At 39.3% G+C, this 64,176-nt stretch overlaps 1 pseudogene; it reads left to right on the top strand.

Annotated features, from left to right (window-relative positions):
- The first annotated feature begins 2,613 nt into the window (after positions 1-2,613).
- Positions 2,614-55,452, top strand: LOC101554664 (protein arginine N-methyltransferase 3-like; annotated as a pseudogene).
- Positions 55,453-64,176: the final 8,724 nt, after the last annotated feature.

The following is a 64,176-nucleotide window of genomic DNA, read 5'->3' on the forward strand; positions in this document are numbered from 1 at the left end:
AGAATAAGCAGTGGATCCTGGAAGATGAGTTTCAAATCTGAGGCTGAAACAATACGCACAAGGACTAAGAGGTACAAGAGAAAGAAACTCTGGAGTATGAAAGGGTATGGGGAATTATTCAATTCATGTATATCACCAAAGCCGGAGCGATAGCACAGTGGGTAGAACATTTGCCTTTCATGCAGCTGACCTGTGTTTGATTCCTCTGCCCCTCTCGGAGAGCCTGGCAAGCTAACGAGAGTATCACGCCCGCACGGCAAAGCCTGGCAAGCTACCCGTGGCATATTGGATATGCCAAAGACAGTAACAATAAGTCTCACAATGAGAGACGTTACTGGTGCCAGCTCGAACAAATCGATGAGCAACGGGATGACAGTGACAGTGACAGTGATGTATATCACCGGGAACTAATTGAGAGGTTATTGGAAATAACTGGGATGGGTCATTGGATTGGGAAATCCCCTGAATAGAACAAGTAGGTCAAGCCCCAGATTTAGAATTATATTCTTATAGGCTATATGCCAAGAGTCTTGCATAATCAAATTATTTTCATTGGGAAGATGAGTATGGCTATTGGGAGGCAAGAGGGGCTATAATAAGAGTCTTCTGAAAATACCCTGTCAATCTGAGAAATCATAGCATACCAGAGATTAAACTCATGTGATATTGGCCTGAGAAAATCCTTCCAAGGAATCCCAACTCACTTTACCATATGTCATCATACTTCTATGGTTCAGGGTTTCTGATCTGCATTAGACACCATGTAATGTATAAAAAATGAGTGGCATTGGACTATGAAGAGGAAAATGCTCACACATCAGCACAGTATAAGCTAGAGTTAAGCAGATGCTATATAGTTTATCTACCTTTCAAGACTTTGTCTGGTACTAATTGGCCAATTACAGCTGAATAGAGAATAATACGATCAGGTGCTCCTGGGACTTAAAAATAGACTGTATGAGTACAGTGACATCCCATAAAGATAGGCTTTGCTTCAGATAGAAGAAGACATTCAGTTTAACAAGCAGTATGTGGAGTCCAGAAGCCAACTACGGAACAGAGAGGCAGGCTCTCTATGGAGTGCCTCTTCTCATTTTGGAGAGAGCAGAAATAAGAAAATCCAACACAGGCAGTAATCATAGATGCAAGCAAAGAGGTAGGCCACTGAAAAGCCAGAATGTTCTTTCATCACAGAAAGAAAATCTCCAATTGTGTCTGGGCTCAAAAACAAGAAAGCAGTATAGTACAGAGACATCAGATTGCTATGATGAGACTTTAGCATCTCCACACTATAGACACTCACATCTGACAGAGTCTATTTGAAGAAACAAGAAGTTCCAAAGCACAGGGAATAAGGGAGCAAGTCAGTTATCAAATCTGGGCTGTAAGATACCTGAAATAAATCACAAAAATAAAAATTAACACAATTTATTTGAATAGAAACATTTATTAAATTTGTAAGCATATCTGTGTTTCTTGGGCTGGAGTGATAGCACAGTGGGTAGGGCATTTGCATTGTACGCAGCCAACCCAGGTTTGATCCCTCTGTCCCTCTGGAGAGCCCGGCAAGCTACTAAGAGTATCTCGCCCGCACGGCAGAGCCTGGCAAGCTACCCGTGGCATATTCAATATGCCAAAAACCGTAACAACAAGTCTCACAACGGAGATGTTACTGGTGCCCACTCGAGCAAATCGATGAGTAATGGGATGACAGTTACAGTGATCTATGTGTTTCTTAAAAGTTTTGAATATTAATTTTCAAGGATTATTTGGGATATGAATTAAAAGCTCTTATTTCCCACTACATAATCTTTTAGTATAAATGAAAGGTTACAAAGCATCATTGTTAATCCAGTCAGACACAATAATTCCTAAGTCCAAAGTGAAAATACTTGGCTCCTTCTTCTTCGAATACCTGCAGGAAAATATTTTGTAAACAGCGTGATAACACAGCGTGATATTCTGCACTTCTGGTTCTCTGATGAGTGAAATATTGGATTGAGAAAAAGAAAAGGTAAAGTTTGGGTAATATGAGGAATTCTCAGGAAAATAAATTAGCATTTAACTAAACTGAGATAACTTTTTCTCTCAGTACTTGAAGAACTCTGCAGAAAATAATTTAAAGTTTTCAACTTTGACAGGGATATTTTAAACTACATTTTAAAATTTTTTCATTTATTATTATTGTTGTAATGAATCACCGCAAGATAGGTACAGACTTATAAACTTTCGTGATTACGCTTCAGTCATTCAATGATGGGATACCCATTCTTCCACCAGTGCCTATTTTCCACCGCTAAAGTTTCCAGTATCCCTCCTGCCATCCCCATACAATCTCCCCCTCCCGCCTCTGTGGCAGGCATAATCCCTTTTACTCTCTCCTTTTGGCTGTCATGGTTTGAAATACATGTACTAAGTGGTCATCATGTTTGATCCATAGTCTACTTTAAACACGCATCTCCCGTCCTGAGTGAGTCCTCCAAGCATCAATTACTTAGTGGTCCCTTCTCTATCCCAGCAGCCTTTTCCCCCAGCATGTGGGGCTGGCTTCCAAGCCTTGGAGCAATCCTCCTGGCCCTTGTCTCTACTATCCTTGGGTGCTAGTCTCCCATTATGTTTCTCATATTCCATAACTCGGGTGGGTCATCATCTTCCTCCAGTACGCTCTCGCCACCTAGAGTGCCCAACGCTAGGGAGCACACGACTGGGATGCCTGGGACGCCAAAGGAAGACAACGACCTACCCAAGATGTCAGACAGTGGCGACGAGGCAACCTGGGAGGACGAGGACGATGCCAACCCCCGCCCCCACGACAAGCAGCAGACCTCCTGCTTCTTCTGTGACAGGTTATTTACATCTTCAGAAGAAATATTTTCACACTGTAAGACTGAACATCAGTTTAATTAATATTGGTAACATGGTCCATAAGCATGGACTTGAATTTTATGGATACATTAAGTTAATAAATTTTGTCAGACTTAAGAATCCTACAGTTGAGTATATGAATTCAATATACAACCCAGTGCCTTGGGAGAAAGAACAGTATTTGAAGCCTGTATTGGAAGCTTTTGCTTCAGTTTGATGTAGAAGATCTGTATGAACCAGTGTCAGTTCCACTCTCATACCCCCATGGACTCAATGAAAATACATCTGTGGTTGAAAACTTGATACATACGGAAGCCAGGAAGTCTGCTGAAGCTGCATTAGCTAGAGCCTGTGAGGATCTGCAAAGAATGAAACAATTTGCTCAAGATTTTGTGATGAACGCAGATGTCAGAACCTGCTCATCATCTACTACTGCCACTGTGGATCTTCAGGAGGATCAAGATGGTATTTATTTCAGCTCACATGGACATTATGGGATACACGAAGAAATACTAAAGGACAAAATATGAATAGAAAATTACCGTGATTTTATATACCAAAATTCACATATCTTCAAAGACAAGGTAGTTTCTTTTCTTTTCTTTTCTTTTCTTTTCTTTTCTTTTCTTTTCTTTTCTTTTCTTTTCTTTTCTTTTCTTTTCTTTTCTTTTTTATTGAATCACCATGAGAACAGTTACAGGGTTTTCAGGATTAAGTGTCAATCACACAATGATCAAACACCCATCCCTTCACCAGTGCACATGTTCCACCAAGAACCCCAGTATACCCCCCTTTGACTCCCCACCCTGCCTGTGTGGCAGATGATTTCCACTTTACTCTCTCTTTACTTTGATTACATTCAATTTTCAACCAAAAATCTACTATTTTTATTTGGAATTTTCCCCTCAATAATCAGACCTGCCAAAAAGGCATCATTAGATCATTTGTTTTCTATTGCTGATAACAAAGAACATATGATGTTGCACATCAGTGAAAGCGGCCACGTGGTTTTAGAATTCTGGTATTTTAGTAATTAAGTCCAGAGGTATTTCTGCCAACAGCCACTACGTTCCGAGATTGGTTTGTGTGCCTCTGGGATCATGGCTGTTAGGAGCAGAGGAGCTGTTGGTAGGCTGCCGCTTGGGGTCTCATTTGGAGAGGGAGCCAGGCTGGTTCTGCCCCTCCCCATCACGAGATTTCCCATGCGCCCCATCACTGCAAGCTCCTGCCTCTCTGTCCAATTGGCTCTGAAAGGTGCCAGTTGACATGCTGCCGCAAAGGGGAAAAGGCCGAGGGACAAAAACCCTTCCCCTCCCAGGGCTGCTCAGGGCCGTAGCTTAGTTCACAGTCCAGGAGTATATCTGCCAGCAGCCGCTGAGTTCCGAGATTGGTTTGTGTGCCTCTGGGATCATGGCCGCTCAGGGGCAGAGGAGCCATTCCTGAGCAGTTTTTTGTATATCAGGAAAGGACACGTGGCCACATAAGCTGCCGTGAGGTTTGGAGAAATAGTCTCGGTCTTCACATATCAGAGCCATGTTAGTAGAAGCTCAGTGTCGCCAGGATTCCATCTGGAGAAGGCGGGGAGACAGCACCTTCTCTGTCTGGGACACCCCGGTGTTGTCGGCCCAGTCTGGGGTCCAGAGCATTCTCTGGCTTTCAGTGCCCGCTGGTCAGGATTCTTCACTGCTGAGTGTGGCAAGATGGTGCCGGGGGTGGGTGACAAGGTAGTTTTGGATGTTGATTGTGGGACTGAAATCCCATCTCTGTTTGCTGCTGAAGGCTGGAGCTAAGAAAATTTTTGGAGTTGACCAATCTGAAACACTTTACGGGGGGCAGGGCATGAGGGCGGGAGGGGGGGAAGGCCAGCCACTGCCTCTGCACAGAGGAAACTTCCTAACAACCCCACAAATTGATGAACAATGGGATGACAGTGATATAGTGATACAGTGATATTCCACAAATGAGTGCAGTCATTCTGTCTGTCCCTCTCTCTCTCTGACTCATTTCACTTAGCATGAGACTATTCATGTCAATATGCAAATTTCATGGGGACATTTCTCAAAAAGCTAGAAATTGAGCTCCCATTTGACCCAGCAATACCACTTCTGGGACTATATCCTGGATATGCATATATATATATATATATATATATATAATAGAAATGACATCTGCTCTTGTATGTTTATTCTGGCTATTTACAATAGCCAAAATCTGGAAAAAAACCAAGTGCCCAAGAACAGATGACTGGTTAAAGAAACTTTGGTACAGCTACACAAAAGAATACTATACCACCATTAAACTACATTTTTTTAAGTTTAAGAAATAATATTACCGGGGTCAGGAGTGATAGATAGATAGTACAGCAAGTAGGATGATTGCCTTGCACTCTCTGTCAGGAGTTTGACTTTCAGCAACTCATACAGTTCCTAGATTTCATCCAGGAGTGACCCCTGAGTGCAAAGTCAGGAGTAAGCCCTGTGCACTGCCAGGTGTAGCTCAAAAGCCAAAAAAAGGAAACAAGGAAAAAAATAACTAAAATTATTATTTAGATTTCTAGAGTAGCACTTTTGGTCAATGCAGTCAAACCTAAATCTTGAGATCTTAAGTAAGAAAGAAATGTAATAGAGAATTAAGGGTTCCCAGAATTGAGACATGGCAGGAAAATCATATTTGGAAGCAAAAAAGGTACCCAGGGCTTCAGTGGGAACAGGAATCACTGTACAGGACATGGAGCAGACCACCATCACTACATTAGTGAATGATTGCATTCCAGGTCCAGATTTCAGGACTATTTCCTCAAGCTTGAAAATTCCAAGAGAGTGCCTGGTTGGTCAAGCTATATCATCCACAATTTCCTAGTGAAGAGACACAAGAAACACAAAACCCTTCCAGAGGCAAACAATTTTCATCTAACTAGTAAAATCAGAAAGTTCCAAAAATGTAGGATAGGGCTGGGTGCATAATAGAAAGAAGTATTAACTATTGAAGAGTGGAAAATTTACAAATGTCCACTATTTTCTGATAATTGTGGCCTATAATTTTTGCCTTGCTTAACACAAATGAACTATTCCCAATAGGTCTGATAACACAAAAAAGAAATGTCTAAATTAAGTCGTTAATGCAGCAACCTTTAATCCAGGGGTCTCGTTCCCTTTTCTGAAACATAAGACTTTATATAAACATAATAAATAATTTGCCCTAAAAAAGTAGGGATGAGCAAATGGAAGAATCATTAAAATATGGAAATACCTGAGCTTATAATACATCTGTAAATAATCATAAAGTTAGTGCTGTCCTCATTTGTGTAATATAAAATAACATAATATGAGACTGACACCCAAGGATAGTAGAGACAAGAGACAGGAATATTGCTCCATGGTTGGAAGCCTGTCTCATGAGCTGGGGGAGAAGGCAGCTGAAATAGAGAAGGGACCACTAAGTCAATGTTGTTCGGAGGGATCGCTTGGGTTGAGAGATGTGTGCTGAAAGTAGATAAAGGACCAAATGTGACAGCCTCTCAGTATCTGTATTCTGCCTCTGTATCACTGTCATCCCGTTGCTCATCGATTTGCTCGAGCGAGCACCAGTAACATCTCCGTTGTGAAACTTGTTGTTACTGTTTTTGCATATCGAATATGCCACGGGTAACTTTTTTTGTAAACCATAATGCCCAAAAGTAGAGTATGGGGGAAATTATCTGCCATGGAGGCAGAGAGAAGGGTGGGATGTGGGGGAGGGATACTAGAGACATTGGTGGTGTGTAGGATAACATTGGTTTGTCCTTTCTGCCTTGCCAATGGGAGCTTAGGTTAATTGGATTATACCCATCACAGTGCTCCCAAGGCACTCCCATTTCTGTGTTTATCTGTAACATCTTTCTTTGTGCTTTGCTTACCCAACCTGTCAATCACTTTTATCTCCTAATTAGACTCTGTTAACTTGTAAATATTGCTTTTCTCTTCTCCTTATGTCCTTTGCATAGTTATTTCAGAGCAATGTCCTTTTTGTATAGACACATGAAGACAGTTAATGTTATGCTTTTGTAACTTAGGAGTTAACTGACTCTGAATAATATTCACTCCAGGGCATCTGTTTTTTTTTCCGACTTAAGCCTCAATTGCCCTTACTTCCTAGCACCCCAAAAGCAGGGTCCTGACGAGGGACTGGATGAACCCAGGGCAAGCTGTGAGCTACCCCAGCATGGAAATGAGCCAGGCCAAAGTGCCATAATACTTAAATATAAGTTAAGGGCATGGTCATGAAAAAATTCTGTCATGATCCAAAAAGTAACAACTAGATTAGGACTCTGCTAGGGTTAGGAAAGATATAGTGCTCTGGCCTGAGCACTGTAGTCTGGGATCTATGGCCCCAGGAGAGCCACCCTACATACAAGCTTTCTGTATCTCTTACTGTGTCCATACTAAATGACTAATATTAAGAAGTAGAATTAAGATGAATGTTAAAATGGCTATTGGACTAAGGAAAACCTCTGGGTGATATTTTGCCTTTGAGCTGGTCACCTGGCTGCAGGTGATCAGGAAGGGCTTTCACATGCTGATTGTACTACTGGACCTAGGTGTGGTTGCTACCACCAAGGGAGGGAGTTGTGAGAAACTAGAGAGACCAGGACTGCGAGTCAGAGCATGGAGAGACATTGAGGGGACAGGAGGAGATGGGAATAAGGGGCAGGGGGAGAAGGGAATGAGGGACTTAGTGAGGCTGAAACAGGCATGTGGGGAGCATACGATAAATTGCAACCAATCACCAATAAGCCTAGACCTTGTTTCCTTCTTTGTCTGCCTTTGGAATCAGCCGCTCTGGGAGGGAAAGTGACCGAAACCACCTAATGCAGGTGGTGAGAGAGAGACGCAGGCTTCCTATTCATTTTATGAATACACAGTGGTGGAAAATGTGCACTGATAGAGGGATGGGTGTTTGATCATTGTATGACTGAAACTCAAACATGAGCTTTTTAACAGTATCTCATGGTGATTCAAATATATAAATATATGTATTCAAATATATATTTAAATACACATTTAAATATATAGAGAGACAGAGACAGAGAAAGAAAGCTAGTGCTGTCATTGTTACTCTCTTTCCCTTGGAATATTCTATGTTACCCTTGCTTCAGATACCATCCGTGGCTATAGTTCTTTGTTTTGTTGACCAAGTTACAATCTATAAACTGTGGTGCTGAGTCTCTGCCGGTCTGTGTGTAGGAGTCTGAAGAAATGAAGCACATGATAGAGTGAAGAGGACCTCAGAGACCACAGGGCATTGATCCAGAGTAATGAGAACCATTCTGGTGCCATTGAGAATAAAACTCTATTTTTCTTTGATAGCCAATGATTCTTTCTCAGCACTACAACACAATAATCTGTTTTTATCCCGATAGCCCTAAGGCCTGATAAGATCAAAATGGTCAAACAGCAATGCAGCACCCAATTCACTAATATCACTGCTGTCCTCAAGTTAGAAATTTCCTACCTTGAGGCTAATGCATTTGAAATTCAGTATGCAGGGATTTTTAAAAGAAGTCTAAATGCCAGTGTTTTATTAGGAGTAATATCCCTTAGCTCTCAAACTAAATATCAATAATCTCTATCAGAACTCTCTTTGGAACAGATTAATCAGACTGATCTTATTGACAATATGGATATAATGTTTATTTTGTCTCTAAGAGGACTTAGCTGGTCTCTGCTACCTTTGAACCCTTCTGTGGACACTGATTTCAGGCAAGACATTTCTGCTCTCTGATTTCCAACTAGAAGCCATTCCAAATATAGTGTTATCTATGTCTCACTGAATTCCCTACTAAAGGGAGAGGAGAGTACAAAAATTTAGGGTATAATTGGATTATATCATCCCACCCTGTATTTACCTTTGCTTAAAGTTTTTTTTAACATATCTTTTAAACTATCAAGAAAAGTTTCTAGGGGCTGGAGTGATAGCACAGCAGATAGGGCATTTGCCTTGCACATATCCGACCCAGGTTCGATTCCCAGCATCCCATATGGTCCCCTTAACACCCCCAGGGTAATTTCTGAGTGTAGAGCCAGGAGTAATCACTGTGCATTGCCTGGTGTGACCCCAAAAAGAAAAAATAATAAATAAATTAATTCACTAATTAAAAAAAGATGTTTATATTTGACTATTATCATAGTGACTAGAATTGAAACCTGGGTTGGATTTAATCAGACACATTAATGAAACCATGTACTCAGACTTCCTCTGAAATCAAAATGAATGATGAGGACAACACATTTAAATATCCAGTATTTTATATCATTATTTTCCTCCCTATAGGCCCACAACACAATTTTCTAACTTTGGGGGAAAATCCCTATAGGGATTTCAAAGTTAGAAAATCTTGGAATTCTTATCATATTTAGACCACTTATTCAAGACTTTTAATTGTGCTTGAATTATGTTGAGATATATCTCATTATTCCTGCCAGCAAAATAAATTGTAAAGTAGATGACTGAGTTAGAGAATACTTGTCTACTTGCAGGAAGATTTTTACCTCTAGCAGAAAATTAGAATCTCTAAGCAAGAGAAGAGCAGCTTTGCAGATGAGAGAGGGCAGATTGCTCTGATGGAGCTTTACATTTCCATGGAAATGACATACATAGCGAACAACTTATTCTGTTGCTGTAATTTTGTATCCTTTAGGATCAAAATCTGTTTCTGAGTTTCGTTTATTCTCTTGTGGCTGGATAAGAGAATAAGCTACAGCTCCAAGAGAACAAATTCTTTTGTTTTAGTCATAGAAACTCTTCTGAATTCTAGTCCATGGCTTAAACTGAGGATTCAAGGGTTTCAGTTTATTACTCTCTGACTTTAAACCTTTTAATGAAACCAGAAAAAAACATGTTTTATATATGTGTATATCTTCTATACTGCTTTTACACTGTTGACAAAATAGGGCACTGGAATTATTTCCTCAATGAACCCCTGTTATAAATGTCCCGAAGCAATCATTTTATTCATTATATCTTTGCTCCAAGTCAAGATTACTTGATGATCATCCGAAAAAAATAAGGTCATTTAACTTCTTACCACTATCTCAGTCTGAGAAACTATCTCTAATTCCCCACTTTTTTCTAAAGATCTGCTACCTAAAATGCCACTTTCTCATACAGATTTCAGACCCTTTTTGTTGAGAGTCAATATAATTCAAATCCTGGCACTGATTTAATTAGCTGCATGAACCTGAGCAAGCTCTATGCACTTTAATTTTGCTTCTCTAGAAATCTCAGTAATAGGGACAACCTCAGTGGTTATCAGGAGGTCTAGGGAGTTAATCTATGTAAGCACTTAGAACAGTGCATGCTATCTTGAGTTGACTCAAGTACTGGCTTATGTTTAAATACAAAAATGGCATTCATATTATTTTTATATTTCTTATCAGTCAAAGTTGTACATAATGAAAATATCTGGACATAACAGGCAAAGAGAAAGATAAAAATGATTAGTATATCTGATATCACTGAATCAATAGGAGGTACGAAGACCAAGCTCAGGAAAAAGGATAGTATTACAGATGTTGTATGATTGGACAAGTAACAAATATATCACTGTATCACTGTCACTGTATCACTGTCATCCCATTGCTCATCGATTTGCTCGAGCAGGCACCAGTAACATCTCCATTGTGAGACTTGTTTTACTGTTTTTGGCATGTTGAATACATCACAGGTAGCTTGCCAGGCTCTGGCATGCAGGCAGGATACTCTCAGTAGCTTTCCGGGCTCTCTGAGAGGGATGGAGGAATCAAGCCCAGGTCGTCTGCATGCAAGGCAAATGCCCTACGTGCTGTGCTATTGCTCCAGCCAACAAATATATTCATGCAAATATTTATTTGTAGAAATCCAACTCTTTTGCAGTCTTTAGATAGCCTTAAGAACTAGCCAAAGTTTTTTTAAAAAAAAAATTCTGCCTTGGGACTGTGGCATCTGTATATTTGAAAAATATAATGTTATGAACCAATGCTACCACAATAAAGATACTTGAATTGAAAAAGAAAAAACCCCTGAAGCATAGAAATTTTGTCATAACTTTCAGATTGGCCTCCAGATTTAAGACTTAAGAATGTGTCTGCTCTTCCCTGATTTTCCACATACCCATTCTGCCCTGTAGATTTTGGACTGGCCAGCTGCCACAGCTCTGTAAGTCAACTCCTTAAAATAAATCTCTATTTGTATATATAACCTGTTAGTGCTGTTTCTCTGTAGAGCCCTGATTAGCACAAGGGTTTTTCTTTTTATTGAGCAGATGAAAAAAAGGAAACTTGGAAAGTTAAATGACAGGCTCAGACAGCAATATGTTGCCAGAATAAATAATCAAATTCTAACTGTCAAATTAATGCCACAGAACTTACAAGCTCAGGTGTTCTGAAGGAAGATTACAGTGGATCAGTGAGAAAGGAAAAACAAGTCACTAAAGGGCTTTGTGTTTCAATGTAAAAATATTTAAAATTGTAAAATAAATTTTGTTAACATTTCAAATTCACTTTTTCAAAAAAGCATCACACATTTGGCCTGCTTTGGCTCTCCATAAAACATGTTTCTGCTGAGCTGGAGGAAAAGAGAAAGCATGACCTAGTTAAACTCAGGCAAAACTAATCTATCTTGCAAGTTGATCCAAAAAATGACTTCACAAAATTGTGCTTGTTTAAGTGCTTTGGGAACCCCTTAGTGTATATTCGTAAAGCTCCCAATCTAAATCAGGACAGAAAACTAGCTCTTGATCCTATATGGAAAAATGTTGTATGATTTGCCTAATTAAAAATGCAATTTTATTAAAGCATGATGTTTTAAAAAGGCTAAGTTGTTGCACTTTCTGTCTCCCCTAGCTTTTTACTATATCCACACCCTTCTACAAAAAATGTTTCTAAATTCAGCAAACTTAGCTACACTACTTTTTACAGGCCATTGACATTGTTGAGATTATGATTGTTCTGTCATAATCAATTTGTGCACTGCATAACCCAGAAGAAAAGATTAAAAATACAGCAAACATTTTAATCTCAAAAGTCTTAAAGTTTAATAAAATATTACATAAAATAAACAAAGAACTTTTAAAACTGAAAATAAGAAAACAACAACCAGATTTTAAAATGGAGGTTAGGAAGAAGATAAAAGCTTAATCAAATACCTCACGGAATACCTCATCTTAACCAAATATCTCACCAATATAAAAATGTAGATGATCAAAACCAACTTTAAAAGGACTAAAGGGGCTTCTGTAAGGCAAGACAAACCCCCAAAACACAACAAATTTCTACAGAAAGATGGCATTAAACTCCATGACAATAATTTCCCTCAATGCCAATGGGCTAAGTTCATCAATTAAGGGACACAGAGTGGCAAAATGAATTTAAAAAATAAATCCAACATTCTGCTGCCTGCAAGACACACATTTTAAGAGTCAGAGCGGGCTAGAGCGATAGTACAGCAGGTAGGGCATTTGCCTTGCACACAACTGACCCAGGTCCAATTCTCAGCATCCCATATGGTCCCCTGAGCACCTCCAAGAGTAATTCCTGAGTGCCGGAGTAACCCCTGAGCATCACTGGGTATGACCCACAAAGGAAAAAAAAAAGAGTAAGAGCAAAGACAGACTCAATTCAAAGGTTGGAAAACAATTCTTCAAGCAAATAACTAAGCAAGGAAGTTCTGATTTTGAAGGAATAAATGAAAGAGAGAGGGCTAGTAGACATATAGAGGAATTTTCATCCCCCCCAAAGCCGAATATACACTCTTCTCCAGTGCACATGGGACATTCTCCAAGCTAAAACCACATGCTGGGTTACAAAATATACTTCCATAAAATCAAGAAGATAGAACTTGTTTTCAGATTATGATGTACTGAAAATAGATGTTAATCACACACAGAAATGGAGAATCAAATCAAACACCTGGAAATTAAACAGCTCCCTATTGAACAAGCAGTGGATTATAGAGGAAATTTATAGTCTTCCTGGAAGATTTATTGGCAGTTTCTTATATAATGACATACTCTTACCATTCAATCCAGCTGTTATGCTCCTTATTATTTACCTTATTATTTATATAACTGAAACAATTTTTCACACAAGTCTCCAACTAGATGCTAATAACAGCTTTATTCATCATTTCCAATGCTTGGAACTTGTCTTTCAATAGGTGAATAGAAAATCAAGCATTGTCTCAGAAAACATCAGTGCTAAAATAATCAGTGCTAAAATAATGGAGCTATTAAGTTATAAAAAAATTTAAGATAAATTCTAAGTATAAGAGGGCCATATAAAAAGTCTACATAAAATGTGACTGACTATATAAATGTCTGAAATGGTCAAAACTATAGAGATGATACAAATAATCAAGGGTGTGGTCCCCATTTATTGTCAGGTCTTATAAAGGAGGGATGAGTAGATAAAGCACAAATATTGTTTAGGGTAGTAACCATTTTATATATGCTACAATATGTATATATACATATATATACTTTGTTTTCTCTTCAGATCACATAAATCTTTCACCTTTTACAATATGTATATATATCATTACACATTTGTAATACAAAAATATGCTCAGTGCAACATTTTTAATAATGTGTGACCATATATACAGGCATCATGATCCAGCCAAATAAAGCGACAGCAAATTATCACATGCAGTACTAAACTGAGTCTTGAGCAATCTAAATGCTTCTTTTATTCAAGTTCCTATCAGCTCAGGGTTGTCAGGCAATTTGTCTTAGTCTTTTTCACTTCCTGAGAGAAAGAATAACAACCCTTTTGCTTCTATGAAAATAATCCCTTTGCCAACAAGAACAATGTAATAAAGCCATAAGGGCAAATGTTTATTTGTTGAATGACTCATTTATAATTCAAATAGATTTTCATGAAGTAGAATAAGAGATTGTGTAGAATAGAATGAGAGGTAAGAATGCACACCACAGTCCTCTTTTAATATATCCTGAGTCAGGATATATGATATCTGTTAGAATATTTAAAAGCAAATTCCACTTTGTTAAAATACTTTATCCATGTCAGAGTTATCATATAGTGGATAAGGAACTTGTCTTGCATGCAGCCAACTTGGGTTTAATCACCAGTGCCCCATTTGGCACCCAAGTGCTGCAGGAATAATTCCTGAATGCAAAGCCACCTGAGAATCATCGCGTGTTGCTTTATCATCAGAAGATCGTTTAAAGAAGGGTACAGTTCTTAGAATTAAAGATGGTGATGCAATGTAATTGAAAAGTAGCAGTTAATTGGGGTCTGGGTGATAGTACAGCAGGTGAGGCATTTGCCTTGCATGTGGCCCACCCTGGTTCTATCCTCAGCATCCTATGTGTTACCCGGAGTACCACCAGAAGTGATTCCTGCGTGTAGAACCAGGAGTAACTCCTGAGCATTGCCAGGTGTGGGCCCCGAAACAAACAAACAACAACAAAAACAAACAAACAAGAACCCAAGAACGTGGGAGCTAAGTTTGTGGGAGATACAGAAAGGTGCTGTGTGCATGCTTTGCATGCATAAGGCTTTGAGTTTCATCCTCAACACCATATCTTTGCCACAGCACCCCAGGTATATCCCCAATTGTCCCTGAGCAGTACTAGACCCACAGTGCCACTTTATTAGGTCAATTACTACCAGGCCCACAGTACCCTAGGACAATTGGAGAGGTTCTTATTTTAAAAGGAAGAAAAAGAAAGGAGGAAGGCAGGAAGGAAGGAAGGAAGGAAGGAAGGAAGGAAGGAAGGAAGGAAGGAAGGAAGGAAGGAAGGAAGGAAGGAAGGAAGGAAGGAAGGAAGGAAGGAAGGAAGGAAGGAAAGAAGGGAGGGAGGGAGGGAGGGAGGGAGGGAGGAAGGAAGGAAGGAAGGAAGGAAGGAAGGAAGGAAGGAAGGAAGGAAGGAAGGAAGGAAGGAAGGAAGGAAGGAGGGAGGGAGGGAAGGAAGGGAGGGAGGGAGGAAGGAAGGAAGGAAGGAAGGAAGGAAGGAAGGAAGGAAGGAAGGAAGGAAGGAAGGAAGGAAGGAAGGAAGGAAGGAAGGAAGGAGGGAGGGAGGGAGGGAAGGAAGGAAGGAAGGAAGGAAGGAAGGAAGGAAGGAAGGAAGGAAGGAAGGAAGGAAGGAAGGAAGGAAGGAAGGAAGGAAGGAAGGAAGGAAGGAAGGAAGGGAGTTTTTGTTGCGATGGAATAACCACTAGATTTACCTTCTAAATCAGTAGATTTTGAGAGTCAAGGAATTATTTAAAATAAAAATAAATCACTGTCACTGTCATCACTGTCATCCTGTTGTTTGTCGATTTACTTGCGCAAGCACCAGTAAAGTCTCTTCCCCCCAGCCCTGAGATTTTTAGCACCTCGCTTTATTCATCTTTCCCAATGATTGGAGGCTCTTTCAGGGTCAGTGGAATAAGACCTATCATTACTGTTTTTGGCATATCGAATATGCCACGGGTAGCTTGCCAGGCTCTGCCTGTGCGGGTGGGATACTCTTGGTAGCTTGCCAGGCTCTCTGAGAGGTATGTGTGAACTCCATCAAATATGGTGTGATAATTATAGAAAATGGCTAGGAAGTGTCTTATAATGTGTCTGGAAAGTGGCCTGGAGCGTGGCGGCAGTTGAGTAGTGGAGGTCACCTGCTAGGGCTGGGTTCCTTTGCATGGGGAAGGTTCTCATCTGCCCCCTCTGTGAAAACGGGCTGCACCCCAAGTGAAAACAGCCTGGCGCAAAGTCCAAAAATAAAAATAAATAAATAAATAAATAAATAAGTATTGGGGACTAGAGAGATAGTACTTTTTAATTCTGTACACTTACGGTTTAAATAGTTGATAATGATAAAGCAATGATGTTTTCAAAGAATTCCTCCTCTCCAGTGAATTGGCATCATATAACAAGTTTATGATCAATGAGGTTATGAAATATAAGATGTTAGCAGATAAGATGTTGGACATCAATGGAGAACTAAAGCTACTATCTATGGGTAAAATAAATGAATTAACTTGCCAACTGAGAAAGACTTTTGATGATTAATTGAGTCTCTAATATTATAAGCACTTATAAAAGTAAAAATTTTTATTCTATTATAAATCTATTATATCTATTTTTGTTTATAAAATTATTTAAAAAATTTGGAGAAAATGTCATGATACATATTTAAGGATTTTCAGAGGATTTTTTTTAATTCTGCTAACAAAAAAATTCATTGTGAATCTGAGTATAGATTACATCACTTGAATTACAAGGTTCCAAATGTTCAGCTGTCTTTCATTTGATGATGAAAATAAGAGTTTTATACATTTGTTTGTCTTTACTGTGTTACAGATCAAATCATTTCAACTAACTTTTGTCCTGCATGTCTTTCAAACTCAGCTCTCTTCACACTTCAAGTGGTCCTCATGTCGGATGAAGCATTTCACTCTTAGTCTTGAGTTTCCCTAAATTTTCATGCATAGCATACAAAAATAAAGCTAGTTTTTTTACCACTCTTTGTCCAAGTTCTTTCTAGGCTGGTTTTATAACATTAGCAAATGAAGAAAATTCTTCCTCAAGACAAAGAATAGTCTGGATTCCATTTACTACGGCAGAGGCAGACTTTCCAAATTCAGTGTTCCCCTCCTGTAATGCAATCCACTTCATATGCAAGCATTCATCTGTGTTCACCTATGCCACTTCTTTGTACTACTCTGGGGCACATCCGTTGGGTCACTGCTTTTGCTATAAGATTTTTTTAATTCCCTGCATCACAGGTCATACATCCTCTTCTGGTACCGAAGTTAGTCGCAGAGCATAAACACACTAACTTGTTGGCCAAGTAGGGAAAAGTCTTAGGCTATTTATCATCATCTTGACAATTTAGCTGTAAAAATGCTAACAATTACACATCTTCCCTTCCTGAAAAATTGGTTTCTCTTCTTGGCTAAACTAGGTGTTAAGGTATTTGGAAGAATATGTTAAAAGAAGGATAGGAAAAGAATTAGAACAATATCTGAAAAGGTTGGGCACAGAAGTCATGAATAAATTCAAAAGAAAAGAGAGTTCTCACAACTTAGCATTAGGTCAGGTTTACCTACCTCTTTCAGGATGACCACTCCCATCCATATATGCTCTTAATATTTCTTTTTGTTGTTGTTCATTTATTAATTGAATAAATATTTATTGACTGTCACTGTCCAATGAGCATCCCGTTGCTCATCGATTTGTTCGAGCGGGCACCAGTAACGTCTCTCATTGTGAGACTTATTGTTACTGTTTTTGGCATATCCAATACACACGGGTAGCTTGCCAGGCTCTGCCATGCGGGCTCCATACTCTCCGTAGCTTGCTGGGCTCTCCGAGAGGGGTGGAGGAATCGAACACGGGTCGGCCGCGTGAAAGGCGAATGCCCAACCACTGTGCTATTGCTCCAGCCCATTTATTGACAATCTGAAAAATTAGAGAAAATGTTCAAAAGTCACCAATAGAACAAGGTTGATTGGCATACTAGCATTTATTATATAATTTGTTTCAAGATCTAAGTAAACGATCTTTCTCTGTTCTGCATTTACTCATGTGCTCACAAGCACTTTTTTTAATGATTACTATGTGATTTTGACCTATGTAAATAACAAAATTAAAACCATTAAACACAATATAATAAAATGCCTATTCTCATTTACAAATACATGTTTCAACTCTGAAATCTAAAGTACATTAGATTTTATTTTATACTTGGATCTCGTGTTGGCAATAATAATGTCTCACCTGTCATGAATACCACTTTTATTTATTTTTTTAAAATTTATTCTTTTATTGAATCAGCATGTGGAAAGTTACAAAGCTTTCAGGTTTAAGTCTCAGTTATACAATGCTCGAACACCCATCCCTTCACCAGTGCACATATTCCACCATCAAGAATCACAGTATACCTCCCCTTTGCCCCCCCCACCTCCCCAGCCCCCCACCCCACATGTGTAACTGGTAACTTTCACTTTACTTTCACTTTACTTTGATTACATTCAATATTTCAACAAAAAACTCACTATTATTGATTTGGAGTTTCTCCCCCCCTAAAGTCTACCTGCTGAAAAGAAAGCATTTGATAATTTGTTTTCCATTGCTGAGAATGAAGAGATATGAGGTTGAAAGGACACACTAGTAGCCGCACGGGTTTGGATTTCTGTATTTTAGTACTTTAGTAACTAAGTCCAGAGAAATATCTGCCAGAAATTGCACCATTGTAAGCTTGAACTTTTTAACAATCCCCACTACTCCACGTAAGTGATATCTTTATTCTTATCTCCTGTCTACAATGATAGTGTTATATTTATGAACCTTTCCCTATAAAACAAAAATACCAGCACAATACCCACTACCTCATTTCTAAAAACTGGATCCATGTAAGTGAACCTCCTATATACTTACACTCACTCATTTTGATGAGCACCTTCCATCTTCCAGTAACTGTTAGGAAAACTGATTATCAACAGTAAGTTTTTAAATGCCTGTCTGTGTTGGTTATTGATAAGTCAGAAAGCAAGGAATAAACACTTGTTGACAATTAATAAGGTACCTATATAATTAATAAGTTACCTGGATGGGGTATACAAAAGCAAGGTATAGTAGACTATAGAAATTTCTTTTAGATGACAGTATATGATAAGGGAAAAAATATCAGAAGCTAGAAAAGAAACCAGATACACGAGGGACCAGAGATAGATTGTTCAGGCAAAGGAAGCCAGTGGAGTGAGAGAATGACAGGAGTGTCTCAAGAGAGTCAGAATGAGTGAAAGAGAGAACTGAGAGATCTGCAAGATTCTGTTCCAATGATCAAGAGTTAATACCTAAAAGAAACTAAAACTGCAAGTTCTATAAACAAAGCAGTGAGATATCCAGCTTCCTAAGCCTCCTTTTATATCTATCTTAAAATTGTTATAGCACCAGAATTTGGGTTCCAAAATAATTTTAACTTCAGTTTCTCAGTAACAGATATTCACCAACATTTTGGTAAATTGTAGGACTTAACTATATCACTGTGTTTTCTTAGTTTTTTCATGTCATGTCCAAGATAATAATATCTTTAGAGGGAGAAACCACAAATAAAGCATGGGCAGTAATTCTAGGATATTACACAGTGATAGTGGTGGGCTTGAGTATTGTTATGCCTAATTAAATGATATTAAAAGAGCCACAAAGTACATATGTTCCTGGGAATATTGGAGTAGAAAGAGGTCAGAGATGAGAGAAAAGGGATTCCCCAGAGAACCAATATTATTTCTGCAAGAATATTATGGTTTGGGGCCAGGGAGATAATACATCGGGTAAGGTGCTTGTCTTGTACCATTGCTACCTAGTTGGTCCAAGACAAGCACCTTTGGCACAGCATATGGGTATTCCAAGCACTACCAAGAGTGATTCCTGAAAGCAGAGCCAAAAGTAAACCCTAAGTACAGTTGAGTGTGGTTCCAAAGCAAGCAAACAAACAAAAGAATATTGGAACTTTCTGGATAGGTAGTATACTTGGCATGCACCAGCCAGTTAAGTCCCTCTGTGCTACATGCTTCTCTGCATGTTGCTGGGTGCAGTCCTGGAGACCTTCGGTACCACAAGGTGGTCTGAGTATTCTGGGCATCACAGGGTGTGAAGAGCATTGCATCCTCAGGCCCTTGCATTAAACCCACAGCAGACTGGCTGAGAATCACCAGTTGGGACCCTAGGCTTCTAAACTCTGCGTGAGAGCCTCCCCCATCATCCCCTCTAAAGGATTGTTAGGGCATGAGGGGCAAAAAAAGATAGTACAAGCATTAAGAAGCTTTCCTTGAAGCCTGCCTACCCTTGTTCAAATTTCTCAGTATGGTCCTTTGAGCACTTTCAAGGATCACGACTGAGCACAGAGCCAGGAGCACCACTGCATGTGACCCAATCCCCACCCCCCACTTTGAAAAAAGAATATTTTGACTTTAACCAGTGAAAGTATGTCACTTATAAGGGGAAGAGAACAATCTAGGCTCCCTCCCTATTTGCCATGGGCCAGTATTCTCACTGGAGTAGGAGCAGAAGTAAAATATTGAAACTGTTATTGAATGCATTTTTGCTATTGGCATTAAAGCTAAGCCTGAGTTTTATCCAAATAACTCACTGGAAAGAGGGGAAGCTCCTTTCAGCATGTCTACATTTTGTTTGTATGTTTGTTTGGGGAGCCACACCAAACAGTGCACAGGGCTTACTTTTACTAGTGGCTCTGCACTCAGGAGTCACTCCTGGCAGTGCTGGGGGCACGGGGGGAACATATGGAGTGCCAGGGATCAAACGGATCAGCCACATGCAAGGGAATATATCTTTAACCCCAACAACCAAGTACATTTTATATAAGAAATAATTGGCCTCACAGTTGAATCATTAAATAAAATTAAGTTCAATAAAAATTAAAATTTTTACCCCATTTCTAAGTGTTTTACATAAACTCTATGTATAAAAAATCATCTTATAGATTAAATATCAGATATTTTTAAAATGTTCTTATTTTTTAAGAAAGAAAAATAGGTTGAACAAATGGGTAGCTTTAAAATTTTCACAACAGAACTACAACTCAGCCTTCTATGCATCTGGTCTTTGAGCATATGGTTCTCACTTTTACCAGCAACATAGATTTCATGAAGAACAAGCACTTGTCACGGAAATTGACTGCTATCCAAATGTTCTCTTATTTCCAATATGACAGTCAAATGGACAAGAAAACCACCTATACTTTCAGGTTTCTTGAGTTCTCTATTGGTGTTTTAAATCAACAGAAAGTGCAGTCAAGATTATCTCAGCTGTTGAATTTCACATTATATTTTTAAATAAAATATTGATACTGTAGTATTTAATTGAGGAAGCACCTTCATCCATTTTTTCACTGAAAACTGGAAATATTGTAAATGTACTGTGAACTTTTGTTCCAGAAAAAAAGTTCCTTTTTTTAGTTCTTTCATGTGTCTTTCAAAGAAATTAAATCATAAAATAAGAATGATATAATCCAATGCGACTTGCCATTTGATTCAGTTACTTTGAAAATCAGTAATATATTAAACCCATTATAAACAAAATTTTGCACCTCAGATTATCTCTTCACATCTTCCTCTTTCTAAAACAGCTTTTACTTTCATTATTAGTTTTACATAGTGTTGCTTTCATGTTAAACATCTGTACCTTCTGTATTATGTACGAAAGAAATGGTCCATACTCAAAATATTTAAAGGAGTAGTTTAGGGAGACACAAATTTTTTATGGACTGGAAGAACTGAATCTTCTGTAGCTTAATTGTAACTTTATGGTTAGAGAAAGGAGTTAGAAAAAATAGTTTTTAAAAACGGTAAAGAAATATTTTCCATAGCAGCAAATAGTTGCCTGACCTCAGTAAAGATCTGGGAAGCATAATCACTTGTATCACTTGTCATCCCATTGATCCTCAATTTGCTTGAGCGGGCGCCAGTAACATCTCCATTCGTCCCTGTCACGTGCCCAGTGGCGTCTGCTCACTCCAGGAACACTAAGAGCCTCAAAACGTTCATTCAGGGTTTTGACGAAGAAGTCTGACCATCTCATTGGTGGGCAACTACTCGGTATTTTGATGTCCTGTGGAATCTGGTTGATAACAACTCTAATCCAGTGGCCATCTCTAAATTGCATTACGTGTCCGGTCCATCTGATTTTCGACACCTGGGCAAACGAGCCAGTGTCCCTGATTCTTGATCCTCGATGGAGATCGGAACTCCAGATTCCTTCTCTCACTTGAGTAAAATGTGATATTCTAAGCAGAGCTCTTTCGATTCCTCTTTGGGATACCCTAATAGCATTCTCATCCTATTTGCGTAGGGCCCAGGTCTCTGAGGCATATGTTAGTGCAGGAAGAACGGTGGAATCAAAAAGATGTGCCCAGAGCTGGAGGTTCTTTATCCTCTTAACAACTTCTTCAACACTCTTGAAGGCATTCCACACTGCTCTCTTCCTCCTGCGCAGTTCTTGTGCCAAGTCATTCCTCATGTTGAGTTCTCGACCCAGGTACACATAGCGGCTACATTCAGAGATGTTCGTTCCATTGAGAGCAAAAGGAACGACAGGGACTAGTTTGTCTTTCATGAACATTGTCTTGGTGAGATTCAGCTGCAGTTTGACCTTTCCACAATCGTGGTCGAAGTCGGCCAGCATTTGTGCCACTTGGCTAATGTTTGGTGTTATTAGAACGATGTCATCAGCAAAGTGGAGTGGTATAGTTGCCTACCGTCTATCTTCACTCCCATTCCTTCCCATTCCAGTCATCTCATGATGTTCTTGAGGGTGGCACTGACAAATTTTGATGAAGTGGTATAATCCTGCCGAACCCCTCTCTTTATATCAATGAACACTTCCTTATAAAATGGTGAGATCCTGGTGGTGAATCTGTAATACAGCTCACAGAGGATCCTGACATATTGAGTTTGAATGCCCTGTTTGGCTTGGGCTTTGATGACCACTTCAGTCTCAACAGAATCAAATGCCTTCTTTAAACCAATGAATGTTAGACAGAGTGGCATCTTGAACTCTCTCGAAACCTCAATGAGCTTGGTCACTGTGTGGATATGGTCAATTGATTGTACTGAATCATTTTCGGAACCCAGTTTGTTCACATGGATGCCCTTCATCTAGTGTTCTGCCTATTCTATTCAGGATGACTTAGAGAACAACTTGTGGACGACGGACAACAGGCAGATTGGGTGATAGTTGCTGATGTCGTGGATGTCTCCCTTCTTGTACAATGGAACGGTCCTGCTGGTTTTCCACTGAGACAGAACCTTGCATTTGGAAAGGTAGTGAGTGAAGAGCCGATCCAGTGTATTGACAAGTTCTGGCGGCAGATTCTTCAGGTGTTTGGGTCTGACCTTGTCCGGACCAGGTGCTCGAACAGGAAGGATAATAGAGCATGGAATTTTGAAAGGCATCCGGGTCAATCTATAGAGGACTAGAATATCAAGTTCATGAGTTTATTTTCCACCCTAAGTAATTTTTGAACAGGAAGAGGCTGATGAAATTGGCTGGATAGTTATGACCAATATGGCACCAGCAGTATGTCTGCATCCCTCAGGAGAAAAGGTCATTTGCTGTATGAGATGATGAGAGTTTGTTTTTATACATTAAATTTAAAACTTCTATAAGATATTTTGTTGGAAATGCCCAATCCATTGGTAGATAGGCATCTGGAATTTGACACCAATGTCGGAGAGGCAGACTTGGAAATTATGTGTGTAGAGCAGTATTAGAAGAACCAAGCAAAGAGATAAGTGTTCTAGGTTCACTCTCCCTCAATATATATTTTAGTAAAACTCCAGATATCTTTGACATTAGAAAAAAATTAAGTCTTCTGAATCAAGAGCGCATGGGAGAACAATAGAAAATTCGAATACTCTCAAAACTGATGCCCTTGCCTCATCTCTCAGTTCAACAAACAGACTGTTTAAAGTGGTCCTTAGTTGTTTTGTTACTAGGACTACATAGTTCATGAATAATTGCAGACAGTGAGGGAGGAAATAATAGGGAATTTGAGATGCTGGGAAAAAGAGGAAATCATATGCTATCTATAAACTGAGAAAACAAGTTCATTAGAGAATAGCAAAAATGCAATACTGCTAACTCAGCTGGGAAAAAAATGAATAAGAGGCAATGCCTCAAGGTTGTTCAGAGACAATTTTATATTGCAAACATTACCCAATGCCGAGAGAAATAATCTCAAACCAAGAGAAGTCACAGCCTTTTGTTAAAATCACTCAATAGAATGGGAGAAAAGGGAAAAATAAAGGTAACACTGACACCTTTATTGCAAAAGTAAGACCTTTGTGATGTGGAACTCAGACACATTATGAATGAGCTTCATGAGTTAAATTCTAAAATAGCCTCCTAGTGCCAGTGGTCTATCGTCAGAACTGGTAAGCCTGTAGTTGACCGTATATGAAAGAGAATCTTGTCAAATCGGAAATTCAAAAAGTAAAATGTAGGGATATAGCTATAAAAGGTGAAATTGGGGAATTAAGACACAAGATGGTAGGTGAAGCAATATGGGCCCTAACCTGAAAGTAATGGAATTTGTCAGACATTTAAATTTGTAATCACCTACCCATGAATTACAGAATTAAATTTATCTACTAATAAGTTTTAGGCATACACTGTTCCAACACCAATCCTTTCACCAGTGTCCACTTCCCTCCACCAGTGTCCCCATTTTCCCTTTCACCAATGTCCTCAGCCTGCCTCTAAAGCAGGCACTTTCTCCCTCCACCATTGTTCTAATGCTCCTTTCCCTAACTTACCCCTCACTCCCCCTTCCACAGAGACAAGCTGCCTGCTAAAGACCAGTTCACCCATTCTTCCTTTCTATTGCCTCTAGGGTAAGTTACTCTCTTAAGGAAGTTTCTATCCCACAAGGAGAGAGGCCTTTCTGGGTCTGTCTCTCCCTTTAACTTCACTCACCTTGTTCGTTTCCAGATCCATCCATGGAGCAGCAGATTGCATGGCTTTATCTCTTCTTACTGCTGAATAACATTCTACTGTGTATATGCACTATAGTTTTTTTTTTATTCAGTCATTTATTTTTGGGTATTTGGGTTGTTTCCAGATTTGGATATTGTGAACAGTGCTGCAATGAACATAGGAGTATAAATGTCTTTTCTTCATTGCACTCTGGATCGTTGGGCATATTTCAAGGAGTGGGATTGCTGGGCTGTATGGAATTTCAATTACTAGGGTGTTTTGTGGGTTTTTTTTTTTGAGTAATGAACAAATTGATTTCTAAAAAGGCTGGACCAGTTGATATTCCCCCAACAGTGAAAAAGAGTCCCCTTCCCCCCACATCCTCTCCAACACTGGTTTTCTGTTCTTTTTGATGAGTGCCAGTCTCTCTGGTGTAAGGTGGTATCTCACTGTTGTTTTGATTTACATTTCCCTGAAGATTAGTGATACAGAGTATTTTTTTAAATAAATTTTATTGAATCACCATGTGGAGGGTAACATAGTTCTCTCAGGATTATGTCAGTTATACAATACTCAAACACCCTTCCCTTCACCAGTGCCCATATTCCATCACCAACCACCCCATTATACCTCCCGCCCCCTCCCGCCTCCCCAGTCCCCGCCTTTGAAAGTGATAAATTTCACTTCGTTTATGCTTTATCTTGGTTACATTCCATGTTTCAACACATAACTCACTATTGTTGCTAGGGTTTCCCCCAAAAAAAGAAAAGACAGTCCTACTGTCAAGGAAGCATTTGATAGCTCTCCATTGCTGAGAATGTAGAGATATTAAGTCCCACTGTTTGTTACATAACTTTTCTATTTCCCCCCCCTTGTCCCGCGCCACCGAGTTCACGCCTGTTTAGTAATCACCACGCTGCCTGACAAAGGGAAAAAAAAAAAACGAAAAAGATGGCTATTTCCCGTCATCAGCCGGCGTGGGGCTCTGGCTTAGTTGATAGTCTGGTAGAATGTCTTCCAGCAGTTTCTGGAACCAAAAGTAATACGCTGGTATTGGCCCCAGCTCGAGGTTCCACCAGCATCCCGCTGTTCCAAGTACATAATAATTTATTCCCTTGTATCCCATTCCCACGCCACCAGGTCCATGTCAGCTTAATGGACATCATACTATGGTTAACGCCACGCCGCGTTTCTTCCCGAGAAAGAAGGATATTTCTTCTCAGCCGGCGTGGGGATATGGCTTAGTTCAGTCTATAGAGATGGCTACCACTTTGATTGCCTTCAATATTTCAGCAAAAGACTTACTATTCTTGTTAGGATTTCCCACCAAAGTCCGACCAGTTAAAAAGGAACCATTTCATATTGGTTATGATTAAATGACATTAGGTCGCGCGGCCATGGCAGCGGCCTCGCAGCTTTGAATTTCTGTATAAAGTCCAGGGAAAGTACAGCCAGAAATTACACATCACTACAAACTTTAACCCTATTATGGTCCCCCCAAAGTCCAACCCGTTACAAAGGAACCATTTCATATTGCTGATGATTAGATGACATTAGGTTGCCGCGGCCGCGCGGTTTTGTGTTTCTATATAAAGTCCAGGGAAAATTCTGCCTAAAATTCTATCGCTACAATCTTTTACCCTTCAACAAAAAACTCAGTACTATTGTTTGGAGTTTCCCCCCACGGTAAACCCTGCTAAAAAGGAACATTTACACGTTGCTGACAATCAAGAGATATTAGGTCGCTCGGCTGCGATAGCCTAATAGGTTTTGGATTTCTATATGAAGTCCAGGGAAAATTCTTTTGGTAATTGCATCACTCGCTGGCGGCGCCTGGGCCAGTAGTTCCGAGCACACAGTTTGGAGGCATTTTGGGGGCGCCACTCGTGTCCAAAGTGATTCAGTTGCCTCCGGGGTCGATCTCACATGGCGGCACAAAAGATACAGAGTATTTTTTACATGGCTTTTGGCAATTTGCATTTCTTCTTCAAGGAAATTTTTGCCCATTCTCCCCATTTTTAGATGAGGTTGGATGTCTTTTCTTGTAGAGTTCTAGAAGTGTTTTAAATATTTTGTATACTAATCTTTTATCAGATGACCTAGATATTAGACTGGAGTCCATTAGGTACATAGAGAAAAAAATTGGAAGAACTCTCCATGAGATTCAAACTAGAGGTGTCTTAAGGGTGAAACGCCGCTGACCAAGCGAGTGGAAGTAATGATAAACAGATGGGGCTACATTAAATGAAGTGGCCTCTGCACCCTCGAAGAAACAATAACCAGAATATAAAGACAGTCCAAAGACTGGGAAAAAGGTTTGCTGGAAATTTTTCTAAAGGGAGGCAATGGGTTTCTATTTATGTTGCAAAGGGGCTCTCAGACAGATACACACAACAGTATGAGGTGGACCAGCAGAGGAAAGGCCGTGGAAAGTATTATAATAATGTGGTCAAGCCCTACTAAGGATTTGTGCTAAGGACACCACTAAGGAATGAAAGTGGTATGGAAGACAGATATTAAGCATCATTTTTCATTAAAATCATGGACTTAGAAAATAGTAACCTGACAGTGAACTTTTGAACTACCATTCTTCTTCTTCCCTCGTACCTTTAGTAAAAATATCTGCCAAGCAATGCAGTTCTCTTAGAGGTGAAGAAGAAAGGCAAATGTAAGCATTGTTTAAAATAACTCTTCAAATTTTTTTGTAGTGCTTAAGAAAGGGTACTCGTGTTACTGACTTCCTTACCTCTTTCATTTGAGTTTCTTTTCTGATTTTCTTATTCCCAAAGGATATGTAGTCAACTTTAAAGCTGTGGCTATATTCAGGCAAGCTCTTTCCATGCTTCCCTTAGCACTGCCAAGAAACACTGTGTGACAACTGAAATTTAAAAAGTCAATCTTGAAACACTAGATTCTCTAGTTCAGCTCCAGGCACAAATCTTCAGCTAGACAAAGAAAACTTTAGCACCTAAGTGTATAAGGTCCTGAGTAAAGCTCAAATGCTAACTCTCTCAAATAGTCTATAACCTTAGCCAGATTGTCAAACGGTATAATCAGAAACAGAAGACTCAAAAAGGAATTCCTTCAACATCAACACAAAATTTAAAAAGCAACTGCTACAACTGCTACTATGGTCATTGTGCATATCAGTTCACAATTTGGTCATTAGCCAAAAAGAACCGACTCTAGAGGATTAAATGAGCAGGTTTATTTTTCTACAGATAAGAAGTCCAAGGGTAAGTTTTCTGCAGATAGGCAGACCAAGGTTAGGGGGACAGCTCCAGAATTTTCCAGGAGCTCAATCTGGACTTGGCCCGGAAATGTGACAGCTCAGACTCAGTAGGGCTGAAGGTCACCAGGGCCACCCTCTAGGTACTAAGTATTTCAGATTTACATCCTGCAGTGCTTTGGGGGCCAGGCAGGCTGATGCCCAAGATTCGAAATCTTGTGATGTGAGATGTGCCCTTGACCTGAGTTATCTTCCCTGCCTGAAAAATCTACTTTTTCAGCTGGTATATTAATTGGGTTCATTTACAAAAAAAAAGAGAGAGAAAACTGACATAATATAGGCCATTAACACTTCTAGTGACATGATAAATGTACAAATGAAGAATATTTCTGCATTTAAATATATTACTATTGTTACTGTCACTGTCATCCCACTGCTCATCGATTTGCTCAAGCAGGGACCAGTAATGTCTTCATTGTAAGACTTGTTGTTACTGTTTTTGGCATATCGAATACACCACGGGGAGCTTGCCAGGCTCTGCCGTGGAGGCGAGATACTCTCAGAAGCTTGCCGAGCTCTCCGAGAGGGGCAGAGGAATCAAACCCGGGTTGGCCTCATACAAGGCAAACACCCTACCCACTGCAACATTTATTAACTTGTCAATAAATTAATGCCAGTCAAACATACTTCTCTCCTTGGGCCAGAGTCATAGTAAATCAAGTGGGACATTTGCCTTGCACACAGCCAACCCCGGTTCGATCCCCAGCATGGTCCCACTGGAGCAATAGCACACGGGTAGGGCTTTTGCCTGGTACGCGGCTGACCTGGGTTTGATTTCTCCGTCCCTCTTGGAGAGCCTGGCAAGCTACCGAGAGTATCCCTCCTGCATGGCAGAGCCTGGCAAACTCCCAGTGGCATATTTAATATGCCAAAAAAACAGTAACAAGTCTCACAATGGAGACATTACTGGTGCCGCTAGAGCAAATCGATGAGCAACAGGATGACAGTGACAGTGACAATAGTAATCTGTTATGTTATTTAAAAGGCTAAGTGCTGAAAAGTTAACAAATGAAGAGTTCTCAATCACCATGACTATAAAAAAAAACAAAGAATCAGAATAGTAGGATTCATTTGCTAAAAATATTTCTTTTTTCCTTCCTCGGTGTCTCATTGTTGGGAAGAGCAAATAAAATGGAGATGATATTGGAATAAAAGTTCAAATATTTTATTTCAAAAGTCAATTATCTTCAACTACAAGAAATAGCCAATTGAAAAAAATGAATCCTCAATTTTTTTAACTTCATATTTCTAAAGTAACTTCCCATGATATAGTCGAATTATATCTTCTCTCTCAATTGACCTGCTCCTTCACAGACCCATAATTGAGCAGTGCACTACTTAGGGTACCAAGCACATTCTTTTCCTCATCACCTTTCCTCCTCATAAAAGTCTTTGTATAGCTAAACCATAACCACCCTTCTTGGACCAGCGAAAGTCCTATATTTTCTAAAATGATCACCTTCATTATCATCTTTTCTCTAAATTTATCTCCTTTTAGGCCTTGCCACACAACATAATCTATGTCCAGATTTGAGATTCTTTGACATAATTTAGTCTCATCTAGAGGTAAAATGCTCTTGGGAAGAAGTCACATTGTATCCTGATTACTTAACTATGCCTAGTACAAAGCTGAACACAGGTAGTGGCAGTTTATAGAGAAGGCAAACCTGACGCCTCTCTGCATGCAGCTTCCTTTTGCTCTTTGTATATATCACTTCACGTCTACAGTTGTTGGCCGCTGGCTATATTTTTATTTTTTTGGTAGATTTCATTATTGAGAACCAAAGCATCAGGAAAAAGAGTGAGGCAAAGAGTTCACATTTCAAACACTAAATTGGCTTTACCCTTAAAGATGTTGTCTTTGAATAACTTATAAGGTATCACTTTATATCACTCAATATTTATTGAGCATTCACTACATTTCCTAGGAATCATCTCACATTCTAGGAGTATAACATTGACTAACACATTGTAAACAAATAAAATGTGAAATTTTATGCTTTGTTTCTTTCTCCAAACTGTGGACTTAGAGAGAGACAGGCTGTGAGTTAAGAGAGAAAACTATACTAGCCTGAGGCTCATAGTTGGGATTTAGGAGTAGCCAAATAGTTTCATTCTTCTGACTTTGGCTGGATCAAGATAGACCCTTACAAACACCTTGATACTAATACAGACCTCAGACCCTGATTCTGCAGGACAGATCATCAAAGAACGAACAATGTAGATATCTCATCTATTTCCTTATAACCATTCTTTTAAAAATGACACCAATTTAGAATATTGAATGTAACAAATTATTGTGAACAACTTTGTCACTGTCACTGTTATCTGTTGCTCATCGATTTGCTCGAGCGGGCACCAGTAACATCTCTCATTGTGAGACTTATTGTTACTGTTTTTGGCATACCGAATACACCACGGGAAGCTTGCCAGGCTCTGCCCTGCAGGCTCAATACTCTTGGTAGCTTGCCAGGCTCTCTGAGAGGGGCGGGAGGAATCAAACATGGATCATCTGCATGAAAGGCAAATGCCCTACCGCTGTGCTATCACTTCTTAAACTGTGAACAACTTTATAAAAATTAAATTAAATTAAAAAATAAAAACTCCCCAAACAAAAAAAGAGACTGACAAGAAAATGATAATGCTTTAGTAGAAAAATAAATCAAAACCCTTTAAGATTCCTGTCTTGTATTTTGAAAACACCCAACACATGTTTTTCAAAATCAGTTTGTAATTCCTGTGAATGAGTGAGAAATTTCAAACTCAACAAACTGGATATATATTTTCTCAAAAGATTCTGTGTTAGTGGTGGTTAAGCCAGAGACAACTGGTCGATTAATCTATGGGACCCTTTGCACATGAGCATCACATTTGCTCGAAGATCAAATCTGCAGGAAAACTATGTATAGTAAAGGATGTACCTTAATTGATAGTGGTTCTTGGTATTTTTGGAAAATAAAATAAAGGTATGGTACTTAAAAAAACAAATAAATATTTTTAAAATGCTACCAATAATATTTTTCCATCAGAATACAAACTCTGGACAAATCTCTAATAAGTAGAACAATTTATTAGTAATTTAAAAAATCCCTGTAAAAATGGCCAGGCCCACATGGCTTTACTGGTGAGTACTAGCTCATATTTAACATTAATACCAACTCTCCACCCCGCCCCCCAAACTCTCATAGAACTTACAGAAGTTATAGGTGAATAAACAACCAGGCCAATTTTGTGGGAAATGATTGTTTCCATCAAAAGTATAATGCCCTTTACATATAAATAAGAGCAAATGCTGATTGCTAACAGCATGAGACTCAGAGACTGTTAAGAGCCAAAAATTAAACTCTTAAAATTTAGGAGTAAATTTTTCTGGCATTGTATTTGTCACAAATTACTTCGATACGTATGAAGAGTACTTGCAATTTAAAATATTGAACACTGGATATCATCGAAATCAACACTATTTGCTTCAAATAATGGCACCAATGTTATTCAGAGGTCTGGAGTTACAGTTCAGAGGCAGAGCACATGTCTCCCATGTGTGATGTTCTGGGCTTGATACTGAGCACACTTGCACCCTGAAAACAAGATTAGCGAAAAAGACTTCTATTTTGCAAACTATATATTTAACTGGGCTGGAGCGATAGCACAGCGAGTAGGGCGTTTGCCTTGCACGTGGCTGACATGGCCGACCTGGGTTCGATTCCTCCATCCCTCTCAGGGCAGAGCCTGGCTAGCTACCCGTGGAGTATTTGATATGCCAAAAACAGTAACAAGTCTTGCAATGGAGACATTACTGGTGCCTGCTCAAGCAAATTGATGAGCAACGGGATGATAGTGATAGTGATCATTTTCTGTATGTATGGTATATAATTGTGAATGCTCATTGCATGTTTCTTAAGTGTACATGCTTATCATTCCCTTTCATGAACATGTATGATACTTGCTGGAAAAGTTCTTAATATTAGGGCAATCAAATTCTACTCTATTTGACCCCATGGCTTCTCCTTCTTCCAAAGTTGCTTGTAGATTATGAGTTATCTATAAGTTATCTATGAGTTATCTGTAGATTTATTCCATGAAGATAGTTATAGGTTTCATACAATAGTGGCATTTTTTCCGTTTTAGCTATTCTGTGATTTTTTTTATAACAATCTCTATTCTTGAGTGGTTGGAATAGGGACTCTCCAAATGATTAACCCATCCAGGATTTAATAAATTTCTATTCATTTGAACAAAGAAAAAAAAAGCTGCACAAGATTGCCCAAGATTAGAATGGGTTCTAAACCCAATGCTAAATCTTTATAGAAGAAGAGGAAACAGAAAAAGAAAGAGAACATAATATAAACATGGTACTGAGATTAGAGTATTGCACGTGCTGGACTTGCAATGCCAAGGACCAGCAACAGCCGCTCAAAGCCACCAGAGACAAGGTGTCTTCCCTAGAGTTTTCAGAGGAAATTGCCTTGACAGCATCTTGATTTTGGATTTGTGCCTGCCAATGAAGGTGAGAGCAAATCTTTATTGTTTTTGGTGTTTCACAAGGCACACAAGGCAGTGCTCAGGCCTTACTCTTGGCTCTGTTCTCAGATATCATTTTTGGTGGGCCCAGGGGACTATATGGCATGCAGGGATTAAAACAGGGTAGGTCATACACAAGGCAAGTGCCCTGCCTGCTGTACTATCACTCTGGTCCCAAGTTTTGTTGTTTTACGACATCAAATTTATGCTAATTTGTTTCAGTGTCTCTTTAAAATTGTCTAAAAACTTGTTACATCATCTCACAGAACTTACTAGTGCAGTTAAAAGGCAAAACAAACAATAATGTGCAATATTGTAAGTGGTACAAACACCAAGGAAATAAAATGGCACCATGTAAAACATTGTTAATCAAAACTAGAAGAATAGGGGCTAGAGTGATAGCACAGTGGGTAGGGCATTTGCCTTGCACACGGCCGACCCGGGTTCGATTCCCAGCATCCCATATAGTCCCCTTATCACCGCCAGGAGTAATTCCTGAGTGCAGAGCCAGAAGTAACTCTGAGCATAACCAAGTGTGACCCAAAAAGCAAAAAAAAGGAAAAAAAACCTAGAAGAATATATGAGATAGATTCTGGTTTATCTCTGGAAACGTTTTCTGAGAAATACCATTTGAAAAAAAATAAGATGTACAAGTTCAGTAACTTGTTAAGCAAGTTTTCCATGTGCTCTCAAAATACATTCTTAGTATGTAAGGTGATGAAACCTTGAAATATCTATTCTAAGCCATCATTAAAGCCATCATTAAACACCTGAAGGAATAGGAAAAACTACCCTTCATGTGACCATAACATACACTCAAGATTAATTTGTAAAATAAATTACTTATCCACTAAATACATAACAAATTCCTTTACAATTCAATCTCATTCATATTTTATTTCTTCAAATGACCAGTTGCTTGAGAACTCATTGTTTTCATGATATTACGCAAGGCTTTGAATAAAACAAAAGTAAATTTGACCCTGAAGTAGGTGAGGAAAACCAGTGTCAACTTCCCTCCACCAGTGTCTCCGAGTTCCCTCCCAGTCCTCAGCCTGCTTCCTTGATAGGCATATTTTAAAGTTTGATTGTTGTAGTTTAGGTCTCATATGTTGCTCTGTGTTTTAGATATATATGTACATCACACCTCTACACTACACTACAGAGATGTCAGAGGTTCCTGACCCCTGACCCTGTTACTTTCCACCTGCATGGAGAGAACCCACACAGGCAATAGGGAATAACTCAGGACATAAATGATTTTTACAAGGGCAGAGGACAAATAGCTTCCTCTTTGACCCCACACTTCTACCTAGGCAAACAGGAAAAGCATCAGTTCCCACACATACACATGACTGGGGAACAAAAGAAAAAGCCAAAAAAAAAAAAAAAAAAAGCAAAGAGCATTGAAAACTAGCAGCACTCGACAAATCCCAGAGCTCCAGCAACTGACCAGTGAGTTTTCATGAACACTGGGCAGCGTGGAACCACAGCAAGCCAGCAAAAGGACTTTGCAAACACGTCATCACAGGGCCGAAGTCTAGAACCAACCACAGAAGCACACCTACTGAAAAATAGACTATGAAACTGAGACATCTGGGCAGATTCTCTGGGGACCCACTCAGAAAGCTAGCTATGCGTTGTTGATGATAATAGTTATCTCTGTACCCTCAGCTCCTAGCACTCTTATCTTGATGTTTCTATCCCCACACACTAATTTTAATCCTCTATAGCTATCTTCCTGTTCTGTGCCTCCAAGACCTTGCTTATACTACTGTTTCCTGCATTAAAATAAGAATTCAGATAGTGTGAGAAGCTAATAATTCAAATTCTTTTCGCCAAAATAAATAATAATAATGATGTTAGACAATCCTAGGTTTAATGCTTCATTCACTACCTGAAATTATCACTGAAATCAAAAAAGTCTGTAGGTTTTCTACAAGAACACTATCTGAATGATCAGCCCCACTGCCCACACGCACTACATGTTGCATAGTACACTGTGTACCAGATAAGGAAAATGGATACGACAGAATCTCAAAGCACAGTCTTGTCTTTCAAGGACTTTGTAACATTGTGAAGTGTTCTTTATTTAGCTAAATCTCAACTTTACTGAAGGGTTAGCAGGTACACCACATGACAAGCATGAAATATTCACAGAACTGGGGACTGCTGTGAGAAAATACACAAAAACTCTCAAGAACGGATAGACACAAGATAAAGAGAAACTTGCAAAGAAGATGGATATCAGGTTACTCCACACTTGACAAATGATGAAAACTCCTCAAAGAAACTTTTGCTCAGGGAATCCCAAATGCTATTGTCAGCCACTATTCCAGGATCTATGAACCTTTGCGCTTAAGCAGGGATGCCCATAGATACAACAAAGCATTAGAGGGGGCTTTTGTTTTCTCTTTGCTTTTTGGGCCACACCCAGCAACGCTCAGGGGTTACTTCTGGCTCTGCACTCAGGATTTACTCCTGGTGGTGCTGGAGGACCATATGGGATGCTTGGAATCCAACCCGGGTTGGCCGCGTGCAAAGCAAACGCCCTACCCACTCTGCTATCACTCCAGCCCTTGGGGGGCACTTTTAACTATAATAACTTATTCCAAACTAAGTCAGAAAGTGACCAATCTGTTATAGCTCATAAAGAAAACATTTGCATTATTAATAGCTAACATCCCACTTTAAATAATTTTATTTGGATTTTTTTTTGTTGTTACTTGTTCAATACACCATAGCTGAAGAAAGGAAACCTAATTGGGGAAGAATAACTACAAGTGAGCAGAGAATGAAAATGTATCAAATATTAAGGAATAATATACCAGCCCTTGTTCTCTAAGTCTAGTTCTGGTCATTGTAAAACTACATGACAAGAGTAACAGTTTATAACAGTCGAATCTCATTAGTTTGAAGTTCAGCAAGTAGAAGAAATAAGATCAATTTTTCAACAGTGGGGTGGATAATCCAGCATGTTATTTTATCTGACATTAAAAAAAAGGCTTAATAAGCCCTTCTTCAGTCTAAAACTTTTGAGCAGGATAAATCAATAGTGAGAAGAAATAAAATAATCAGTTGCTAATTCTTCTTTCCTGTCAGTAAACCATGATCACTATTCATCAATATTTCTTTTTCTAAAATTGACACCCAATACTACACTACTGAAAGTAAACAATTATAAAAATTCAAAAACATTTGCCAAGATAGTTAGTATCTCTGTTAGCTGTGAAAGATTTTTGGCTTTGAAGTAGGCATTATTGAACTGAGATGGGTTTTATCTCAAAAGAAACAGCTTTTCCTAAAGCAAATTAATTTAGAATAAAATAAAGCTCCTTTTCAAGCCTGACAAACCCTTTATAATCTATAATCAATTATTCCATCATCATCATATCTGCCTCCACCCTCATCCAGACCATATCACCCTGAGTACCCATTCCTCCCCTCAAAACATCCTCTCTTTCATGCGCGGTGTTCTACTGTCAGTATCTTCATTTTACCCATCTCCCATGTCTCTACTGAAGCATCAGAATCTCCTGACAGTCATTTTTAAAGCTTTGTTTTCTATGAGGTACCTTCTCCAAACTTCTAGGCCAGAGTAGCCCCTTATTTTATTTATTTATTTATTTCTTTTTGGGTCACACCTGGCAATGCACAGGAGTTACTCCTGGCTCTGCACTCAGTAATTACTCCTGGTGGTGCTCAGGGGACTATATGGAATGCTGGGATTCGAACCCGACTTGACCAGGTGCAAGGCAAATGCCTTACCTGCTTTGCTATCGCTCCAGCCCCTACCCCTTATTTTAATAGAGGCTTTATTTTTATAGGTAGAGTGAGCCCAATGTTTCTTGAAGGATTGCATTAAAAAGAGACTTTGCTATGGTTACGGTTGGTTCTCAAAGTGAGGAGGTAGGCTTTATCATTGCAGTGCTACAGGGGAAGGACCAGATCAGATAGGAGCAGAGACACTGAAAGAAAAATGAGCTCGATAATTTTTATCATGATTTATGAATGAAAGACAAGCCAAGGCAAGGCAAGGAGGCTTAGAGTTGGCTAGCTTTAATTATGGAAGCATTTTCTGAATATAAGAGTAATTTCTATTTGCCTGATACCTACCCCTGTGGTGTTTAGGGCAGAGGGATATTGGTCCTAAATATAAACAGAGAAGTTGGACAGCTCTCTAGCTGGGTAATTACTTTTACACTTTTTAAAAATTTTTTCACTACATTTAGAAATTGACTAGTTCTGTATAAAATAATCTTTCCAGGGTCAGTCAGGTCCCCCAAAGTCAAAAAAGCATCAGAAAAAAAGCATCAGAAAATAAAAGGAACAAGGTCCCTATTGCAGTTTGTATAATGCTACTTTGATCACACTCTGCATTTGAATTGTTTACTTCTGTTTGCCTGGAGAGCAAAGATTTCACCTTTGAACTTGCATATGCAAAGATTTAAGTGTAAATATGCAAAAAAAAGAGAGAAAGAAATAGAAAGAAAAGAAAAAAGGACCAGATAAGCACTCCTCCAGAGCTGAGCTCCTGGAGGCCAAGAGTGACCTGAGCAGCACCTTATATTTATTGTTTCTTTGGTACCAATCATTTCAATCATTAAAGCAAGCATCTATTCCTCACTTATAATTTTTATTCAAGTTTGCAAAATTACATGTTAGCCCACACTCATTTTTTTTTTTTTTTTTTTTTTTTGCTTTTTGGGTCACACCTGGCAATGCACAGGGTTTACTCCTGGCTTTGTACTCAGGAATTAGGAATTACTCCTAGCAGTGTTCAGAGGACCATATGGAATGCTGGAAATTGAATCCGAGGCGAACACCCTACCCTCTGTGCTATTGCTCCAGCCCCAATTCACACTCAATTTTAATAGAATAATAAACCAGGACAGGGTGTAACACAGACTCCCCCCCCCTTCTTTTTCTGTGAAGATATTTCCCCTTTAAGAAACAAAAGGAAAATATGCAAAAGTAATTGCAGAATAGATCTCTCTTAATGTCCTTGATTGTAGTCCATTAAATAAGAACCCTAGTGAGCAGTGTGTGCTTCTGATGGAACCCTGATTGGAGGAGAGCAACACACAATAAATGAGGTCTGAGGGCCTGGGGAAACAGCAGGTTACTGATACATGATGTAAACCCAAAATAAATAAGGAGGGGGCACAGCAGATCAAGAAAATCAGCAGGGGTAAAGAAAACAAAACCAGCACCAGTGAGTGGAAGAAGAAAGGAGGACACTCACTAATGAAGGAAGTTATTCATTCAAGACCAGCATTCACTCACTGTGTTTTGCAACCAGAAAATATAGTCAACCCTAAATGAAATTCATGACTTCCATGGAGCAAAATGTATAAAAGGAATATCCAACTTATCTTTTCAGTCAGTGACAACATTCTTCTCTTAGGTCGCATGGAACAATTTAAGGATTGATTTAAATGAGGCAATATAGGTGAAGCCAATAGGACAATTCAATGACGTTAGTGTTCTACTGCTTGCTGCTTGCAGCTTGAGAAATGTCTAATCAAGCACCTGTCAATGAGTGAACAATATACTAATCCCACCCACATTCAGTTCTATAGACTTTGAGAAATTCAAGATATCAGTGTAATTAGCTGAGAAAAAGATTCAGCGCAAGGTCCTTTTCTTGTATGACTAGTATTCCTGGCATGGTCCTTGACACTTCCTCATGGACATCTAACAGCTCTTCTTTCTCTCTGTGTAACCGGAGCCAAACAGGTACATGTTTATTTACTTGGCAAAAGTAGTATTTCCTTTGTCTTAGCCAAGGCATACATGCTCTTTCATATACCTGCTTCCCAGGCCTCGTTATCCCTGCTTTGACATGTAGAACATGGAAGGGAAACATGGTTTTCCTCACTTTCTAACCTTCCTTTGAGCCTATTTTTTCTAAGAAAATATAAGATTTCATTTTCTTATAATAAAATTGAAATAATTCTAGCAAAGTCTCCTAAACTTTACCCTTCTTTTCCACCACCGTGGTGTCAATAACCAATTTCTTATGAGCCTTATACTTAGCAGAGGCTATTAAATCTTTTTATACTTCCTGAATATATGCCTGTCACTGTCACTGTCATCCCATTGATCATCGATTTTCTCAAGTGTGCCCCAGTAACGTCTCCATTTGTCCTAGCCCTGAGATTTTAGCAGCCTCTCTTTACTAGTTCTTTCCAGTGGTGCCACATTGGAGGCTTTTTCAGGGTCAGGGGAATTGAGACCCATCATTGTTACTGTATTTGGCATATGAATACGCCATGCCAGGCTCTGCAGTATTCTTTACAATGCACATTCTTTACAATGCGCATATGTAAAGGAAAAAAAACAGGAAATCATGTTTGGAATATTAGTATTGTAGGGGTCACTGGCAGGGGTGCAGGGCCCACCCAGAATCACACTGCAGGTCACAGAAGTGCCATATGGGCACCCTCCCCAAGATTTGTCCCTCATCTACGTGTCCACATACTGCAATCTATTCTCCAAAGATGACCAGTTCCCAAGGGTCAAGATATTAGGCCAAGGGGAGGGGAGAGAGGGTATAGAAGGATGCGGTGCGGGGGGAGAGCCTTGCAGGAGGAAGACCCGTGCTCTATCCCTGGCACCACGGGGCGAGGGATGGGGGGATGAAAGATATCAATTTGCACCAAAGGCCTCTGAATGAAGAGGTTTCGCTGCATTGCTGTGTTTAGGAACAGAAAGCAGAGATAAATATTGAGAATTCGTCATCATTTGCCAAACCAAATGTTGCCGTGTGGAATACTCCTCCACGGTTAAAAATGCCTAACTGTACAGAAACAAAATACTGTTCTAAAAAAATAGTTTGCCTCACTTGCCAGTGAATCACAGAAAATCCAGGTATGCAGGACCTGTGACTGAAAACTCTGGGTTCAAAGGTACCAGGAATGGGTGTCATTCCCCCCCCCATTTCCCCCTGTTTCCTGTGGCTCGGCAGTCACGCCCATAAGCAACATCTGGCTGGTGCTAGATGATCTCATCAACGGCCACGATCCAGAGACTCATTGTCCTCTCTTGGAAGAGAGCATAAATCATTGTCCTTCTCTCTCAGGAGAGCATAAAACGACACACGCCATAGCCATGCCACGGGATGCTGCACCAGGCTGTTTCATTCAGGGCACCCTGGAGGGGTTGAGTGAGGTCCTGCCCCGCCCCCAAGGAACTCAGCCCCAGCAGCCCAAAACCTCCAGAACTCACAGCCACTCTCCACACACTTGGCTGAGCCTCATCTACTAGGGAACTTTCTCTTAGAAAGATATCATACCTCACACCACTAATATTCCAAGAGTAGCACACCATATTTAAAGTTAGAAAGCAACAAATATTAGAGGGAAATATATTTTTACAGATATATATATATTTTTACAGATATATATATATACATATATATATGGGGCTGGAGCAATAACTCAGTAGGTAGGGCATCCGCCTTGCATGCAGTTGAGCCGGGTTCGATTCCTCTGCCCCTCTCAGACAGCCCAGCAAGCTACCGAGAATATCTTGCCCGTACTGCAGAGCCTGGCAAGCTACCCATGGTGTATCCAATATGCCAAAAACAGTAACAAGTCTCACATGGAGACGTTACTGGTGCCGCTCAAGCAAATTAATGAGCAACGGGAAGACAGACAGACAGTGAGAGATATATATGTATATATTATATACGTATATATATATAAAAGATGTAAACACGTAACCTTCAACAACATATTAGTAATCTCTATAGAAGGGTTTAATGGACCCTGGATGAAATACAACAATCTTCACACACTTTCCTCTAAGGAAGATTTTTTGGATCACTTTCAGCAGTTTATTCATAATGAACAATACAAAATGAATTATTTCGGTTCTGCTTTGGGACAGGAGTTGGGGCTTAGGATGGAAACATCTCAAATGTGGTGGTTTGAAGGTATTATGTGGTGGGATTGATGTTTGAATATTAAATATAATCAAATGTTGTGAACTACTTTATAAAAAATTTTAAAAATCTCAAAAAAAAGTATAAAGTTCATCAGTTACTAGTCATTTTAGGTTGTATAAGTTGTGGTCTATACAACGGTTCTGAACCAGGAGGTAAGGTAATAATCCAGCTCTCCATGTTTGCAGGCAATGCCCAGAGGGGTGTGTTTTTCTAACTTTTGCAAAGGCACCATAAAAACCAGTCATTCTAGTTATATATGTTTTTAAAAAAGCATTGAGTAAACAGATGAGCTAAGTATCATGTAGTCAAATAAACTGTGCAAATAATATCAATTAACTTTTTCATTTTCTTTCACATTACCCCTGTGGAAATTCATTCTTTAATCTATTAATTTAAAAAATCAACTTAAAAAATGCCTAAACTTTAAAGTTGAAATGACACCAATAGCAAAATTGATCAACCAATTTTATTTCTTTAGTATGAATAACTAAAGATAGAGGCATTACCAAATTCTTTTCTCTCAAAGACAAAATAATTAAGGGTGAAGAAAGATTAAAGACATAAAATTATCTCAAGCACCACAATGACTAATGCCATACAAGTTATGTAATTGGCATTCCTCTTCCATCCCACTGACTTAAGGAAAATCTGAGAACATATCCAGACAGAATATATTTTCAATAGGACAAGAAATCATTCTGCTTATTGAAAAATTTTAAAATATTATATTCAAACAGGGTCTACCCAAATTATATTATATATTATATAACATATATAATAATATATAATATATATAGCATATATAACATAAATTATCTTATATAACATATAAGATACTCAACTTGCAATATGAGGAACAGAAAAATATTAAAGAAATCAGTCCTCACCTCCCATGGACTAAAATCCTAAGCAGAAATATACTTTTAGTTCTTTAGTATTGGTGTCTTCTAGGGTCATGTGTGGGACAGTGGGAATGAATAGGAAGGGAAGAGAATGGATGGCCCTGTGTGTGTCAAGAAAAGGATGGGAACTTGAGAATTGGTTCTTGAAGATGTCACTAACAGAAGATTATCTTCCAAAACTCCAGTGCTCTCCAGTCACACTTTCAGAAAATCATGCCATTTTTGCATGGTACACTGTGATAACTATGATAACTTGAGGATGATGATTCTTGCTGTGACAACAACTCCCACCGCGAGTGTGTAACACAGGGATAAAGAGAGCTAGGACTTGGTATATCTGTCACACCAAGATGTCATGAAAATTCTGTAAGTTAGCGCAGTCTCAGCACTTAAAACAGATTATAGTCACCTGCACTAGTTTGAGAATGACGGTGGGCTGAGGAGATAGTTCAAACTGTTAGGGCACATGCTTTCCTTACACAAGGTCCTGAGTCTGACTCATGGCACCACATGCCCATCCCCACCATGGGTGGGCCTCCAGCACCCCTAGACTTGAGCACCAAATTGTTAGGCCCACACTGCAAGGCTGAGAATTTCTGGCAGTGATTCCTGAGATCCCCAAGCTACTGCTAGTCATGTCCCTCTGCAAAAGACAATGAAATATAGTCTTGGTTCAAATCAGAATTTCTTAGGGAAAAGCCTGAACACAGGTATGTTTTAGAAACTCTCAAGTAAGTCTAAGTGAAAGAAATAACAAGATCCAGAATCACCCTCCCACTGTAAATGATGAGAAAATTGAAGAAAACATAGGAAATACTATTTTCAGACACTGTTTAGTGGAGGACTGTGATTTTAAACAGTCGTATAAAATGTAAGGTGAGTCCTATCATTATCCAGGCTTTTTGCCAAGAGAGAGCTCCAGACAGGACAGGGATGGGGAAAACAGAGACTGAGAAGCTTGCTGAGTGCAGGAATCACAGATATAGACGTGGATAAACAAGGAGTTGGAATTTGCTTGTAGGAAAATACTAAGCTTATAAAGAATTCCAGAATTCTGTAGTAGGGATACCCTCAAGTCTTTTCAAATTTAAACCTATGCTTGCAAGGTTGAGAGTCCAAGAAACTAGACAAGAAACTTCCAAGAAAGAACATTATGATCACCCATTCTTATTATTCAGCATTATATTGGTAGTCCTAGCCAACATAATTGGGAGGGAGGGAGGGAGGGAGGGAGGGATGGAGGAAGGGAGGGATGGAGGAAGGAAGGAAGGAAGGAAGGAAGGAAGGAAGGAAGGAAGGAAGGAAGGAAGGAAGGAAGGAAGGAAGGAAGGAAGGAAGGAAGGAAGGGAGGGAGGGAGGGAGGGAGGGAGGGAGGAAAGAAGGGAGGGAGGAAGGAAGGAAGGGAGGAAGGAAGGGAGGAAGGGAGGAAGGAAGGAAGGAAGGAAGGAAGGAAGGAAGGAAGGAAGGAAGGAAGGAAGGAAGGAAGGAAGGAAGGAAGGAAGGAAGGGAGGGAGGGAGGAAGGGAGGGAGGGAGGGAGGAAGGGAGGGAGGAAGGGAGGGAGGGAGGGAGGGAGGGAGGGAGGGAGGGAGGGAGGGAGGGAGGGAGGGAGGGAGGGAGGAAGGAAGGGAGGGAGGGAGGGAAGGAAAAGAAGAGGTGATAAAGGGAAGTGGGGGAAGAGGAGGAGAGAATGAGGAAAAGAAAAAGGAAGGAAAAAAACAGAAGAGTAGAGAAAGGGAAGAGGAAGAAAGGGAAAAATAGAACAAAAGGCATGTTTGAATGAAATAAACTTTTTAAAAATGTAATCATGATCCACGAAACTCCTAAGGAATTTATTAAAATTTAATACCTATAAGCAACTTGAGAAAGGTCTTAAGATACAAAGTCAATAGACAAAAAGAACTGTGTTTCTACAGACACATCAACAAACAAATGGAAATTTTAAGGTTCATTTGTATTAGGGTACAAAGTACAAAACAAGAATAAATTGTACAAAATATATGCAAAGCTATACTTGTGAAAGCTACAGAAGTCTATTGTGAGAGCATTCAAAAGGCTGACATAAGTGAAAATATTGATCATGTTTTTAAATTAGATGATTCAATACTGTTAAAATTTTCAGTCTCTACAAATTGATTTACAGAGATTTAATGCCAACCCAATGGAAATCCCAGCAGGTTTGTTTTGTTTTGTTGTAAGTTCGATTCTGTAATTATCTTAAAAATTAAGGGGTTTAGAATAGCCAAACAATTCAAAGTGAATTATACTTCCGGATTTTCAGACTCTACATAAAGCTACAGTAATCAAGAGACTGTGGTATTGACTGTAGAGTAGATTTGCAGATTAATGCAACAGAATAGAGACTTCAGAAACGGAATCACATATATAGGGCTAATTGATTTTCAATTAAATTTTAAATCCCAGTTTAATTCAAAAGGGAAAGGAAAATGTTTTTAGTGAAAGTTGCCAGAGGAAATAAACTGAGGCCCTTATCTCTGGGAATGCAAAAATATGACTCAAAATAAAACATTGACATTAAAAAGGCAATATTTAAAACTATTAAGCTTCTATAAGAAATGTGAACAAAAATCTTCATGTCCTTGGGATAGACACCGATTTCTTCAGCAAAACACAAAATGCATGAACCATAGAACAAAAATTAAAGGGCAAATGGGGTTAATAAAAATTAATAAACTAATCCTTGTAAAGAAAAGGAAATCCTTGTAAGGAAAAGAAATGATAAACCATAGGATGGCGGAAATTTTTGTGACACAAATGCCCAAGAAAGGACATATCTAGAATACAAAATAAACTTTATTAATTAAAATTCAGTCAGAATATAACATAATAAAAAAATTAACACTTTACAACAGAATGCAGATGAGTGGTCAGGAAGCGTGAAAAAATGCTCAATATCTTCAATCATCAGAGTGTTTTATTGTGTCTCTTATTTTACAATTTTGATGCTTTGACATTCTGGTTCTTACTAATCTCAATCATTGTGATATCCTAGTCTGCTGATTTTAACATACCTAAGTCATTATAAAATCCAAATTTTAAGAAATTCAACTTAAATGCACAATGAGTACTGTCACATACCCTTTCACATGGACAAAAAAATTCTCCCCCCCCATTTTATTGAGATACTGTAAATTGCAACACTATTAATGATAGTTTCATGAGTACATTGTTTCAACATAGTTGTCCAAGAACAATCCACATCTACTCACTCCCAAGTAAACTCAATTACACAAGACAGAAATTTTAAATGAGAATACCAGGTATTATGCAGACTGCAAAGCTATTTTGGAAAGCTATTTGATAATTTCTTATAAAGCAATGCATACATTTATGTTGACATTCTGATATGATGCTAAATACTACTCAAAGCAAACGAAAATATATGTAGATACAAGGATTTTTTATGAGTTTGTTCAGAGTAGTGCAAAATTACCATTTTGCATATCAACTGATGAATATGAGAACATATTATAGCACATCTATAATGGATATGGAGTATAATGTTACTCAGTAACAAAGAGGAATTAGTTATTGAAAGATGGAACAACATGGATGAGTTATGCTACGCAATAATGTCACAAAAATATATATACTGTACTGTAAGACTCCATTTCTGTGCCACTCAAAAATAATATTAACTGAGAGCCAGAGACATGACTCAAAGAGTGGAGGACATGCTTCCCACGCAGGAGAGCCACATTTAAACCCTGGCACCGCATGATCCCTGGAACTCCAGGGAGCAGCCTCCGAGTTGCCAGGTGTGGGTCAAAGAAAAGTCAAAATGAATTTTTCCACACTGACAGAACATCAGAGATTACTTGGTGCTAAGGGTAGGAAAGATTACTAAAGTCAGTGGGATGATTTTTTTGTGATGTCTACATGAGTATATAAATATATTAGACACATTGAAATATAGAATAAAAGAGGCAAATTCATTGTATATGAACTGTATTTTATACTATTTTAGTTGATTTTAGATATTAGTCTTATTAATTTTTCTTTTACTCTTAATGAGGTAATATTCTGACTAGTCTGAAAATAGCTTAAAAAGAAATATATGTGTGTGAGACCAATTACTGATACCAGATGGTTTTATGTTATTTTAAAAGTTAAGACGAAGCTAACAATATTGCTTTATGTGTCTATAAATAGCCTGATCTCTGTGTACTTTGTATTATATATCTAGAAAATATCACTTTATAACTGTGGCTGTACTTTTCAAATCTCTGTCTCTGTCTCTCTCTTTCTCTCTCTCTCTCTCTTCCTCTCTCTCTCTCTCTCTCTCATACTTAACTGCTTCTGCTGACATACAGGTTCTGTTTTCCATCTCTTCCAATTTTTAAATTGGGATCTTCTGCTCACCAGCTCCAACACAATAAAACTGTGTGTCAGTCCAGGAATCCACTGTCAGGATGGATATCTGCCTTGCATTCCCCAAGAGAAAAGGTGGGGACTCTGAGCAGCTGGATGGATGCCGATGCGAAGAATATCCCCCTTTCTGCTGCCTTTTGGGGGTAGTGGGGAAGATAAAATAGAACTGCCAGATGGCTTAAACTCATTATTGCCTGGCAGTATTCAGGGTGAAACGAGAGTAAATTAATCAGCATTCAGGAGGAATGAATGGCAAGGGGTGATGTATATTGATGCTATTTTAGTTCAAGTGAAATTAAACCTGTAGAGCTGACAACATGCATTAATCTCCCTGTTGCCTCCAGTAACTGTGCAAATGAGCTCCTAGTTTTCTTTATACAAACAGCTGTTATTTTCCTGTTACTACCTTGGCAAAAAGTTCTAGTAATGGCCTGATAGGTTACCCCCAGTGATTAATACTGACTTGTGCATTATACTGACTCGGCTTAATGAGAGAATTTAGCCCATATTGTAGCAGTGAATCTCTACCTTGCAACTTTCCAACCCCCCAAAAAAAGGTTTCTGCAAAGGAATTGTCAGAGCTGTCAATCCTCTGCAAACACTCAGGCTTAAAAGGACATTGTGGATTCCCTGTTTGCATACAGCAGAAGGCACAGGGACTTTTTTTTTTCCTAAAGGAAAAAGAAATTGTGTTTTTGTAATTTTTTTTAGAAAAACTAATTTATATTTCAGTGGTCAGCTGTACCTGTCTATAACAGCATATTAGATTATTATTTTCTGTGACATGTATTTAGAAATAATACTATACTGCAGAAAAAGTTGACTTCTAGTTTACCAAGAAAATTAAGAAACTCATAACATCAATGGATTATATTCTGATTAAGTTTAGTGTTTGGTTATTGAAGCTTTTCCCAGACAATTACCCCCCCCACCTTAATGTTGAATATGGTAATTTTGGTAAGATTAGAGACATCCTAGAGACATTATATGCAGAGATGAGTGAGATGATGTTAATATCCTCTCAAAATTATGTCAAAAGGCAGAAATTGGAGAACTTGAAACTACAAAATTGTCTGCAAGATTCTCCGGTCCACATTTCCACCTTTACTTTTCTGGAAAAGTTTTCTTACAGAGCAGAAGAGCTATTTATCAGGTCTGCAACTTCCAGATTTGGGAGAAATTTACTTCAAAGGAAGAAATACAAAACTGAAACACGTGTAGTCTGAGAAACAAATTACAAATGTATGAAAGCAAATAGATTATTCATTACAACTTTTGTCAATTTTCCAGGTTTTAATTTTGGTCTCTACTGGGAAAATTCCACCTTATCATAAATGAATTTTGGTAGAAGCTATATATCGTTAAAAAATAAAAAGCTATTCTAAAATTTATACCTTGTGAGGAGAAGATCCAGTAAAATAAAACAAAGAAACAAACAAAACAAAGATGCAACTCAGGACTTAAGGATCTGAAAACTATAAAATATTGTACAAAGATACAATTATGGCCTTATAATAGTAAAACTCCCAGTTTTCATTCTCTGTCCAGGAGTTCTGACAAATAACATTTTACCCAATTAACACAAAGTGTATTTCTTTTTTGTACTTTTAAATTTAAGATCACTGTCACTGTATCACTGTCATCCTGTTGCTCATCGATTTGCTTGAGCAGGCACCAGTAACATCTCCATTATGAGACTTGTTACTGGCTTTGGCATATTGAATACACCACATGTAGCTTGCCAGGCTCTGCCATTCGGGTGGGATAGTCTTGGTAGCTTGCCGGGCTCTCCGAGAGGGGTGGAGGAATCGAACCCGGGTCGGCTGCGTGCAAGGCAAATGCCCTACCTGCTGTGCTATCGAAACTTAAGATCTATGATTTTAAAATGATTTATATATGTCTCAGACTTACAATATTCCGGCATCAAGCCCACCACCAGTGTCAATCCCCTTCCACCAGAGTTCCCTCTACCCTATCCCCCATCCACCCTGTGCCTCCCTTGTGCAACTTTGACAGGCACGTTTCAAGGGTTCATGGTTGTTGTAGTTTAAATTTCATTATTTCAATGTTGTGGAATCTGTGCTTTGGAGGTTTGGCTATGTCTGCTGCTCTCCCACATCACCAATATAACCAAGGGCTCTGACCTCTGTTCCCCAATTACTTCCCTTTCTCCTCTTCTTGCTTCCCACCTTGATTTCTTTCCTTCTCCATCCCTCTCTTTCCTCTGCTCTGCGGCCAAGGGTGAGTTAGGCATCCCACTATACTGTGTGACGTTTCCCCAGTCAGTCATTCTATATGCCACAGAAAAGTGTGATCATTCAACATAAAATGTATTTGTGCTGATAATTGTATACACTTTCCGAGAGAATTTTCATTTTGACTGGGAATAAGTGAGAACAAATCTCCCACACATAATTTTTCATGTACAATATTTGGAAGAATTTTCAAGAGTAGATTCAGTCTCTGCACATTAAAAATCTTGTTTCTTCTGCACATCCCACAGACTATTGAAATTGAATGTCTGAGACATTTTAAAATTGTGATAAAAATTTTCCCCTGAACATCTGGATCTCAATGCTAAAGATTATAGAACAGTGGATAGCAGGAGCATTTCTGGAAATTATTCCTATATCATAACAGCTAACTATAACTTTACTATGCACATAAATGGCTGCAAACCACATAAATATTCCAATAACCCAAACTATATGTGTTCTCAACTCATCTTTCCCCTAGACTGGTTCCAAAACATCCATCTCTGCTCCCACAATCCCTGACACAGGGGTATGACAGTGATAAAACTGGAGTGGAACAAAGCTGAATCTTAATTCACCCAATGTAGTGTCCTTGACTGAATCTTGGAAGGGACCATGTAAATGAGGGTACTAAACTTTAAGCTTCATTTGATTAAATTAGCATAGCTCAACTTCTGTTCTTATCTCTTATTTCATAAATGTGTTCATTAACCGAAGCATAATGGGTGAAAGCAGAGAAAAGCTGAAATCATTAGAACTCCACCTCAGTTACTCTCAGTCTGTTCAAGCAAGAGAACGCTTTTTTGATGCATCAATGTGCCCTCAGTTCCCCTGGGGAGTCTGGAGTGCAAATGTCTCCCACTCCTGTCACAGTCTATTGCTAATGAACTGAGCATCTCATTTTCATCACCATACCAGATAGGACAGGATTACAAAGAGTCTGTTTTAGGTAGACATCTTCCACAAATTCTTTTTATATGAACAAAACAATTGTAGAGTGGGTTGTGTTTATACGTGAAAATTTCATAAGACAATATTGTTTTGCTATACAAAATAATTTTACAGAGTAGATTAGCTTGGAGAATTTTATGAATTTAACTACTAGGTAATTCTTGAATTGTGGGAGCAAACCTATGCTAATATAATTTACAAAAACATAAATAAAAATCCCCTACATTCTAATTCCCTGGAATAATTTTTGCCTATTCACTGCCTCCACTCTCTTTGCTGATACTTAGGAGTAGGTTTTATACTCAGAGCACCCAGATAAATGTCCTTATCTTGTGGTCTATACCCTAAATCAAGTTCTTCAATTCCTGTCACTGTCACTGTCATCCTGTTGTTCATAGATTTGCTAGAGCGGGCACCAGTAAAGGCTCTATTGTGAGACTTGTTGTTGCTGTTTTTGGCATACTGAATACGCCACAGGGGTCTTGCCAGGCTCTGCTGAGCGGGTAGGATAGTCTCAGTAGTTTGCCGGGCTCTTGAAGAGGGATGGAGGAATTGAACTTGGGTCGGCCGTGTGCAAGGCAAACACCCTACCCACTATGCTATCACTCCAGTCCTCCTCAGATCCTATATTCAAAAAATATTAAGCGAATTTATGATCAAAGAACAAAGAACTAAAGACTTATGCTGTACTGACTTGGGATTTACAAATCACATTAGCATGTTCAAAGCTTTAAAAGCTGTAATATAATGACACCTGCTTACTCCAGTAGTTTCTACATTTACCTGTCTGTGGTTTTCAAGCAATGTCTAATAACATTTAGCAAGATATGAGTTTGATAGACTGTACTATGAGCACATTTTCTGGCCTATTTTTAGTGTTGACTAGCTTTTAGATCAGTGTTTTTGCAGTGTGTCTCCTATCATTGTCTCCTTTTCAAGTGTGCACCAGTCACAATAGATGGCCTGACTTCTCTCATCTCAGGAATTAGTGTGTGCTGTTCCCTCCATCTAGAATTCAGTTCCTCCCAGTACTCTCCTTCAGTTCTGTGCTCAGACATCTACTTTTTATTTATTTATTTATTTTTAATAATTTAGTGAATCACCTTGAGGGTACAGTTACAGATTTACATTTTCGTGCTTGTGTTTCCCTCATACAATGTTCGAGAACCCATCCCTCCACCAGTGTCCATTCTCTAGCACCAATGAACCCAGTATCCCTCCCACCCTCTAATCCCATCCACCCCCCCACCCCACCTCTGTGGCAGGGTATTCCCTTTTGTTCTCTCTCTCCAATTGGGTGCTGTGGTTTACAATAGGGGTATTGAATGGCCATTGTGTTCAGTCTCTAGTCTACTTTCAGCACCTGCATCTCCCTTCCCACACAGGACCTCTGACAACATTTTACTTGGTGTTCCCTTCTCTATCTGAGCTGCCTTTCCCCCAGCATGTGAGACCAGCTGCCAAGCCATGGAACCAACCTTCTGGTACTTATTTCTACTATTCTTGGGTGTTAGTCTCCTATACTGTGTAATTTTATATTCCACAGATGAGTGCGATCTTTCTATGTCTGTCTCTCTCTTTCTGACTCATTTCACTTAGCATGATACTTTCCATGTTGATCCACTTATATGCAAAGTTCATGACTTCATTTTTTCTAACAGCTGCATAGTATTCCATTGTATAGATGTACCTAAGTTTCTATAACCAGTCATCTGTTCTAGGGCACTCAGGTTTTTTCTAGATTCTGGCTATTGTAAACAGTGCTGCGATGAACATATAAGTGCAGATGTCATTTCTACTATACTCTTTTACTTCTCCGGGATATATTCCCAGCAGTGGTATTGCTGGGTCAAATGGGAGACTGTAATGGGCTGAACTGTGTCCTTTTTATTCTTTTCAAATCCTAACCTTTTTAATGAGACTGTATTTGAAGATAAGGCCTTTAAAGAGGTAAGGAATGATAAATTGGGTTATAAAGTGGTTGTGGCGGTGGTGGTGTGGTGATGTGGCATCGAATACACTATAACTGGAATAGGTGATGAAGAGGGAGAGGCACCAAGGGTGTCTCTGGTCCGAGAAGAGGCCATGTGGGGGACACATAGAGGAGAGGTTTCACCACTTACCAACTCTGTTGGCATTTTGATCTTGGACTTAACTCTGATAAAATACATTGCTCTTTAACCAGCAACGTTCTGGTGTTATGATAAACCTCCACAAGCCAAGGAGAACTTTATGAACAACTGTACTTAAAATTATTACTTTCTTTCAATTTTCTCTTTTTCTGTTTCCTATTCCTGCAGAACACTTTTCCTGGATTGTCTTAGAGGCAGTGATTATAAGTATAGAGCACCATAGAGGAATATTTAGGCTCTGGGTTCAAATTCTGACCCTGCCTCTTTCTTTTCTTTTTCTATGTCTTTTTTTATTCAGTGTTGTTGCAGTTATCCTCATCATAGTTGCTTTGACACATTTGGCAGTGCAAGGGGCTACTTCAGGTGCACAAGAATCACTCTCAGTGGTTTTCACAGGACTGCGGGGTGCTGGGGATCAAATCCAGTTGTCCTACATGGACGGTGTGTGCTCCAGCCCTGTGACCCCTCTCTTTGACAAATGCTGCCCCTTGATAGCAGTGAGATCTTTAATGAGGTTTAAAAGCTTTCTGAACTTTTCCATCTGCAGAGTGGTTATGAGAGACGGTGCTTATTTCAGAGGTAGTGAATCAGATATTCACTCTCTTATAAGTGAACATGATATCTTATAAGGGAATGAGATAGACCCTGTGAAGTTTTTACTACTAAGAACAATACAAGCATTCAATCATTGCTCATTACTATTGCTTATCTGTCTACCCACCGGAGTGTGAACTCTTTAAGGATAGGGTTTTTGTCTTACCCAGGCATGTACTCACTCTCACCAAATTTGTGCTTCCTGGACACCTGTTAAGGCCTATATCAATGAAAAATAATGAAAGTCTATAGAATTTTTCTCAAAGTTTACAAAGGAAATGTTGCTTATCTTTTGGCCTTGGTCACCAAGCAGTGGGGGGAAGGGTGGGGAGAAATGAAGATCAGACTACAGGAGGTAAAGAAATAGTGTTGGGGGTTGTGGAACATTGGTAATGGTGGGTGCAGTAATTTTTACATCAATATTACAAACCTCATCAACATTGTCAACATATTGCCTAAACTATAGTTTTAAGATCATTTAAAGATAAAACCTTTGGGGTCAGAGGAATATGACAGTGGGTAAGGTGTTTGCCTTGCATGTAGATGACCTAGGTTCAATTCCCAGCACCCCATATGGTCCCGAGCCCATCAGGAATGATTCCTGAGCACAGAGCCACAAGTAAGGACAAACCACTGCTGGGTGTGGCCCCAAACCCCAAAAAATATCCTTTGTTTTAAAAACAAATGAATTTTAAAAGCAGCTTTCTGAATTACAGCTGTAATAAATGTACATAAAAATTAAAGTACAATTACTCAAAATTTCATAAATACTAGAGGGATTAACACCAATAGGGAATGCAAAAAAGAAAGAGTTATTAACAAGATACAGTGAACACTCTTATTTTTTACCTTTCAGTCATTTTTGTCATGGTGTGGTCATTGCTTTTATGAACACCTTTAGCCTACCCGTGCCACAAGATTTATTTTCGTATTGACTACAGAACAAGTGTCAAGTTATACTACTTTGATTGACATGGACTAATGAGCCAAGTTCAGTGGGGCAATTAACCAGGGGCAGAAAAATATAGTTTTTTCTATGCAAAGAGCGCTTGGAGCCATCAGTACTACATTGACACTGTGGGTTATACTTAATTTCAGCAAAACAGCTCCCATGTAATTAAATCAAGGCACTACATTCAAAATTAATTGGTTTTGCTTGTATTTAATTTTTAATTGACTTTGTAGCTGGACATAATTTGATACTTCAGATATCAGTCTATGGCACTTCAGCAACTCCTCCTGATGGACTTCAGAACTTTCATTGCTCTAGGGCATGTCCTTGGAATGAGTCACTCTTTATAGCTCAGGAAGAGAAAGGCAGACTCCAGCCCAGAAGCTTGATAGATTTGCTATTACCCTGTTAAGGTAATTACCTAAGGTCAGCTTTGGCTTAGCTGTCACTGAGAGTTTAATAGTTAGTATAAGAATTCTCCAGATTTTTATACCCAAATCTCAATATCTGCAATTACCTTGCTTTAAATCATGTCAATCCACCATGAGAGCATTTGCTATTAAGGAAAGCAATGGGAGAGTTCCTTCCTTCCTTCCTTCCTTCCTTCCTTCCTTCCTTCCTTCCTTCCTTCCTTCCTTCCTTCCTTCCTTCCTTCCTTCCTTCCTTCCTTCCTTCCTTCCTTCCTTCCTTCCTTCCTTCCTTCCTTCCTTCCTTCCTTCCTTCCTTCCTTCCTTCCTTCCTGGACTTATTCGTGACTCTGGGCTCAGGATCATTCCTGGCAGTATTCATAAGACCAAATGTGGTACTGGGGATCTAAGAGAATTGTTCCTGTTTGATCAAGGCAAGTGCCTTAACTCCTGTATTATCTCTCCAGATCATAAATTGCAATATGTAGGAGGATATTTAAACAGTAAACTCTACTTCTCTTTCCACCTTTAAATTTTAAGATTCTTGATTGAACTCTAATCACTTAGATAGAACTGTAATCACTCAATTCTGCCCTATCTTCCATAAACTCTGCCCTGTTCTATGGCACATATTTATTTGAGAAAAGCACTACTCAGCTCCCCATTGCCAGATTCAGCTCAAATCCTATCTTTTTAAATAAACACCACCCCATCTCTTAAACTGAAATTAATCACTCTTCAGGGCCTCCATTGCCCTTCATATGTCAGCCCGGCAGTTTACATTATTGTCATTTATATATTTGCTGTCCCTCTTACTTACCTCTGTCTAGACATGCAATGAAGACTTGTTGAATGGAATGAAATAAAAAGGAAGAATGTGACACAGTCTGCCTAATAGCTGCCTAACATCTCCCTGATAATGTCACCTTTCCCTGAAGTCTCTTTGTGGATTGAAGCTTTACAAATTAGCAGCTCCTGTTCATGCTGAAAGAGCACTGGAGAAACATCCCATTGGAAGAGACATACAAGTAATAGCAGCACTCAAAGATTTGTGAAGAAGAGAAGCAAATAAATCATAATAAATGCCAATGTAATCTAGAGTACCCTGTAAACCTTTTCTGAAATTAAAGTGTCTCTTTTCTGAGAGGAGATATTAATTATTTGGATGCCAGCCAAGCATCCCAGAGACCCTACCCATTCTTATCATTTTATAAATTAAGGTGCTAACTTTATAACTGAGATCAAACTGTCTGACCATGCAAAGACCTTGAGGAAAAATTCAGGAGATACTGATTGACAGCAGCATGTCCCTCAGACTCTGCCAAGGCAGCAGCCAAGTGGGCCTAGAAGATAATTTCAATATGAAAATGACGTCAGTTAGTTTTAATTTAGTAGGCACTCTTTTTGTTTGTCTTGGAGTTACATTCGGCAATGCTCACTCCTGGCTCTGCACTCAGGGATCACTCCTGGTAGACTTGGGGACCATATGGGTGATGGGGAACAAACCCGGGGTGGCTTCTTTCAAGACAAATGCCCCATCATCTGTGCTATAGCTTCAGCCCCAGTAGATACTTTCTTTGGGCATTTTTCACTAAGTCACCGGTAACTTAACCAAGTCAATGTCGACATGGTGCATTTCCCCTCCCTGTGAGGCCCCCTTCTCCCCACTGCCAAGGGTGTGTACCTGTCAAACAATTATATCATTATCATATAGGTTTTACCTTCTATTAGTAATGGTGGGTTATAAAAATGAGTAGGGCTTATAGACATTAATAGTGGTTGATAGAAACAGAATAGGACTGAGATTAAGCTACTAATAGAGCAAGCAATACCTGATGTACCGAGGGAAGAAGAAAAAGCCATCTAGGGGCTGGAGTGAGAGCACAGCGGGTAGGGCGTTTGCCTTGCACGCGGCCAACCCGGGTTCGATTCCCAGCATCCCATATGGTCCCCTGAGCACCGCCAGGAGTAATTCCTGAGTGTAGAGCCAGGAGTAGCCCCTGTGCATCACCAGGTGTGACCCAAAAAGAAAAAGAAAAAAAATAAAAAGCCATCTAGCCATCCCTATCATCATTACTGCGCTGGCCACTTTCTCTTTCTGCCACTCTAAGAGGGAGGGATCATGATTTACTTTTTTAAAAAAAAAATCCAGTATCTATCCATGACAGTGGATTCTAGTAGAATCAATGTTGGTTGAAAAATAACCAATCCACTTCTCAGAAAAGTTCCCAGAGCAGGTACAACAGAAATAGTTTTCAACTGGGCCAGGCTGCTTGTTTTTCCTTCTTGGACTATTTTGTGTCAATTGTATATGAAGGAACATTCTCTAGATAGTTTATCTAGGTTTGTAGGTATTTTAACATGTCTGTTAAGTAATTTTTTAACTGAAACAGAAAATGCAAGAAAAACTTCATCGTCTGGGAATATATAGGAAGACTATGGGTCACAAGAAGTTTTGTTTGAATTTAGGAACTTTACTTAATTGCAAATAAATAGAAAACAAACAGAAAAAATCTTAAACTTTCTGGTATCATTTCCATGTGACCAGATAAATCCTCATCTTCGGAATGGCCTATGGCATTCAGCTTTCAACTGTCAATGTTTTGGGGCTGAGTTACAGAGTAACCTGGCAGCAATCCTCTCAGAATTCATGGGGTTGTTTAAATAGAGCAAAGTCCACAAAAAGTTCCAGCAAGAAGCGCTGAGCAAAGGCCAGAGCCCCAGAAGAAAACAAATGTAGATTCTGAAGAAGTCTGCCACCGTGCCTGGTCTCAATGTGGACCCCGCTAGCCTGGGGTGGAGGGGGGCCTGAGAGATTGGCCATGACCTCAGTGCTGTCAGAGTTTGTGCGAGAGCTCCCTGGCTGGTTCCTCTTCTTTGGAATCTTCTTGCCAGTGATTTTGCTGCTGCTCCTTCTCATTGCCTACTTCCGAATCAAACTGATTGAGGGTAAGTGTGAAGCCACACAGGCCAGGGGTGAGAGGTCCTGGCCTCTGGCACACCCTTGGGACAAGCCAATGCTCTCTCAGTGTTTGTGGGCCATCTGTCCGGAGAAGTGTTTTTGATTTGTTGATACTTCTCTTTCTCGAGATAGCATCGTGCGTGTTATCTGGTAATGTTTAATCCTTTCAGCAGTGAGGATCATGGGTCAGACTATGAACACTTGCTACTGGATGCCAGTTAGGAGCTACAGGGCATTTGTAGGGCTCCCTAATTGGAACTTTCTCTCAGACAAATTGAGCTGGTAGTGTGGTGTAGGGTTGCTTGTCTGTGTCTAAGGGTAAGAGATTTGCAAATATTGAAACATTTCTCATGATTGGACTATTCTATTTGAGGGCATATGTGACTGTGCCAAGGAGTGTGTGCCCACACACAATTTTTTATATCCATGTTGTGCCAAACATGGTACTTTGACATCGTTTGGCAAATATCAAACCCTAATAAGTATTTGATGACTTGCTATAAATTTTCCATGGAACTGTAAACTTAACACATACAAAACCCAAACAAAACAAAAAATTATACCGACCTCAACCTCAGGAGCTTCCAGTGATGTGGATATGAGCAGTGGGGTTCAGGAAGAAGCCTGTTTATTCTCTTCTAATTGAAATGAAAGAAACTGGGCTATACTAGGATAGAGAAGGGACCAAAATGACAATAATATTTGAAAATGATAATTTTGAACATTTATCTGAGTGCTGAAAATAGGTAAAGGGATATCTGATAACTTTTCAGTATATGTATTGCAAACTATAATGCCCCAAAAGAAAGAGAGTGTAAACAGAGGGAGAGAGAGAGGGAGACAGAGAGAGAGACAGAGAGGGAGAGAAGTGAAAGAGAAAGAGTGAAAGAGAGGAAGAGAGAAAGAGAGAGAGGGAGAAGAAAAGTATCTGTCATAGAGGCAGGAAAAACAGGGAGGAAAACTGGGGACATTGGTACTAGAAATATACACTGGTGAAGGGCTGGATGTTGGAACATAATAGAACTGAAACCCAATCATAAACAATTTTTTGAAAAATAAAGTATTTGGCCAAAAAATGAAAAAGAAAGAAAGAAACTGGGCTATAGGGGCTGGAGTAATAGCACAGCGGGTAGGGCATTTGCCTTGCAGGTGGTGGACCAGGGTTCGATTCCCAGCATCCCATATGGTCCCCCGAGCACCACCAGGAGTAATTCCTGAGTGCAGAGCCAGGAGTAACCCCTGAGCATTGCTGGGTGTGACCCAAAAAGCAAAAAAAAGAAACTGGGCTATATAGCCAGCAATCATTAATGCTGTAAAGGTCAATGAGTATTTTAGCCATCTCAACAAAAATATATATTTAATTTGGATGGCATTGTATTAAAGTTTTTATAAAAGCTTGAAAGTCCCTCCTTTTCCACAAAAAGTTGGCAGGTCCAAGCAATGACTATTATGTACACAGATATGGAGAATCTTGAATGATAAATGCTATCCCATACAGCATAAAAAAGAATGGTACTACAAAATTTATTACTGAGATTTAGAACATAAAGAAATCCTGGAGAACAGACAATATATTATGAAATCTGAGTGTTCAGTCACAATGTACTCAAAAATGCCCCCAGCTTTTTCCAGTTTCATTTTTATAAATGAAACTTTCCCAAATGGGATGTGTGCACCCTTTGGGAGAATAATTCTTCATTGTGTTTTCCTATGTTAACTCTAGACTTTGAATGTCTTTATTTTTATATATATGGCTCTCTTGTTGAGTATTCTATCTTGTAGTATGCTACTTATGTGACAAATCCATTTGCTGATTAAGTTAGTGTACCCTCCACTGCTCCCACAACCAAAGTGCTAGACATTTTGCCAGTTAGTAATTTCTTATCAGCAAGCCCTGGACAGCAGTGTCTGAAAGGGGGAATAGAACCCCTCAAGGCCCAAACTCAGTATCCCCTCAGAGTCTCTGAAATACGTCACTGCCTCCCACTGCAGGCCTTTCATGTCTGTTGTCATGACTTCTGTGGATCACACATGTACCAGAACTTCCACTAACACTGTATGACCTTTGAGGTAGGAAAAATATGCTGATTGACAGGCAGAAGCTTGAGTGTTTTATACCGCTTCACATTGTATGTCTGATTGCCTCTCTGGGTAGATACAATTTTCATACTTGAAACAGGTACCAAGCATTAAAATCAGGCCAAGACCATGTCATGAATTCCCAGGCCTCCTACTGGTCTTTCCATTCTGGTCACTATGGGGAAGATGATTCAGAAGCACAACTGGCATTTGCAACAGTCTCTGCAAAATAGCTTGAGTTTTGGTTTTATGGCATTACCTATTCCTGCATGTCCTACGGGGAGAAATCTGTAACGTTTGTAAAGACTAAATGAGCCTACAGCATTTTTTCTTAGCTGTCAGCTTAGTTAGTTCTGCGGTATGAGAGAGCCAATCTCTTTACTTCAGAACGCCCTAGAAAAGCCAATTTGCCTCTGAGAGTGGAGGCTGACCTCACAGGGAACTGATGAAGAAGAAAATGGGGCAATGAGCCAAGCTGCCCTCTCTGTGTGGACATCACTGTGACTGTGGTGATACCCTGCACTGTTCAATACTTCCCTGCCTGTGTCCGTTGTCTAGAGATCACATCTGAGACAAACTCACCCCAGGTGCTCGATGACACTGGAATTTCTTTCTACATAGCATTTGAGTAAAAGGTGCAAAGATCTATTCTCTCTCTTTCTTCTCTCTTCATTTCAAATTCTGGTACATTACTGAATCTTCAATGATTTTTTTCTTTACTTGCTTTTCATAATGGAGCGATAGCACAGCGGTTGGGCTTTCGCCTTTCACGCGGCCGACCGGAGTTCGATTCCTCCGCCCCTCTTGGAGAGCCCAGCAAGCTACCGAGAGTATCGAGCCCGCGCGGCAGAGCTGGCAAGCTACCCATGCGTATTGGATATGCCAAAAACAGTAACAATAAGTCTCTCAATGAGAGACGTTACTGGTACCCGCTCAAATAAATCGATGAGCAATGGGATGACAATGACAGTGACATTGAATCATGTTCCAAACCTGAATAGGAAATAGTCTTGTGTATTCATTCAACAAATGATTGACAATCTACATTTTCCAGGAATTTTCCTAATTACTAGAACAGATTTTTACTATGATCTTTCAGAACAGAGAAAAAAAAAGAAAGAGAAAAACACTTCTAGGTATAGGATAACAAAAAAGGTCTTTGGCAAAATCTTCAAGAGGATGTTGTAAATCTGTATTTCTGGCTCTGATTCCATTAGTTGTCTGGTCAAAAGACTGGAAGAAAGACCTGCCCATTTTCCATTATGTCTTATCCTGAAGTTAGAGCTGAACATTCATACTTAAGGCTTAAGGCAAGACCATTGCGCAGCTAAAGGATATCACAGTGTCTCTCATTTGCTACCACCTTTGCTGGCTTTTGCTGGTGAGCCTGGAACTTCTGAGCTACCAATAAGGAGACAAGGAAGAGTGAGGGAGGGTGGAGTGAAACGAGCTATTTATTATAGTCTAATAGAAATCTTAGCATCCATCACTTAATGTAAAGAAGTTATCACTGGAGCAAACACTAATGACTTTAAGCACACCGTTGTTATTGGCCTGCCAACAAGCCTGAACGGTGCCAAGAGAGAATTGCTCAGCCAACTATACCACAGTATTGTCTGTGTCACCACTGAGAGTGAGTTTCAACTTTAGTTAGATGAGGAAATCAGGGACAATCGGTGCAAACTGATCAGGGTAATAGCTTAGAAGCAATTCATGCTGTGTTGTTCTCAAGAGTTTTCTGCTCAGGAGTCCGAGAAATGGTACAGGGGTAAGGTGCTTGTTTTGCACACAGCTGACCCTGGTTCTATCCCTGGCACCACAAATAGTCCCCTAGTACCACAGAGAACCACAGCTAAATCCTGGGCCCTGATGTGTGATCCCTCCCTCCAACCCAAAGAGTTTTCTGCTTAATTACTGCTTTACTTACATTCTCTTCCTTTCCCAAATGGGATGTGTGCACCCTTTGGGAGAATAATTCTTGATTATGTTTTCCAATGTTAACTTTAGACTTTGAATGTCTTTATTTTAATATATTTATCTGATCCCTTTAATTACAAATTCAAATTTCTCATCACAAAACAATCTCTAAGAACATGTAGATTTTGAAAATTATAATTCTCTCTGTAGTGGCTCTTATAGGGGATTAGTAGTAGTATCTTCTCTACAGTTTGAGGTCAAATGAGATCACTTAGTTCCAAATAAATATTATCATTTTGTATTTCCATTTAGCTTCTCCCACTAAAAAACTGTAAACAGATGGTCAAATGTCACATCATTAATCTTCCAGCCAAGGTTATGGCAAGTGTAATCATTTCTATTTTGTTCCTGTAAAGAAAGGGACATTGACGAATTAACTGGTAGATTCACAGAACCCCAGAGTCCTGCATTCTGAAACAGAAAATCAGTTTGCCTGCCTCATACATCCTCTTCCAAGACACAGGAGAAGCATTTTAAGATGTGATGGAAAGCATGTGGAGGTACTGTAATTATTCAACATTAATCCTCACACTTCAAGTGTGAGGAGGTAATGGTGCATGTAAATTTAATTAGCATGTAGAGAACATCAATTTTCTCACAGAGGAAGAAAGAAAATTCTCTAACATCCTGCACTCTTCAATCTGTGTCAACTGCCTCAAGGAATAGCTCTGGAGGTGAAGGACTGAGTCTGGAACTTTCCATTGCCAAACCCTTCATCAGCCATTATCATGGGCATTTCACATTATTCCCACTGCTCACACGTGTCTCCTAGAGTGGAAGTTTTGATTATCCTAACTTGACATATCCTGAGATCCTTAAACCTCTACTTTTAGCACAAGTCCCGATGCCAAAATCATCACCCTGACCAATAACAAGATGGATTTAAAAATAGGGGCTGGAGCAATAGCACAGCAGGTAGGGCGTTTGCCTCGCACACGGCCAACCCAGGTTCTATTCCCAGCATCCCATATGGCCCCCTGAGCACCACCAGGGGTAATTCCTGAGTGCAGAGCCAGGAGTAATCCCTGTGCATTGCCGGTTGAGACCCAAAAAGGAAAAAAAAGAAGAATTTTAAGAATGGAGAACCGGAATAGATACCAAGTCATACTTCAATAAGCTATGAGTTATCAACTCAGTAAATAAAGATTGCTGTGCTGGGCAAAATGCAAAGAGCAAGAGAAAGAATGTATCCTCTTGAAAGAGCTTGCAGTAATTTTGTTGGGTCTCTTGAGCAGAGTGGAGGGAAGAACTACACAGGTCAGATGAGGCAATGGTCTTGACAACATTCCAGTCTGTTGTTATAGAAAATTCTGCAGGAAGTAAAGTTTTCCCTTTTTCCACCGGTGAAGAAATGTATCTTGAAGGCTGTCTTCATATAGAGGAGTCTTCCATGTCAATACATACCACATAAATCTTCTCATAGCTTTTGTATAATTCTTGCCTTGGTGAAAGTTTTCACACAGTTGACTCTCAAGTTGGTGATAAAATATTCAGTAGACAATATTTTAATGACTCTTTTTGGGAATGTCAATTATTTTTATTTTAATTTTTAATTTTTTTATTTTTTACCTTTTTTTGCTATCGCTCTAGCCCCCTTAAAATTCTTCTTTTAATCTCAGTGTTTGGGGGCCCCATTTTCTTGGTCTATAGTGTATATTATTGACGCTCAAAGCTTCTATTGTACAATTAGCTGTTAGTAATTAATAGTGAAAAGAAAGAGCTGGGTAGTTAATATGAGGGTTTGATCCCCAGCACCACATGGTCTCCCAAGCACTGCAAGGTGTGGCCTTGGAGAGCTCCTGAGCAAAGCGAGGGTGGCCGACATACTCCCCAGCACCTCACATTGAACTGCTGGCCGGGTTGACAGAAAATCTCTGGGAATAGCTCTGAGGCCCACCCTGCCCCCAAATAAAGAACAAAATGGAAGAAATTTCTCATCTTTTAATGAATCTGTAGTGAGATCCAGGGGCCATCAAATTCAAAATCTTTGAACTAACAATGGTCAGTGTGGAAAGGCGGTGCTATTTGCTGAGTGGTTAGAGCATAGGATTCAGGATCATACAGTCTGGGATTCTATCACTTTTCTTGACCTTGAGTAAATTGCTTCATCTGCATTTCTCTCTGCCACACTTTGCTCATCTATAAAGTCGAATAATAATAGTGATTACAATGACATCATTTCAAAGGACGAATTAAATAAGACATACAAAGTCTTCTCTAAGTTTCTGGCACTTAAGTGGTCTATAAAAATTAGCTTTGAAATCTCCAGGCTCATGTATCCTAGCGACTATTGCCATCTAGTGCATATGCACCCTCTCCAACCAAAAAAGACAAGCATTTGTGGAGAAACCAGGTCAGAGACAATGCATGAGTTCTGACTAAATGGCATATAAAATGCCTGGCGGGGGTAAATTGTATGAATAAGATGTAGGAGAAAAAAAGAATATTTCTGGGCCCAATTCTACAAAGATTATATGCTTCTGGTCCCTAGTTTGAATAATTTTATAATTCTGAAAATAAAAATATTGAGTAAAAACAGAGTCAACAGTTTGTGTTGGTGGAAGGAAAAAACAAAGAAATATATATTCTTGATGTACTGATAAAATCTTAAGGATATTTGTAAGGGTCTCAAGAAATTGAAGGGTTACAGATCAGATTTGTTACTGCTGGATAAGTAATACTATTGGAATATTCAAAATTAGGTAAGAATGTACAGAAAATATGGTATGTATATAAAATAAGAGAAATGACCAGAGTCAAGGGAGGTGCAGACTGGAAAATGCCACTCAATCTAGGTATGATGACATTATTCATTAATTTTTAATATTTTAATAGAGTAGGTTTAGCTGAAGTTGTATTTTAAGAGGTTAGCAAGTGATGGTAAAAATCTGAAAATGTCAAGTTTTATTAATAGTGTACAAAAGGAAAAGGAGACTACTATTTTGACTTATCTGTAAATTATAAATGTCCCTCAAGTTTGGGGGTGGACAAAGAGAAGCAGATACCCTATCTTACGTCAATATCCATTTCTAGCCCCTGGTTTATAGACATACTAATTAATGCAAATTGGAGGTGGATTTCTTAAAATATATTTAGCACACAATAATTTTTATCACAATGGTAATTTGTCCACTCTTACCAGAACTATGCTACAGAAATTAACATTTTCATTCCATTTAGAATTGCTGAAGGAGGTAAGGAGAGGTTCTCCAATAGGACTTGCCCTGTAGTTCTGGACTTCTGGAACTTTCTGGAGCCACCAGCATCAGAAATGCAGGTCAAGGATTTATGATGGGAAGTTACCAGTATCATGCAACTATCTCCAAAGCACTAATTGATGTCTTTCCTTTCAGTTAAGGATGAACTGTCACGAACAGCTGATTACCGATACAATAAGCAATATCAACGAATTTACCATCGCCCAGCTCGTTCTTCCCGGCCCCAGAGAATGAGATGAACATGACTGTTGGCAAAATATCGGTGACTAAAACACAATGAATTTCTATTGATCAGAGAGCAATGGTTCAGCTAATAAAGTAAGTTGGTAAACTTGAACCACAACAAAAATAGTAAGAATGCAAAGAAACTTGTTCTCAGCCAAGTTGAAAAATAGCAGCCAAAAGAATGCCAAGAATCTAAGACTTTCTCAGTTGTGCAGTACAGACTCACATTGTAACTTATCTAACTTTTATAGGACTATGTATATTTTATAGGGCTTTAAAAAAATTTTTTTGCTCTTTGGATCACACTTGGTGATGCACAGGGATTACTTCTGGCTCTGTGTTCAAGAATCACCCCTGGCGGTGCTCAGGGGACAATATGGGATGCTGGAAATCGAACGCTGATCGTCCACGTGCAAGGCAAACGCCCTACCCACTGTGCTATTGCTCCAGCCCCTTATAGGGCTTTTGAAAAAATAAAATTCTTAACTACCATCATCATCATGTAATTCTATGAAAATTCTATCCTTTACTGGCTTTTGAGGTGGAACTGATAGCCGGGTTATCAAGAAAGAACCTTGGGAGGCCTGAGAATTCCTCATGAAGATAATCCCCACTTCCTCTCCTTGAAGTTTTCTACCCCAAATTGCACGATTTCAGGTTTCATTTCTGGGCCTGAGATTCCGGGCCCCTTTTCATCCAGCTTTTTTTTTTTGTTTGTTTGTTTTATTTTGGGACCACACCCAGCAATGTTCAGGGATCACTCCAGGCAGAGGTCAGGGGTGCTGGCAAGGATGACTGTGCCAGGCAAGTGTCCTACCCACTATACCATATTTCTGGCCCCTTTTGTTCAGCTATTTTCACAAATCACATTGCAATTGTGACATACAACCCATCTAACAAGTGGTGTCTTGATACTGAGTATGAATCACCCGTGAATGTAATTTACATAATGATTTGAGTTGGTATTAATGGAAACTTGGTAATGGGAAAAGGAGAGAACAGAATGTTCACCGAACTCATGAAGAGAGTAATTCAGGTCTTTGCCCTAAAACC

Source organism: Sorex araneus, chromosome 4 (genome assembly GCF_027595985.1).
Source record: "Sorex araneus isolate mSorAra2 chromosome 4, mSorAra2.pri, whole genome shotgun sequence".
In the NCBI taxonomy this organism is placed as follows: domain Eukaryota; kingdom Metazoa; phylum Chordata; class Mammalia; order Eulipotyphla; family Soricidae; genus Sorex; species Sorex araneus.